The 71,139-nt window shown below is 40.0% G+C and overlaps 5 protein-coding genes and 1 long non-coding RNA gene across 12 annotated transcripts; all 6 read left to right on the top strand.

Annotated features, from left to right (window-relative positions):
* Positions 1–34,154: 34,154 nt before the first annotated feature.
* LOC133716560 (receptor-like protein 7) lies at positions 34,155–37,211 on the top strand. Its single transcript, XM_062143258.1, has one exon. It carries the CDS (start codon positions 34,155–34,157, stop codon positions 37,179–37,181), a length of 3,027 nt encoding a protein of 1,008 aa, XP_061999242.1. The 3' UTR covers positions 37,182–37,211.
* Positions 37,212–37,623: 412 nt separating this feature from the next.
* On the top strand, positions 37,624–39,051 carry LOC133718833 (uncharacterized). Its single transcript, XR_009850617.1, has 2 exons — positions 37,624–37,901; positions 38,608–39,051. It is a non-coding gene; the product is annotated as an uncharacterized LOC133718833 (long non-coding RNA).
* An 8,542-nt stretch (positions 39,052–47,593) lies between these two features.
* On the top strand, positions 47,594–49,975 carry LOC133716559 (uncharacterized). The gene is made up of 5 exons (XM_062143257.1): positions 47,594–48,096; positions 48,205–48,302; positions 48,393–48,659; positions 48,822–49,033; positions 49,448–49,975. The coding sequence occupies exons 1-5, from the start codon at positions 47,594–47,596 to the stop codon at positions 49,973–49,975; spliced, it is 1,608 nt and encodes a 535-aa protein (XP_061999241.1).
* A 274-nt stretch (positions 49,976–50,249) lies between these two features.
* Positions 50,250–52,032, top strand: LOC133716558 (receptor-like protein 54). The gene is made up of 3 exons (XM_062143256.1): positions 50,250–50,931; positions 51,036–51,377; positions 51,473–52,032. Exons 1-3 carry the CDS (start codon positions 50,250–50,252, stop codon positions 52,030–52,032), a joined length of 1,584 nt encoding a protein of 527 aa, XP_061999240.1.
* A 5,825-nt stretch (positions 52,033–57,857) lies between these two features.
* Positions 57,858–65,240, top strand: LOC133718690 (putative disease resistance RPP13-like protein 1). 4 transcript variants are annotated; one of them, XM_062145555.1, is made up of 7 exons: positions 57,858–58,528; positions 58,643–61,958; positions 62,101–62,280; positions 62,856–62,913; positions 63,006–63,098; positions 63,406–63,479; positions 64,580–65,240. In XM_062145555.1, the coding sequence occupies exons 1-2, from the start codon at positions 58,068–58,070 to the stop codon at positions 61,461–61,463; spliced, it is 3,282 nt and encodes a 1,093-aa protein (XP_062001539.1). In that variant the 5' UTR covers positions 57,858–58,067; the 3' UTR covers positions 61,464–61,958; positions 62,101–62,280; positions 62,856–62,913; positions 63,006–63,098; positions 63,406–63,479; positions 64,580–65,240. The 4 variants fall into 4 exon arrangements, with proteins under 4 accessions (XP_062001539.1, XP_062001538.1, XP_062001542.1 ...); XM_062145554.1 differs by having other exon boundaries at positions 62,098–62,280; XM_062145558.1 differs by having other exon boundaries at positions 62,098–62,280; positions 63,406–63,504.
* A 492-nt stretch (positions 65,241–65,732) lies between these two features.
* Positions 65,733–70,524, top strand: LOC133718691 (COP9 signalosome complex subunit 7). 4 transcript variants are annotated; one of them, XM_062145559.1, is made up of 9 exons: positions 65,737–66,069; positions 66,418–66,493; positions 66,811–66,899; positions 67,688–67,777; positions 68,202–68,246; positions 68,374–68,444; positions 68,888–69,026; positions 69,789–69,877; positions 70,259–70,524. In XM_062145559.1, exons 1-9 carry the CDS (start codon positions 65,911–65,913, stop codon positions 70,281–70,283), a joined length of 783 nt encoding a protein of 260 aa, XP_062001543.1. In that variant the 5' UTR covers positions 65,737–65,910; the 3' UTR covers positions 70,284–70,524. The 4 variants fall into 4 exon arrangements, with proteins under 4 accessions (XP_062001546.1, XP_062001543.1, XP_062001545.1 ...); XM_062145561.1 differs by having other exon boundaries at positions 69,772–69,877; XM_062145560.1 differs by having other exon boundaries at positions 65,738–66,069; positions 69,769–69,877.
* Positions 70,525–71,139: the final 615 nt, after the last annotated feature.

Here is a 71,139-nt window from a genome sequence, read left to right as displayed (position 1 = left end):
CAGGCGAAGGTCCGTGAGTCATTTTCAGATCTGAGGTTGCCTTCATATATGTGGGTTGGCTCAGAACTATACCTCTCATGGCATTGCTAGAAAAGATGTATTCCGAGGGAAACTCACAGGTTCTGTACCAGAAGGTCCCCAGTTTCACACATTCGATAGCAATTCATTCGAAGGAAACCCAGGGTTGTGTGGAGGTCCGTTGCCAAAGAAATGTGACTCTAATTCCCCAGCTCAACTACCACCGTCAAGCAGCAGTGAAGAAAATGACTCAAGCTCTGCTATTGAATTTGACTGGATATTTGTGTTGGCTGGATTTGGAAGTGGGTTGCTAGTGGGAGTGGTACTTGCAGACGTGGCGATTACATGGAGGCGTCAGTTGTTCCTTGAGATAGTTGGGATGTTGATCAGACTAATGAAAAGGATCAAAATTAAGGCAGAGAAGGTATTAATCAACAAGTCAAATATAACGTTGTGCATTTGGTATTGTATGTATGTTCTCTATTTGTTTCAAATTCTTTCTATTATATTCACCTAGCCCTTTGAATGAACTTTTCAATGTTGCTGTATCCATTATCATGTGTATGTGATCTCAGTTTCCTATTTATAGGTTTTGTTGGTTATGCACGTTGTTCCTGTACTGTGGCTTGAGGGCACCATTGTTCACTTTAAAGCGAGCACACAACAGGGTTTTAGTTAAATGAAATTCTGTCCTCAATTCCATTCAAGACATCAAATTTCTAGCATGATCTTACTGACATCAATATTTGCCCCTCCGAAATCCGAACAAGTAACAAAGAAAACATCCACTAACGAAATGATATTCACGTATTCCCAAGTCCCAACAAGTCATGCTTGCATAAAGAAAAAGGAAATTCCATATTTCCACCAAGTACATTTCTTGTTGCTGTGGTAACATGTTCCCCAAATTTGTCAAACTTCTTATGAGTATATATAGAAAACATCTAAGCACACAAGATATTAATCCAATGCAAATATACAGTTGAAACTTTGCAGAGCCTCAAACCAGAATGGAACAATACTAGACTCTGTGTGGTTAGTGTAGTCTAAAACTGAAAGCAGCTGGGAATTTCTTTAAACGTACATAAACAAAAATGGAGATTGAAACTAATATTCAAAAACCAATGGTAGAAAGGTTGACAGTTTTGGATTTAATAATCGTTAAGGTCAGAACTTACTTGATACTTATACAAGTTGCTGTAAATCTATTTGTCCTCCACCGCCGCCGTGCTTTTCTTTGCCTCTGTTGCAGATTCATCTGTATGAAACTGAAACTTTCCAATGCATCTTTCTCCATCCCTGATGGAGTTTTCAGTAGTTATCTATCGCGCCTCTCCCTCCTGCAGCGGATGGTGGTTGTAGACGGCGGGGCTCGGCTAGGTGTCGACATCCATGGTGGCTTACTCGCGGGTTTTGCAGGTGATGGGAGTAGAGGAGTCCAGCATTAGCGGTATACGACGGCGAGGTTTGAAGGCGATGAAGGCCTGGGTGCCCAGAACACGTGGGCCTCGAGTTATGATCCATATTCGGACCCGAATTTGGGACCCGGGTTCGGTTTCTGGCTTGTGACTTGGGTTCCTATGTGCCAGGTTGTTGGATATATCGATGGAGGATTAATTACTCTCTATTCAGCGTATTTATTTGCGTTGATTAGGCTATGTTTGGGGGGACTTTTTTGCTCCCCCGCTTATAAGCAGAAGAGATAGAACCGTTTGGTAACTCAGCTTATCCTCAGCTTTTTCCAAAAGCTGCTGCGGCTTCTATCGAAAAGGAGAAGCAGGCTCCCCCCTGCTTTTAGAAGCCAGAAGCTGCTTTGAGTACTGTGGCGCTGGTTACTGTATATTAATGAAGTTTTGCTAATACCGGTTTCTACCCTCCGTTGGTTGAAGCAATTACACTCGATTGCCATGAAACCCTCGATTGATATCTAGATGCCGCATCAGTCTCTCGATCTCCCTCTGATCACAGACGCCGCATCAATCTCTCTCCCTCTAACGCTGCCTCACTTGCCTCTCATCACGATTTTGGATTTACATGTGCTGTTGTGTTCAATTTCTGTCTAAATTTTCAAGTTATGTAGATATCTGGGTTTCTTGATTAAATTCGTCCATGATGGTCGCAGGTGTTCTTCAAAGGTTGATGACGCCATGAGCAATAAGTGACATGTCTTCTTCGTGGTAATAGGAGCGAAACACCGAGGCAATTTTTTTCCCTTTTCCTCTGTTTTTAGTTGATTCGTTTTTCACTTTAGATTAATTGTTTAAAGCTTCAATTTTTGTTTTGATTTGTTTGTAGTATTCTTTGCCTCTTCAAGTGGGAAGGAGTTGGGAAAGTGGAAATCCCCATGAGCCTGTAGACTTCTGGGGTTTGACCAAAACCTAGGTGAGCAAAACTTCCCAAAGTTTGATTCTTTATCTCTCAGATTTTCATTTGGTTGTGGAAACAGTTTGTTGGTTTTGATTCAATTGGTCTGTTTTGGGTTTGATTGCTGTGTGTGAGTGGATTGATTGTCACAATACTTCAGGATCTGAATTGGGTGTTTTGGTAAGAGAGTTTGAAAATTGGGTTTATAGAAAGGGAAAGATTACATTTGTATGCCATATAATTGAGAGCTTAGAGTTTCATTGAGGGTCTAAATTTGTTTTGTTTTGCTATTTCTTTTGTCTTACTTTTTGTTTTGTGGAATTTCTGAAGTGCAAGGTGTAGCAGATCAGATTAGTTTATAGGTGTCTTCAGATTAAGCTACTCTGGTACAAGGACTAGGACTACCCTGAGAATAAGTTAATGTGTTGGAACCATTATAGATTAATGTGTTGAAACAAGGTCTACGTTGAGAATTTGTTTTCAAAGATAGTGATATGTTGAGAATTAAGATGCATATTTTGTTGTATGCCTGCCACAAAGCTGGAATACTGGACTGTTCAAAAGCAATTGTATTTCCAACAGCTTTTCCACTTTTATTTAATTTTCATGTTTGCTTAATCTGACTTACAAAGCTCTGATATTTTGTTGCTTTTGGTCTTGCCTGCAGCAACTTTGTCTTCAATTGGATCAATTTACGAGTAGAGTGCCTTCTGTGTGATGTTCAGGTTCCTGGTCAATATAGCTGTGTTCATATCTGCCATTGGGTGTTTGTGGTTTTATTTATAGATACAGCAAGTATTCAAAATAAATCTCACTGTTCTCTCTGTTTTGGCTCTTCAGTTTTTCTTTTATATGTTTGAAGTTGGCTGCTTTGGGATTGTTAAACTGAGGTTAAGTTTGATTCGGTCTCATTGCTATGAAAAGTATGGATTTCTAAAGAAGGAGGTCACTGCTGTGATATGTATAGTCCAAATGATTGAATTATCTCAATGAATCTGGTATCATTATTTGGTCATCAATATTGGAATTTGTGCTTCTTTGGCAATGCTTAAGGATTGGAGATCAGGGCTCATAGAATCTGTAATTGTTCAGGATGAATGTTGTATTGAGAATTCATTCTAAACATTTGGTCCTTTGGTTTTTCGTATTATTGGACATTGTAGCTGATAAATAGTGTAGTTAAGCATGTCAATTTACTAAAATGGGTTGAAGTTATGAGTTTTATGAATGTCACTATGAGAAATACACTAAAAATAAGATGTATATAAGTCTGAAAAACAGAAGTTAGTTTCCATTTTACAAAGAAATATGTATACAAAAATATCCCTAAAGGAAATAATGCACGATAATAGCAGTCACTACAAGTTCCTCTTTTTCTGATTCCTGTTTGGTTGTTCTTCAAAGACTGCAAAGTTCTGCACCTTTGAAAATTAATCATATGGTTACCATGATTTATAAAAATTGAAAGTTGACAACAATTAATAAGGACATAATAAAGATTAAAAATAATAATAAAAGCATTCGAACAACATTATATTACCAAACAATCAAGGCAAAATAATCTCTCATGTCCAATTTGGTCATTTCACAAACAAAAAGCACAAGCCAGTTTGAGTTTACCAAACACTTTGTCACTGCTTTTGCCACTGACAGCTCTTATAAAAAGCCAGTTTACCAAACACTCAGCTGTTTTGCTTTTCAGCCACTTATTCTCAGAAATAAGCAGAAACCAGCTTTTCTGAAAAGCCCAGCCATACCAAACATAGCCTAAGTTTGGTGGATCACATCATCGATTATATTGATGGAATATTGTTTTATTACGTTCGGTCATGTCATCGGTAATTTTTTTATATAGCCTAAATTCTATTTGGTATCTAAATACATTCTTGCATCTAGTTGTATTCTAGCCAAGTTTACTTTACAATGTCTTATGGCATTTCCTATAGGGAGAATTCCACAAATGGTCACTCAACTATGACTCATTCGACACTTTGGTCACTCAAGTTTCAAATATATCACTTTGGTCACTCAAGTATTACACTGTCATTCACAAAAGTCACCCAAGGGGCATTTTTTCTCACAACAAAGTGACTTTTGTGAATGACAGTGTAATACTTGAGTGACCAAAGTGATATATTTGAAACTTGAGTAACCAAAGTGTCGAATGAGTCATAGTTGAGTGACCAAAGTGACTATTCTCCATTTCCTATATATTATTTTTGTCAATTTTCACCGATGTAGTTACTTTATCTTTTAGTTGTACTCATTATTAATGGAGTTGTCATTTTCGCTTAAAAAAAAAACGGTGCGAGTATTTCAATCATAAGAGAGAAATAAAAAAATAATCAAACTTCAAAATTGCATACTTACTAAGTAAGAGAACTTGATCAACTTTAAGAACATAGCTATATGTGTGAGAGAGAAAAGGGTAAGAGGGAGTACAGTTTGCTGGCCGAATTAGCGACTGTACATACTAGGGAAGTCTTCACTAGGTTTGGCACTATCGGCTGGGGCCCATCGGGACTCCCAGGACTATGCCATGGGCCGGGTTCACGACCCACCATGGCGGGGCTCATATGGGATGTCACCCCGGGCACCCAGGGCCCAGGGCATGGCTAGCACAACCCATCTGATTACACAACAGAGGGCTGATAAGGCATCAAGAGAACAGCCTGCGTCCCACATTGAAGATAGGGGAAACTCCTTTCCCATGCTAGAGTATTAAATCATCAGTACAACCATCTTTTACGGGTAATAACTCCTTTATCCACTATTTATTTGATCTACATATATATTAGTTTCTCACTAAGGCATCGGAGAGGCGTAAACCGTCCGGTACGGTTTACCCCTCTAACGCTGTGTTCTTGGTTTAGGATTTAGGAGTTGGATCGGTACCCCAGGCAGTATAGCATTCTGTGTGAGGTACCCGGAGAAAGTTACCAGAAACATTGGAGCGCCATATAGGGGAGAATTATGACCGAGCTGGAAGAAACGGCAGGTGAGGGTAGAAGTGTCGCCCGGGCACTGATATTCTCTCCGGGTACTTCATCAGCAGGGACACCAAGTGTCGGAGGAGAGGCGCATGGTCTCGGATTCTTGAACCAGCAGAACGCAGATGACCCACCGGGCATCCAAGACCAAGTGGCCTCGGTATCAGACTTGGAGTCTATGCGAGCAAAGATCGCAGCCTTCAAGGAACAAGCCAGGATCGATCGGGAACAACAAAGAATCGATAGGGAAACAAACCTCCTTTCGCAACAGAGACTGCAGGAGTTGGAAGACGAAAACACTATGCTGGCCCGAGCACTGGACAGAAGGCACCAGCATAATGAGGCACTCACCCAAGCCCTAGCTAGAGCATCCCAGGTAGCAACAGATGTAAATGCTGCCCCGGTAAAGGGAGGCACCGGCCTCGCCCCAACCCCGTCTATGGAAAGCGGTCACCGGATGATCCAGGTACCGGTATACTTGTTCCCAGAAAGAAAAGGCTGACCTCAGAATGCCTCATGATGATCCCTTCCTGATCACGCTTCAAATGGACCACTATATAGTCTCCCGGGTACTCGTGGATACCGGAGCCTCCGTTATTGTACTATTCCGAGATGCGTACAAAGCCCTGAACAGGGGAAGGGCCAAACTGTCACAGGATAACGAGCCACTGGGATCAGATTACTTATCGATCACGGTGGGAGAGAGTCCGAACTGTTCAACCATCAAAACAGAGTTCATTGTCGTCGACTATGCTTCGTCCTATAATGCTATCTTGGGTCGGCCGACACTCTGGCTTTTAAAGACATTCATCGTAGGCCACATTCTCATGATGAAAGTCCCGACCCCGATCAGAATAGCGACCATTCGGGGTGATCAGGCTGCGACAAGGCAGTGCTATTCTTTGACAGTATCTCGGGGCAAGGGTAAGTCAGAAATGTTGCCCGTGGCCATCGACCCCCTCACAAACAGGTACGAAGATCCCAGAGATGATACCGACTCTGACGAAGAAAGGCCCGGTGCCGTGGAAGACATCGAAGAGGTGGTGCTATCCGATAAGTTCCCGGACAGGATTGTCAAGATAGGTACCAAGTTGGCTCCGGCTATCAGGGAAGACCTAATCTCGTTCCTTCGCTCTAACGCATCCGCTTTCGCCTGGTCATACGAGGACATGCCCGGTATACCAACTGACATAGCCATGCATAACCTTAGCATTGTTCCTTACTCGGCACCGGTAAGGCAAAAGCGAAGAGCCTTCACACATGATAAGTACCGGGCTATCCAGGTTGAAGTAAAGAAGCTGATGGCCATCAACTTTGTTAGGGAAGTAACGTATCCCCGGTGGTTAGCAAACGTGGTCATGGTACCAAAGAAGTCTCCGGGCTCATGGCGCATGTGCGTAGACTACACAAATCTCAACTGAGCATGCCCTAAGGATAGCTTCCCGCTCCCACGAATTGACCAACTAATCGACTCCACTACTGGGTATCGGTTACTCAGTTTCATGGATGCGTTCAGTGGGTACAACCAAATTCGAATGAACCCGGCAGACGAGGAGCACACTGCCTTTACCATAGACAAAGGTCTCTATTGCTACCAGGTCATGCCCTTCGGATTGAAGAATGCAGGTGCCACTTATCAACGACTTTTCAACTCTATGTTTGTAGAAGTCATCGGTACTATCATGGAGGTATACGTGGACGATATGTTGGTAAAAAGCTTAACCTCAGAGGACCACGTAACCAACTTATCAATTGTCTTTGCTATCATATTACGCAACGGTATGCGGCTTAACCCACAGAAGTGCATCTTCGGGGTTGAGGTAGGGAAGTACATCATTAGCCACAGAGGAATTGAGGAGAACCCAGAGAAGGTGCAGGCTATATTAGACATGATATCCCCAACCTACAGGAACGAGGTCCAATCCCTTACAGGTAAGGTAGCCGCCCTGTCAAGATTCATCTCCAGGCTAACGGACAAGTGTACTCCTTTCTTCAAGCTGCTGAAAACCCAGCACGTCGAGGTAATAGCTTGGACCGCTGAGCACGAAGCTGCTTTTCTTGGCCTAAAGGCATACTTGGCAGAGGTACCTCTACTTTACAAACCTGTTCCAGGATAAATGCTTTACATATATCTCGCGACATCTTCGACAGCCGTGAGCTCCGCTCTGATTAGGAAGGATTCCGATTGCGAGTACCCGGTGTACTACGCTGGAAAAGGTTACACTGGTGCAGAATCCAGATACCCGGACATTGAAAAAATAGCATTGGCCCTCCTGGTATCGACCCGCAAGCTAAGACATTACTTCCAGGCACACTCAATCACCGTTTTCACTAATCACCCATTGAGGCAGGTTTTGCAGAAGCCAGAGACATCGGGCAGATTAATTAAATGGGCCATCGAATTGGGGGAGTTCGACATCAAGTACCAACCCCGGACAACTATTAAGGGCCAAGCAGCGGCAGATTTTATTTCTGAGTTGATTCCCTCTCATGATCTACCCCCGGGATCACCTGAACCGCCATCCCCGGACCCACCCCCACCAAGCACTTGGCGATTGTATGTTGATGGTGCATTTAACAAAAAGACAAGTGGCGCCGGTATCTTGCTAATCAGCCCGGACGATCAAGTCTACGAGTACGCCCTCAAGTTTGCCTTCAAGGCATCCAACAATGTCGCAGAATACGAGGCACTCGTGGCAGGTCTACAAATCGCCAGGGAACTAGGCGTCCAGCACCTTCATATCTTCAGCGATTCCCAGTTAGTTGTGAACCAGGTCAGTGGTAATTTTGAAGCAAAAGAGCCCCACATGTCCTCTTACCAGACCTTAGCCCGGGCATTGGTTCAGAGATTTTCCTCGTACATCATCACTCAAATACCCAGAGAAAAAAATGACAAGGCAGACGCCCTTGCTAAGATTGCAGCAACTTCTCCAAGTCCTGCCGACGGGGCTACCAAGGTCGAAATACTAGAAAGGCCGAGCACTTCTAAAACGGTGTCAGAAATATTCATGGTGGACCACACTGCCTCCTGGATGGATCAGATTTTGAAGTACATGGTTGACGGCCTGGCCCCGGACGAAAAGGTTGAGGCCCGGCGACTCCAATTAAGGTCAGCTCTATACACGATCATGAATGGAAAGTTATACAGGAGAGGTCACTACTTCCCCAACCTGAAGTGTGTGACACTAGAGGACGGCCACAAAATAATGAAGGACATACACGCTGGTGTATGCGGTAACCATGCAGGGGCTCGGTCTCTTGCACATAAGACCCTGAGGGCAGGATACTTCTGGCCAACCATGTCGGCCCTAGCCCAAACAATATCGAGTTCTTGCCACAAATGCCAAATGTATGCAAACATCCCAAGGGCACCGCCCATTGCTCTCTCCATACTCCTTGCACCCTGGCCATTCTGACAATGGGGCCTGGACCTGATCGGTAAGCTTCCCACTGCAGTGGGACAATTCAAATATGCCATTGTAGCCGTTGACTACCAAACAAAATGGGTAGAAGCAGAACCTCTTGTCGCTATCACCACGGAGAAAGTGAAAAACTTCCTGTGGAAAAACATCTACTGCATGTTCGGAGTCCTGGACACCATAGTCACGGACAATGGCACCCAGTTTGACAACGATGAACTAAGGGCTTACACCGAGAACCTGGGCACTAGAATCCTCTATGCATCCCCGGCTCACCCCCAGACCAACGGTCAAGTCGAGGCTGTCAACAAGATAATCAAGAAGATATTGAAGAAGAAGCTCGATGAAGCCAAGGGTCTTTGGGCTTCTATGCTCCCGGAAGTGCTATGGGCTATCAGGACCACGGCGACTGAGGCTACCGGAGAGACCCCTTTCTGCATGGCTTTTGGGTCTGAGGCGGTCCTCCCCATTAAAACGCAAATCCAGAGTCCTAGGATTGAATACTTCGACGCGGGTACCAACTCAGAGGGCCTACAGCTCGATGCTGATTTGCTCTAGGAACGAAGAGATGTGGCTCACATTCACAACCTCGCAAATAAGCGAAGAATAGCTCGTTATTACGATGCCAAGGTACAGTCCCGGACACTGAAATTGGGGGACTGGGTTATGAAGCAGGTTTACCCAGACCCCGGGGACTTGATCCATCTTGGACAGACCCTTACGAGATCGTCGAGGAGGTAGGCCCCGCGACCTTTTACATCCGGGACATGGACGGGGTTGTTTCCCGACATCCATGGAATACACAGCGCCTCCGTTACTATTACAAATAGCTCCCGCAGCATCTTGTCCTAGCTTTTGCTTTTTGACCATCCAACTATGGCAAGCTACCCATCGGGTACTTATGTTGTATTAGCCACCATGTGGTACTTGAATGGAAAAATGAATTATTCAGACAATTTCTTACATTTTTTTTACCTTCAGTTACCGGGCGTTCCTTGGACGCAGCTATTGTCAGTTACTCTATTCCAGTAATAAGTAATGCAAAGGACAAACGCTTAAACTGAGGCATAAAATCATAGAAATTGTAATTCCTTTCAAATTCCCATTCAAGTCACACAAAAAAAATCACCATTCACAAAAAAACCTGGACTACCAGGCAAAGGAATTAAGCCATTGTTCAAGGCAAGGGTAATTTCTACTAAAAAGACGACAATTATACATATATCTACTTCCTAAACACTACTATTCAGGAGCGGTACTCTGGGATCCACCGGCACTCGCTTTGGCTGCAGCCTCCTGTTCCTTCTTCTTCTTCTCAAGAAGTCCCCGCCTGAATTTGGCTTCATCCAGGTACCCGGCCGCCACCCACTCTTTATACTTCATAATCACGGCCTTGTCTTGAGCGGCGAGTATCATATCAATAAGCTCTTAGGAATCTTTGTACCCGGCAACGGCCTCCTGCCTCTCAACGGGAAGGCGCTCCTCCAGATGATCTGCCCTCGCCTTCCATGACTTGGCAGATTCTGCAACTTCCCTCTCGGAGTCCCGGGCACTCCCTAGCTCATCCCTTGCCTCGGCAAGTTCACCCTCAAGATCCGCGATCTTTTTCTTGGCCGCCTCCAGCTCGGCTACCTTGGGAGTTAAGGACTCTACCTTCTTCTTCAAGGAGTCTCGCTCTTTCTCCAGTTTTGCTTTCTCCCCATGAAGATACTTCACTTGCCCGGAGAGGTTGCTAACCTCTTCCTTCAAGTGAGTATCTTCCTCACTAGCATCGATCGCGTACACGTTGAATAGTGCCTGTAACACCCCGTTAGTACATACTAATAGTGCAGGCAAAGTTCATCAAACAATAAGAAATTCCAGTACCCGCATCATTGATTCCCGGGCGATACGACGATTTGCCTGGGGAGAGTTGTCCATCGCTCGTACCCGGTCGAGGTCGATGTCTTTCAGGTCGGCCAGCATCGAACGCACGAACTTCTCGTCAGCAACCCCGTACTCGCTCAATAGCTGCTTGATGGGCTTCTTAGGGACTACTGGTATGCCCTGGGACAGAAGCGCAAGCGATGGCGATGGTTCTGGTCCCGGATGACTCTTCTTCTGCCTTTTCAGCCCCGCCCCTTTGACATCCCGGCCGGTGTAAGTGACCTCCTCATTATCCCCGCTCCGATGGCGGTGCTTGTGGAACCTTCTCTTCTCACCAGGAAGCAAGACGTCCTCGCTTCCAGCTGACCCGGTAGACCAGGAGGAGAAGGAGCCAGACACCGACGCCTTATCTAGTCCAGTATCGACAACAGTAACCATCTCCCCGGCAACAGGCTGCTCGGCCAGGGTAATGGGAGCTTCAGGATCAGGGTTCCCGTACTCTTCTTCACCGATCTCTAGAAGAACTTCATCAACAGAGCGACCCGTAGCTTTCGACGCCAAGTCAACGTCAATGTGAAGGGCGTCTTCTCCTTGGCTCATCAGCATTTCCATCAACTGATTGTCATCCATCCTGTCGTCTTCCTTACCTTTCCGGGGTTTCCTCTTCGGCGCTTTCACTGCAAGCAATCTGAAATGTCAGTCATCAAATACAAAATATACACATGTAAGTAGTAACTGAAAAATCAGCCTCACCGGGGAGTCTCCCTAGGCCTAGCCTATCTAGTATGGAGTACCGGATGAACCTATAGGAACTCCTTTCTTCTTCACTCTACACAGCGTATACCCGGGCTATGCGTTTTCTCTCGACCTCGGACAAGGAGTAAGACTAGTCCCCGATGGCCAGAAACGTACCCGTTAGGTACCATTTCTTATTCCTAATCTGCCAATGTCCTCCAGCAAGAAACACTTTATTCCTTCACCTCTTGCTCTGAGAGGTGAGCATATCGGTAACCAGGGGTTCGAAGTCCCGGGCGGCGAACGTTACGGTACCTTGACAAGACTGCTTCCTCGAGTATAAGACTCGGTACACGGCTCAGAATTCGTTTATAGTAGGCCACCCTTGCTGGCACAAGTCCCACATGGCCATCATACTCAAAACTTGCCGCCAGGCATTCGGAGTCAACTGCCCTGGTGACAGGTTCAGCATCCGCAGGAGATACTGTAGGCACCGGGGCAGCGGTAACGATAGCCCTTGGTGAAGCTGGTTCTCGTGCAACGTCACCCATCCCGGAGGAGGATTCGCTGCCAACTCCTCATCCCTGAGAGGCCTAAGTTCTACCTCGTCCAGTATTCCCCACTTCAGCCTCATCGTAATGATCTCCTTCATTGTCAAACTTCTTCCGGGCTCGTCGCACACGGTCCCGTCTGCTAGGACGTACCTAGGTTTAGGTATACCCTTGGGAATAGCTACCATAACCAGCTGCATCTCCCCGGCAGCGTCCTCGCTTTCATCTCCGTCAGTATCCTCGCTACTCTCTGAGAACACCCCAGTCGAGGATCTGGTATTCTCTGCTAACTCCACACGGGTACTACTACGAGCCAGGTACCGGTCAATATCTGCTTCTGCTTGTCTTGCGGAAGATTGATATAACGATCCCGCATCCCCAGCCTTGGTTCCTGATTCCATCCTAGAACTATGTCAACCCGGGCCTTAAATTCGCTATCTGGAATCAGAAACGCAAGGGTTAGCCTGAGTCTAGATCTATGACTTAGGTGAAGCGCAGATCACTCCCCACTTCAAACAAAACCCAGAAAACCGAACAAACCCAGAAATCTAAAACAACAACAAAGGAAAACCTAGTTTTTCTCCAGAAACTACCTATAGGCAACCCACACTAATATTATTCCTGTTCTTTTTTACACACGCAAACAACGCACAACATAAAGCATCCATGGCAGAAACAGAAACGACAGAACAAACAAAATCATACAAACAAGGCGAGAGAGATCTAACCTTTTCTCCAACAGGCGATCGATCGATCACTCCGCAAGTATGCACACTACTTCTCCCTTAGCTCTTCCTTTTCCTCGCTGCAAATCTTCAGGGTTTTCTGAGAGAGTTTTAGCGAAAGTGAAGGGAAACTATCAGTTTCCCTCTTAAATTCAATCTCCAAAGCATCACAGCCGTTGAAGACGAAAGGCCTTCAACCATAGGATCACTACACGTGTCCCACACATCTCCCCACTCATCGAAACCTTCAGTTGATGGGACGGGCATTTATTGCACAGCCCACTCTGCCCCACGTGGCAGACATGCACCACAAACCCTTCCGGGTATCAGAGGCCCAAGTCCTCATTCTACCCCATTGGGTGGGTACTAGAGGCTCAAGCCCTAGTTCTACCCCATCGGGTACCAGAGGCTCAAGTCCTCATTCAACCCTTCCGGGTACCAGAGTCCAAGTCCTCATTCTACCCTTCCGGGTATCAGAGGCCCAAGCCCTCGTTCTACCCCATCGGGTACCAGAGGCTCAAGTCCTCATTCTACCCTTCCGGGTATCAGAGGCCCAAGTCCTCCCGGGTACTAGAGGCCAAGTCCTCATTCTACCCTTCCGGGTATCAAAGGCCCAAGCCCTCGTTCTACCCCATCGGGTACCAGAGGCTCAAGTCCTCATTCTACCCTTCTGGGTATCAGAGGCCCAAGTCCTCATTCTACCCCATTGGGTACTAGAGGCTCAAGCCCTCGTTCTACCCCATCGGGTACCAGAGGCTCAAGTCCTCATTCAACCCTTCCGGGTACCAGAGGCCAAGTCCTCATTCTACCCTTCCGGGTATCAGAGGCCCAAGCCCTCGTTCTACCCCATCGGGTACCAGAGGCTCAAGTCCTCATTCTACCCTTCCGGGTATCAGAGGCCCAAGTCCTCATTCTACCCCATTAGGTACTAGAGGCTCAAGTCCTCATTCTACCCTTCCGGGTATCAGAGGCCCAAGCCCTCGTTCTATCCCATCGGGTACTAGAGGCTCAAGTCCTCATTCTACCCTTCCAGGTATCAGAAGCCCAAGTCCTCATTCTACCCCATTGGGTACTAGAGGCTCAAGCCCTCGTTCTACCCCATCGGGTACCAGAGGCTCAAGTCCTCATTCTACCCTTCCTGGTATCAGAGGCCCAAGCCCTCGTTCTACCCCATCGGGTACCAGAGGCTTAAGCCCTCGTTCTACCCCATCGGGTACCAGAGGCTCAAGTCCTCATTCTACCCGTCCGGGTATCAGAGGCCTAAGTCCTCATTCTACCCCATTGGGTACTAGAGGCTCAAGCCCTCGTTCTACCCCATTGAGTACCAGAGGCCAAGTCCTCATTCTACCCTTCCGGGTATCAGAGGCCCAAGCCCTCGTTCTACCCCATCGGGTACCAGAGGCTCAAGTTCTCATTCTACCTTTCCGGGTATCAGAGGCCCAAGTTCTCATTCTACCCTTCTGGGTATCAGAGGCCCAAGTCCTCATTCTACCCCTTTGGGTACTAGAGGCTCAAGTCCTCATTCTACCACATTGGGTACCAGAGGCTCAAGCCCTCGTTCTACCCTTCCGGGTACCAGAGGCTCAAGTCCTCATTCTACCCTTCCGGGTACCAGAGTCCCAAGTCCTCATTTTACCCCATTGGGTACCAGAGGCTCAAAGTCCTCATTCTACCCCATCGGGTACCAAAGGCTCAAGCCCTCAGAAAACCCCACTTGGTACCGGAGGCTCAAGACCTCCAACGGTACCCAGAGGTTTTCTTTAACCTTTATGGGTTAAATTGGGAGCACTGTAGATTAGCTACCTACAGCGTAACCTGCTCAAGACATCTCTTGCACGGGAACTTGGGGGACTCCCTACAGGCACACCAGTGCCAAACCTTGTGACTAAAATATTAAGTCCCCACCCAAGAAACATCTTGAACGGGAACTTGGGGGACTTGTACATACTAGGAAAGTCTTCACTAGGTTTGGCACTATCGGCTGGGGCCCATCGGGACTCCCATGTACTATGCCATGGGCCGGGTTCACGACCCACCTTGGCGGGGCTCATATGGGATGTCACCCCGAGCACCCAGGGCCCGGGGCATGGCTAGCACAGCCCATCTGATTACACAATAGAGGATTGATAAGGCATCAAGAGAACAGCCTGCGTCCCACATCGAAGATAGGGTCATAGGGGAAACTCCTTTCCCATGCTAGAGTATTAAAGCATCAGTACAACCACCTTTTACGGGTAATAACTCCTTTATCCACTATTTATTTGATCTACATATATATTAGTTTCTCACGAAGGCATCGGAGAGGCGTAAACCGTTCGGTACGGTTTACCCCTCTAACGCTGTGTTCTTAGTTCAAGATTTAGGAGTTGGATCGGTACCTCAGGCGGTATAGCATTCTGTGTGAGGTACCCGGAGAAAGCCACCAGAAACAGCGACGTCGTTTGTGGCCTGAACTGCTTCTTTGTTGCTCTGCCAGTGACTAATTTGTCACTGGCTTCACCATCGTTTCTAAGATGCAAGGTTTTTCTTCCCTCTTTTCTTTTGCTGGTTCGTTTGGTTGCTATGCCTCTCACTTAGATACTTTTCTCGTTCTTAGAAAAAATTAAAAAATCATTGTCAAAAAAAAAAATCTATATTTGTTTTGTAATTTTACACATAACAATACACGTTATGCAATCAAATTTTTTATTTTGAAATTGACTTACTAATTTTGATTATCAGTTTAATTTTTTTGATATGTCGTATTTCCAATTTTGCAAGGTGCGTAGTAAAACAAACAACACTATTTGTGAGTGATAGTTGCTAGACAACATTACTAGATGCATTCAAATATGTATGGGGTTAAGAAATGGAAGATACTTGTGCGTAAACATTAGTAACTCAAATTCATTTAACAATTTAATTTTTATCATGTTCCAAAGTGCTACCTACTTGTCAATTGCATTTATACGCATATTGCGCACTCTTCAATATGCGGATGTAATAACTTGATGTATATATGAAGAATAATCAGTTAAACTATATTCACACATAATAACTTCGACTTCACATGTAAGTCCCTCAATTTGACTTGATCGTGCGACCCTTTCACGAGATGGATATAAAGATAAGAGAATGCACAACATGAACTCTTTTACCTTTTGAATTTGAAGAACATTATAAGTATCCCTCATGTTAATAATCCATCCTTGAAAGCTTAGGTTCAAGAAAAGATGCACTAAGCGTCTCATGTCATCTATGGTAATGATGAATTCACTTGGTGTTTCATAAGAACAATAACTTATCATCAAAATGTTGTGCAAAAACTTAATACAATTGCATTTTACCAACAATTTGTTGAATTGATTCAATATACATCCAGGATATGAAGTTCTGTTTTGGGTGGTGAGGCAGATCGAACCAGAAAGTAAAAGCCCAAAGAAGCAAGCCCACTGGAGAGAACCACAGTTAAAGAGACGCAGAGAAGACTGAAAAATGAATAGCCCAAACGGTATTGCCATAAAGAATAGTTGGAACTTGGAAGGTAATTCCGTAATTGGTGAGCATTATTTGCAATTTTGCATTAATTGTAGAGGATGAATATCAGAAGATGGTTATGGGTTACAATCATATCAAAGATTTGCTGAAATTCGAACTTGCTTACTGCTAAATTTCTCATATCAAGGAGCATTTGAAATAGCTTGAAAACTACTTGAGCTAATCAATGTTGTCAAATCCGACTTGTTGCTTTGAATTGTTACACATTCTCAAGACCGCTGCAATCAACATCTATATAAAATTTTGACTTGCATGTTGCATATAAATTTAAAACTTTTGTGCCATGATTTTGGTTGCAATGTCTTTACCGCAATTAATGTCTCTAGTGTTACAAAAAATATACTAGTATTATGTAATTGGAGGATGAGTTTAAAAAATCAGACTTCAATGCATTGTATCCCCATCACCGTCTTGTTCGAAAGTTGTTCTCGACGTTTATATTATTGCTAACTGTAACGATGCCGTGCCAGCTTATAAATTATAGCTCTCTCACTTTCATTTGGTGTATTGGATGTGGCTTAATCTTGCTAAGACTATTGCACACAAAAATTAGTTATCGAAACACATTATTGGGTTATTGCAGGCCAATATTCGCATGGTTTCAATACTACGTAGTTCTGCTAGTTCATCTTTTGGTCATTGGCAAGTCTTTGCAGAAGCTGGCATCTTGGTCGGATGAGGAGAGCTATGCCTTGCTTCATTCAAGCATAGCTTTTTGATTAACATAAATGCTTCACTTCATGATGGCGCTCATTCAAAGACTTCATCATGGAAACCCGAAGGAGGAAATAGCAGCTGCTGCTGATGGCAGTGTTGAATGTGATGAAGGCTAGGGACGGGTCATGTGATTGGCCTTGATCTTAGTAGCAGTCTTCTCTATGACTGTATCAACTCCAGCATCACCCTCTTCCATCTTGTTCATCTTCAGAGGCTGAACCTCGCTGATAATCACTTCAATTACTCTCAAATTCCTATTGCCATTAGAAATTTTCCAAGGCTCAAGTATCTCGACCTCTCTTGCTCTCTGTTTTTTGGTCAAGTCCCATTAGAAGTTTCGCACTTGTCCAAGTTGTCATCCTTGGACCTTTCTGATAACTTACTTAATGGTCCATTTTCTGATTCATTGGCAAACCTGACTGAATTGACATACTTGTCGCTTGAAAATAACAATTTCAATGGAAGTACTTTGTCCTGGGTTGGTGAGTTAACAAAACTTACTCAATTGCGTCTTGACGGCACCAATTTAATTGGTAACATCTGTAGGCAACCTCACACGGCTCACTTTTTTTTGAAAGAGTGCCAGTACGGCTGCCCTTAAGTCTTGATCATTAATGAAATTGCAGAATACATTTGGGGGGGGGGACATGAAACTTGAACTCCAAATTACAATAACCATAAGGAGAACATCCCGAAATAATAACGAAAGTCTCAACAAAATGTATGTATTCTAACATGCACCGCTTAGCGAAGAGTGCATCTCTGGCTACTCCATTTGTTTTACAAAGGTGGCGACATACCGGAAAGAAAAAGCTTACTCAAAGCCATAATATACTAATAAGATCAGCTTTCCCACTATGTTACCACTGAAAAATAAATCCGGTGACATTTAGTTTCATCCTGCCACTAGGAAGTTGCGACCATTTGACGATGCAAGGAACCCGCCTAACTAGGACAGACAAGGCACACAAGGTGTGCAGTCCGGGATAGAGCCCACGTTACCCTAACACTAGGTAGGGTCTTATTGTCGGCATAACGCCACATTTAAATATAATAAAGAAACAACATAAATAAAAAATAAAACAGCTTGGGCCCAAAGCAAAAGGCCAGGCCCATATAACCTTTAGCCTAAGCCCTTGCCGAGGTCTATAGTGACCACTGTACCGGCGGCGTGCATGGCATCCTTCCTCCATCCTTCCACCATCATCACCCTTTCCTTCGCCTTCCTCTGCCTGGGCCGACCAAGCCAGCCCCACATTGAAGTAGACAGAATCTGACTCGCAACCACGACCAAGATCCAGGCCGTCATCATCTATCCCCACGGCCAAATCCCAGAGATCGCGACCTGCAAGATCATGCCCTGGAGACGGCGATCTCCTCTGCCAACCATTGAGCCACCACCAGCCTTTCCACCCTTCCCGTTTAGATCCCAGCGAACCAGAAGCCGACATCGCCAACATCCAACCTCCACTCAGACTAGGCATCCATGAGGGCCATCCCAGACCGGCCCTAACACCTTGCGAGGCCCCTCTGACGACACCGCCACGAGGGCGTGCCGTCGGACAAGGCATGACTGATTTATGGAGAATCCAAGCGTGTGAGGCGTGTTGTATTAAGGTTCAAGATCAAAAAGACTTTTTTGAGATGCGGCTATTTTTTCTATTAGTGCAAGATTATTGGGCAGCTCTTCTTTTTCGGCTCACTTTTCTTGATCTTCCTTATAATCAACGAACTGGTCCAATCCCATCTTGGCTAGGTAACCTTAGCAGCCTAGCTCATCTAGATCTTGGAATGAATAAATTCCATAGTATAATTCCAGAACCATTATTCAATGTTATGGATCTCAAGGCCCTTTCTCTAGATGGAAATGGCCTGACTGTAGACATTTTCATGGTACAAAATCTAACCCTTCTCCTACTAGGTGATAACAAACTGGAAGTGATCATCGAATCCAAAACTATAGATGCAACTGTACTTCCAATGTCTACGACACTACATTTGGGATCCTGTAACATAAAAGAATTCCCATATTTCCGATATCAGCAAAACTTTCATTGGTTGGACCTGCATAGTAACAAATTGTAGGGCCAAGTACCCAAATGGATGTGGAACACAAGCACACAAGGTTTGGAGTTCTTGGACCTTTCTTACAACTTCCTTTTAGGCTTTGACCAACCATCCCTGGTTTTCTTTCCCTGGGTTATCCTACAAGTTTTAAGACTTCATTATAACATGCTAGATGGACCAGTACCCATACCCCCATCAAACATAATATTCTATAGAATTTTTGACAATAAATTAGTTGGAGAAATATCACCTTTGATTTGCGATCTGAGTACTCTTCAGTACCTTGATTTGTTAATAACAAATTGATGTACGACGAGATTTTAGCCAATTTCAACACAAAAATCTCGAAAAGAAAGAAGCGTCTTCACATTAAGAAGATTAATTTGAATATTGAAAATTGGTATTCAAATAGGCTTCTTAATGATGGAATTAATCATAAATTACTATTTTGGATATATCGGGATTCTCGAGCAAAATCTTGATTGAGATTTCAAGCGTAATATTATTTAGTATCTAGCTAGGATTCTATTTCTGATTTTTATTTAATCAGGTTTAATTAGGTTTCCCAGTTTTAGTCTATAATAAATTATTCTTTTTGTTTCCTAGTTGTATTAAGTTTATGCTATGTGCCCTATATATAAGGCACTTCTTAGATTGTAATATTCATTCAAGTTATCAATAAAATACCAAATATTAGAGAAGTTTCTCTATGTTTCTTACGGCTGTGCCCGTAATTGCTAGTGGATTCTAGCTCATCTCATATGGCTTTCGACGCTTGACGGAGCCTTTTACTATCGTGTTCACGCTTCCCGCATCACAAATTGAATGGCGTGCTTCCAGAGTGTCTTGGAAAGTTCATCGTTGATTTAAGAGTTTTAAACCTTAGAAACAACTCTTTCAAGGCATTCTTCCACAAACATACACCAATAGAAGCAATCTGAGGATGATTGATGTTAGAGAGAACAAACTTCAAGGTAGATTACCGAGGTCCTTGGCGAATTGTGTGATGCTTGAATTTATTGTTCTCTCAGACAATCAATTCAATGATGTTTTTCCCTTTTGGTTGGGCAATCTACCAGAGTTAAAACTTCTGGCAATGCGCCACAATGGGTTCTATGGTATGATTGGTGTGAGGGCAATTTTGTGTTTTGGATCTTTTGCAGCAGGGCCCTATTGATTAAGCGAGACTAAGCCCAAAATTGATCAAAGGTTGGACCTGAGAACAACTTCGTTGTGACCAGCTATAAAATAACAGCAGTAATTGGACTAGATAATAACAGCAGCGATTGGATTAGATCGATGATAACAACAACGATTGGATTAGATGATAACAGGAGCGATTGGAGTTAGTTTCACGAGAACAGAGCTTATAGGTGGATATGGTGTGGGAGCTAGATGCCTGGGAGTTTAGCAGAGAGAGAGTTCCAGCAATGGCATGGTTTTGGATAGATTGGGGGAATTGATGGTTAGGGATTCAGAGATGAAGCTTGATCTCTTGCTTGATGTTTTTGGGTTGTTGTTGTCTGGTTTCCAACGGCAGTGAACTCGCTTTTTATAGCGGAGATAGGCGGGGAAGATTCGCGCTAAGAATCGGGGGTTTTGAAGTGGTATTCTTAGTTTTGGTGGGATAATCCTAAAGCTCTCAACTTTTGTTTTCTCCATGAAACCAAAAGGGTGAAAGCTGGTTCTGACTATGAGGATGAAGGTCGGTGGTATAGGCATAGGGTGGTGAAGATCCCAGATTATATGCTGCTGTGATCTTTGAGGGATTATAATCCCTTATTTTCTGCTATTGTAAATTGTGATCACAAAGTTTGAGGGCTATTGGAAATTGAAACTGGATTGCTGGGTATATGAATCAAAAAGCTTCTCCATAGATTCTGGGTTCTTGCCAGAAATGGTGAAGCACTAATCCCAGCAGCAATTTTGATAGAACGACATTCTAGTTTGGGGAAGAAGATGGTTTCAATGGGTTTGGGCTAGAGACTGTTGTAATGGGCTTTCGGTAAGGAGATAATTCTAATGGGCTTTGAGTTTTGCTAGGCCTGCTTTCATCTCTCTACTAGCATTTGTTAAGATTTTAACCCCTCAAGCATGAATTTTGGCCCCCAAGCCCAAAATTGTTGATGGGCCTTATCTTAACAACATGCCTCACAGAATCTGTTACCTTCCACACCACACCCTTCCGTATAAGCCCCAAAACGTAGCTTGGGTCTACGTGTATCGCACTGTAAATAAGCGTGTCAGCTTCTTTAAAAATGCATGTTAGTCATTTGAATGTTCGGCCTTGTCGTATCTCTTGCTAACTAGAGGGCCTCCTTTTGACATGAAGTGGGCTTGCTTGAAGGCCTAATTAGGTCACGAGGTTGATGACTCGTTCCATTTGCTTGTCACTCGTTAGATTTGAACTTGTGGAAATTTAGGTATCAACATTAGCCCCCTTGATTATATGGGCCATGAAGAACATTGTAATGAGCCATATAATCAAATTCTGAAATTGAGGCCCAATAGCTAAGCGTAAAGTTTAACAGAGTTTGCTTGGCTTGTCTCGTCTTTTCCGAATTGAAACATTAGTAGCTCGTCAAAATCTCCTCTTTCTTCTGTTGATATTGGAGTATGGATCAACATGGGTGCTTCAGCAGGTCTGGTTAGGATTTTCTGTGTTGTAGCTGCTGTCGCCATATCCCTTAAAATTCATCGACTGCTCGTTGTTATTTCAACGTATATTGGTTTGCTGCCGTGATTGCTTCCTGTCTTGTTAGCTGCTGTGATTGAATTTGAAGCCTCACAATCTGTAAGCCACGTGTTCTTTTCCTTACTCTCCTGATTATTTTAGCAGCATAATGCATCATGATAATCATGACAGACATCAGCATATGCGATCTATAGTATTTTGCTTAGCGTGATATTTGAATCCGTCAGAATTCCCAATTGTCTTCAAATTGACCATTTCTGATGTTTGACGATACCGATAAGTTTCTTCTGTATTTACCGCTGGGATTTGAATGTGTTCAACAATTTTAACAACTGACAGAATGTGAATCACTCTTGATATTGCATTCGGATTGCTCATCGTGAAGCTCCACCAATTTCAAACTTATATGCTCTTGTTTTTGTTTTGTTTGACAAAATAGCAGTCTTGATCTTAGCATGGTAGTAGTTGGAGTAGAGCGATACTTCTGGTATGTAAACCATTCTAGCATTGATCTTCTTGCTTGGCTTCAGTTGACGATTTTGATAGTTATTGCTTGAGAGTTCACAAAGACTGCTTGGAAATTTTGCTTGCACGAAATAAGATCTGGGAATAATTTGTGAAGCATGTGATATTATCTGCTCAGCTAATATTATGTCATAGCTTTGCTTGAACTGTTTTGCTTGATTGGCTTTGTTTTGGTATATTTTGACTTGTTTTTGTCCTAACAATTGTGGGTAAGTAACTGAGGCTTGTGCAGGAGTCCTTGTAGATCAAGGGTTGTCAATTGGGAGAGTGAGAAATAAAGGAAACAAGTTGTGAAAAGCTAGCGAATTAAGATCGAAGTGTGTTGGCTACAAGAGCTCAGGCTAAAATCAGAAAGAATAACTAGATGCAAACAAATACCACAAGACAATGAAGAGATTTTTAGTAAAAGAATTTGGCTGATGATGAGAGATCTAAAATTGCTGTTGCTTATAATAAAATAGAGAGAAATGCTGATTTTGCTTGAGGGAATGTGTTTTTACTAGATAAATTTGGTATGTTTGTTAATGCTAGTCACAGTTTGCTCGATGAGGCTCACATGCATGTTGTAATCTACAAATTAAAATGCATGTAGCTTGGCATGTAAAGTCTTCTTTGCTCGGTTTTGATTTCTTTATTTTGCTTGCTTAGAGTTATTTAAGCATGTAGTAGATTTGCTTGGGCATGTGCTTTGGTAGCTTGAGCTTGTGGCTACCTTAAGTATTTTGAGTGATCAATTGAGAGTGTTTCGATATTGAAAAGAATGAGCATAATTGCTTGGCATGACCCTCATATGTTCTGTGGGAGATGCACGACCTTAGGGAGGAGCTTGACATGGCTTTGCATGTATGTTTGATGCTTGTATGCATAGTATCATGCTTGCTTGGATTTTTTTTTTTTTTTTTGCCTAGCATGAACTTGCTTAAAGGCTTGGTGTGTTCCTCTTGGTCGTGGATCTGCTTGGCTTGAGCATGAGCTTGGCATGAGCATGTACTTGGCATGATGTTTGGGTGGCATGAGCACAAGCTTGGAATTAGCATGGAGTTGGCATGAATTTGAGTTAAGAGTAGGTATAAGGCTGATATTGAAATCATAGCATGTGACGGTTCCTAATTTATATATATGCATGTATTGTCTTTGATTTTTTTTTTTTTTTGAATATCTTGATTGCATTTGTAAACATGAGCTTTGCTTGGTCAATGAGGACCTTGATCACTATGGTATAGAAGTGAGGCTTGAAGGTATTTTGGAGTAATGATGCCTGCATTTATTGTGACTTCTTCAAATATTATTTGAACTATCCTATCATAATTTCTCTCTTTTTTTGGATGAGATTGCCATGCCTTGACCTGAATATGGATCATTTGCTAATAGCAGCTTCACTTTGGCAATGAAGGCGATAGAAAACATCATATAACAACCTCAATCACAGCAGTAACTATAGTAACCATGAGCAAGGTCTTAATCAGTCAGCCCCCAAGTGTCTTTGCAAAGATTTGAGATGCCATTTTGAAATAGGGAGGCTTAGGAATAAGTTCAAATTGGTTTAGGTTCTTCAAAAATGAGGAGGGTAGTTGTAGCACTCAATTGGTGGTTGGAAAAAGCATGCTGTGATATGAGCAATAAAGTCTTGAAATTTGATAGTTGTTGCTTTGCATGTTGCTTGGCTTCATTGCTTATTATATACATGATTTTTCCACTATAACTCTATAAGCTAGTTTCATATTTGGCAGAGAAATGGCTTGAGAGAGGAACTCTCCTAAAATAGCATGAATAGATTGATTAACTCTTGGTACATGATTTTAGGCTTAATGGAAAATCTTAGTGTTATAATATTGAATAACTGATAATAGTTTAGGAAAAGTTTACAGCAGCTCATAACTCTACAAGTTGGTTGATATTTGGAGTAGGCTTGGCTTGAGACAGTATACCTTAGGAAAGAATGCATGGTGGTGCAATAACATGGCTAGGAGATCAGGTGTTAGAGTAGGTTTACTAAGATTTGTGTGTTTGACTATGGTTTTGGGTTTAAAGAAAGTTCACAGCAGCTCATATTTCTGTAAGCTAGCTTGATATTTGGCATAGGCATGGCTTGAGACAGTATTTCGTAGGAAAGAGCATGAATAGATGACTCAGGAGTTTGATTAGCTCTTGGTAACTCTTTTTTTTTTTGTGTCTATCAATGACCCCTTTCTTTGCTTGGCTTTGGCATGATTGAATATTCTTTGCATACCCTTATGATTCTTTTGAAGTTTGATCCAATCTTCGGCATAGGTCTTAACTAACTTGGCTTGGCTTCACTTTGAAGAAGTATCTTCAATTTCACATCTCGATCACTTTGTTTTTATAGCGGCTGAGTTGTTGATTGAATGACCATGACACACTTCTTTTGGTTTTCTTTTATAGGAGCATCAATAATTGAAAACTGGAAAAACAAAGCTTCATTCCGGCAGTAAATTCCAGCAGCTCAGCCCCCAGGTAAGAATGTATAGTGCAGATGCTAACTTTCTTCGATTCGTATTAATCCCCCCAAAAGAAGCTTGCTTGCTTTGTCATTATCAAGTCATTCGAATTGGCATGAGAATGATATAATTGTTAGCCTGGAGAATTTGAGAATCTTCAGCCTTGGATATGTGATTTGGGAATGAAGGCTCTTTTAAATATTCTTAAGCATGACTATTGATTTAAATGGAACACAACCACCTTTAACAATGGCATAAGGCTTTGCTTGTTGGCTTGTTAGCTTGCTCGAAAAGGATACTTCTAATTATGAGCTTTTAGTTGATTTAGGAAAACGGTGATAATAAAGATGAAACTTAGTTCTAACTCATCGGTGAAATAATGCCTAGTTAAGGGTATGGCTTTAAAAAGTGAATTTATATGGAATGATCGACCTAGTTTAGGACGATATATTTTCCTTGCATGTTGGTTTGTTGCTGTGCTTGTTTTGCTCTGTGCTCAATGTGTAGCCTTAACATATGCACAATAATAAAAGATTCTAATACTAAGGCTGGCAAGATCTCAGTAGTGGTTATCAGGATGTCTAGCATGTGGACCTTGGATGCTAATAGGAAGAAAAGATAAGCATGGGTAGGTAAAAATGGCGATGACTATGTCAGCATGATTATTGAGGAGCTTTTATGTTAACGCTGACTATATAACAAATGAGGGTAAATGGTTCCTAATGATGGAAATTTTGGAATTTGATTTAGTGCATTTTGGTTTTTGTACTGAGAAGCTTTTTACTTAATGAAGCTAATGGTGTTGAGTGCTTGATTACAAAAAAGGCATGCAACTTGCTTGTGTTGTAACAATGATGTCTTGAAGATTGATCTTAGGAATGTGCCTGTTTGCTTATGTAATTAAACTACAGCATCTGAAGGCTTGGGGCATACTTGAATAATTGTTTGTCAAAAAAAATATATATATATATATATATATATATATATATATATATATATATATATATATATTACTGCATCATGAATGTCTTTTCCAACTTTTCAGAATCTCCTTTGTAACTGGTTCATGATCTTGCCTCAGATTGGATCAGTATTCCATTGAAGATGAAATGTCAACTTCATTAGTGGATACAAGTTACATCAGCAACTATCTGCCCCAGGCATATTGACATGAATGGGGGTTTAGCATGGCATCTTAGCATGATTGGATGTTCTCTCCGTTTGACACCAAGAGGACTTTGCTTGTCTTTTGTGTATAGTTTAAATAGAAGTTTTGCTTCTTAATCAAAGTCACAACTTCTGAACATTGTGAATTTGATAGGGAGGTTGCAATTGGAAGACGGAGTTTGCATGAGTCACAGCCTGGTTCCATGGAAGGAACATGAAAAGATGTGATTTTTTTTTTCAATACCCAATCTTAGCTATTGGAGAAAATAAACCACTCTTGTACTAATATATTTTTCTGGTGTATATCAGAGCTCATAAGAGGGTAAAAAAGCGGAAAAAATGAATCGAAGTTTTTAAAAGTGAGAATAAAATAAAGTATTTCCTGACTAAGCTTGTTTGCATCACTTTTAACTAAATTGATATTCTGCTTGGTGTATAGCTGGGAGTGTTGTGACATCAAAAGCTTGGATGTTTGAAGCAAACTCTCATCTTATCATGGAACAACAGCATGAATTTTTTTGTTTGTTTGCATCATGGAGCATTGCTGTGAAATTGAGGAAGCGGTGGTGAAATCACAGCATGTTTTTTTGAACTTCATTAAGCAAAACCCCCAAGTTTGCATGATGCTTGAATATATGCTCTTTTATTCTAGGCTTCCAATTACTTTCACAGAGGAGGATGGCTTAAGAATGAGTATGCTGAGCTAACTAAAGCCTTTATTTAAAAAGCAAATGTGTTTGTAGTGATGAGAAGCTGTAAAAGGTAAATGATTCCTAGAATGTAAGATATATTGCGAGTGTTAGCAAACAAAGATTGAGATTTTTCCATGTTACAGGTAAGGTTTACTAAAGGAGTAAGTTTTGTAAACAAGCTTGACAAGGGTGATATGGTAAAGAATTGGGTTAGAATGTGTAGTGCATTGATGTTTGCAATGACTGGGGGGGTGTGTGTTTGCAAAATTATTTTCCGCAATGGTTCTTGATCCCATGAACAGAGCCTGAGGGATAGATTGGGATCTACTGCTGTTAAAATATTGTAGCTTGAGATACGTTGCAGTGAGGAAGAAACCACCAGCTAGAGTCACAGCCTAGTCCCCAGTGAAGTCGCCAAAATGTGAGGGCAATTTTGTGTTTTGGATCTTTTGCAGTAGGGCCCTCTTGATTAAGCGAGATTAGGCCCAAAATTGATCAAAGGTTGGTCCTGAGAACAACTTCGTTGTACCAGCTAGAAAATAACAGCAGCAATTGGACTAGATAATAACAGCAACGATTGGATTAGATGACAACAACAGCGATTGGATTAGATGATAATAGCAGTGATTGGATTAGATGATAACAGCAGCGATTGGAGTTAGTTTCACGGGAACAGAGCTTATAGGTGGATATGGTGTGGGAGCTAGATGCCTGGGAGTTTAGCAGAGAGAGAGTTCCAGCAATGGCATGGTTTTGGGTAGATTGGGGGAATTGATGGTTAGGGATTCAGAGATGAAGCTTGATCTCTTGCTTGATGTTTTTGGGTTGTTGTGGTCTGGTTTGCAACGGCAGTGAACTCGCTTTTTATAGCGGAGATAGGCGGGGAAGATTCGTGCTAAGAACCGGGGGTTTTGAAGTGGTATTCTTAGTTTTGGTGGGATAATCCTAAAGCTCTCAACTTTTGTTTTCTCAATGAAACCAAAAGGGTGAAAGCTGGTTCTGACTATGAGGGTGAAGGTCGGTGGTATAGGCATAGGGCGGGTGAAGATCCCAGATTATGTGCTGATGTGATCTTTGAGGGATTCTAATCCCTTATTTTCTGCTATTGTAAATTGTGATCACAAAGTTTGAGGGCTATTGGAAATTGAAACGGGATTGCTGGGTATATGAATCAGAAAGCTTCTCCATAGATTCTGGGTTCTTGCCAGAAATGGTGAAGCACTAATCCCAGCAGCAATTTTGATAGAACGACATTCTGGTTTGGGGAAGAAGATGGTTTCAACGGGCTTGGGCTAGAGACTGTTGTAATGGGCTTTTGGTAAGGAGATAATTCTAATGGCCTTTGATTTTGGCTGGGCCTGCTTTCATCTCTCTACTAGCCTTTGTTAAGATTTTAACCCCTCAAGCATGAATTTTGTCCCCTAAGCCCAAAATTGTTGATGGGCCTTATCTTAACAACATGCCTCTCAGAATCAGTTACCTTCCACACCACACCCTTCCGTATAAGCCCCAAAACGTAACTTGGGTCTACTTGTATCGCACTGTAAATAAGCGTGTCAGCTTCTTTAAAAATGCATGTTAGTCATTTGAATGTTTGGGCTTGTCGTATCTCTTGCTAACTAGAGGGCCTCCTTTTGACATGAAGTGGGCTTGCTTGAAGGCCTAATTAGGTCACGAGGTTGATGACTCGTTCCATTTGCTTGTCACTCGTTAAATTTGAACTTGTGGAAATTTGGGTATCAACAATTGGGAAACCGAAGAAGAACCTTTGTTTTCTCGAGTTGCGCATTCTTGATCTGTCTCACAATGATTTCAATGGCTAGTTTCCATCTGAGTTCATCTTTTCTGGCAATGCCATGAGAGGCATAACTGCAAGCTACTCCACATATATGGAAACATACCCGAATCTTAAAGTCAGTGTTTATGTGCAGCATTTCACATATGAGTACTCAATCACCATGACAAATAAAGTGTTGACAAGTACTACGAGAAGATTCAAGAAGACCTCGGAGTGGTTGACATCTCAAGCAACAAATTTGAAGGCACGATTCCTGAATTCATTGGAAAGCTGAAAGGGGTTCGCTTTCTAAATATTTCCCACAACATTTTCACTGGTTACATCCCATCAATATTGGGCAACTTAACATTGCTTGAATCACTGGTCCTTTCACAAAACAAGCTCTATAGAGAGATTCCTCATCAATTCACGCAACTTACATTCCTTGCTGAATTCAATGTTTCTCACAACAATCTCACAGGTCCTATACCACATGGAACACAGTTTACTACATTCGACCACATATGAGGGAAATCCAGAGTTGTGTGGAGATGCGCGTGCATTGCCAAAGAAATGTGGATCAATCCTAAGACTCTTCTGCCACCAACTGCAACTTTTGAAGAAAATGATTCAGACTCCGGGATTGAATTTGATTGGAAATTTGTTGTGGCTGGGTTTGGGAGTGGGTTGGGGAGTGATTTTTGCAGATGCTGTGATCAGAAGGAGGCATGAGTGGTTTATCAGATAGTTGCAATATTGATCAAAGTATTCAGGAGAAGGCCAGAAGTTGAGTTCATAAGGTTTTTTTTATTTTTTATTTTTTTTTTATAAATGAGTTCATAAGGTTATGCATCTATTATTTGCCTTTTTTCTGTGTGTGTTTTTCTTTCTTTTACCATTTCTTATGTCTTTCTCCACTGTGGTCAATGGATGGATGTATAACACTTATATATGATAGTTATGTTGAAGTGATGCACATACATATCAATTCATCAATATTGTTGCCTGCTTATATATTTGATCCACCATTCTTTCTTTAATTCATTTTATCTTATGCTTCTACAGTTCTAGTAATGAAATTTGTTCCCTACTAGGAAACCCTAGTATATACCAATTGTTTAGGTTTTGGGTTATGAGGTAATGGTAAGGGTATGTTTATGATGGTGATGGAAAGGGCATACATACATATAGTACCAAAAAGAAGGGCAAAAGATTCTACCAAGGCGAAGAGAAAAAAAAACCATTAGGACAAATTTCACTTTAGTACCCTGAGGTTTGACCTCGACATGATGTTAGTCCCTCCCTTTTCAATTTCATCAGCAACACCCCCGAAGTCTCAATTTCGATCAGCCGTGTCCAAAATTATGCCAGCCTTCCAAATTCGACGTTAAGTGATAAGCTGACACTTACAAACCCAGCGAGTGGGCCCACATGAATGGGTAATATGGTCATTTCAAGCACATGTTTCCCACAATTTCTGAATTGCTCCTCTCTTCAGTCCACGTCTCTTCAAGCCATAGCCTTCCACCATAGAACCATTCGTTCCTCTCCAAGAATCTACCAAACTCAATCCAACACTTCAATTGTTCCTTATACAACTCTTGCGCCTCTGAAATTTCCAACCAGTTTTAAACCACCAAATTTGCCGTCAAAATCAACCAAGTCCCAGCAGAAAAATCCCCAAATTGCAATCGTGGAAGAAGACCCAAAACTCAACATTGAGGAATTGAATTGCTCCATTTCCTTCTTCGATTTTTCTCGAGGACGTCCAGCTCTGCATCCTCTCCTTCCTGACCTCTCCGGAGATCTCCAACTTCGCTTGCACATCGAAACGTCTCGTTTCGATGTTTAAGAACGACGGCAAGCTCTGGTTCTCTATGTGCAACCACCACTGGGGCGCGAAGACGGCAGCTGTGATGTCGTAAAGGCGTCGTTCTTGTGGATGAGCCTCTCGCCGGAGGACCAAGTCGTGAACTTTCTCAACCTGGAAAGGAGTGTCCAAATTTTGGTGGCGGAGTTAAACTTCGATCGGCCCAATTTCTCAGATAAGGATTTGGTGCCAGTGAATCTGAGCTTGATGGGGAAGACCCATTTTGTTGGTGAGGATTTGATTGGATACGAGAATGGGTTGTCAGGTTTAGAGAGGAGGGGAGTGGAGGAAGACGACGAGCTGTAGAGGGAGATGAGCTTGCTGGGTTCTTCGGAGTTACTCATCGGAGCTTAGAGAGAGAGAGAGAGAGAGAGAGAGAGAGGAGAAGAGAGAAGGTGCTAGGCAAGTATGGGTTTGTGGAGGGTAGGGGAAGACTAGGCTGTGAGGGGGGGGGGGGGGGGCGGTGATTTTGGTCGCCGGATATCGACATTGTTGTTGGGGAGAGCAAGAAGAAGATAGGTCTGTTTGATTTTGTCTGGGTTAATCGAAGGGAGGCTAATGTGAACCATTAGAGCAAGTCCACCCGTTGGGGTAAATGTCAAGGTCAAAAGGTCACTGGGTCGACCGGTCAAGAAACTGTTCACTGTCACTGGATATGAGTTTCCACCCGTTCTGTTTCTTGACTGGTCAGTTACTGTTCATTGATTTTTTTTGTTTATTGTAAAATTGAAATATATTTGAATTAAGAACTTATTAAAAAGATTTAGAATTAAAGAATTTTTTGAAATATATTTGAATTAAAAATGAAACAGAGAATTTATTACAATTTTTAGATTTTTTTAAATTAACTTTTCGTAATTTATAGCTAGTTTTTCTCCTAAGAAAAAAAGCCCGTTTGTTTTAATTACATTTGCAAACATATTAATTGAATGCCATTGGATGAAGACTTTAATTAAAACCAACGGCCCAACATTGATTTCAAAGAAGAAGCCAATAGCACTGAGCCACGTGCTCCCCAACAACCCACTCTTTTAGCTGCATGCACGTCTCTCTCTTCACCCAGCTTGCTGACATTACCCACAATAGGGACTGGGCTGAGCTGGCAACCGGGGAAGAAGGGTCAAGAAATATGTCAAGCCCTTGGCTTTTTTCTTGGCTTTGGTCAAGAAAGTGAGGATTTTGCCCGGTCAAGAAGCTACCGGTGGAGCTGCGTTTTTCTCCTCCATGGTCACCACCTCAGTTTTTCCTAGCTGGTGACTGGTCAAGAAGCAACTAGTGGAGTTGCTCTTAGGGGCACATTAGGAATTTACATCCTCATGTGGGCCCACTCGCTGGGCTTGTCAGTGCCAGCTCATCACTTAACATCGAAATTGGAAGGCTGGCATAATTTTGGGCACGACTGATCAAAATTGAGACCTCGGGGGTGTTGCTGATGAAATTGAAAGGAGAGGGACTAACATGATGTCTAGGTCAAACCTCAGGATACTAAACTAAAATTTTTCCAAAAAATTATGAATGACAGGCATTCGAAGAGTTTGTTGTTGCAATATATTTTGATATTGTAGCTTGCTCTGTTTCTGGAATGTGTTTTCAGTTTTTAGTGAACTTCTGTCTTTAACTCTTTGTTGGAATGTATCCTTGATGGAATGGCTCATTTTTTGTGCCCTCTTGACTACGTCATCCCATTCCATAATTTGGGACTTGACTTCAAGTAATCTTAACGTATTAGTTTACTTCAAGACTTTGGGTCAAGTACATACATGTACAGATGTACTTATAAATCACTTACAACAATATTTATCACTAATACTTGTGATATTATTGCAATGCATAAACAACAAGACCTAATGATCTTGACGGAATCTAATGTGTTAGTCTTTAATTCTAGTGAAGACGTCTTTCTAGTATGGAACTTTTTGTTTTTTAACTTCTGGTCATCTGAATAGCCCATTTATTAAGCAATTGGATGACTTGACTTGAATGAAATTAACTTATCCTTAGGGAAGTCAAGCACTCAGAAGCTAAACAAAAGAAATCTAACATAGGTTCTGAATGTTTGTTAGAGGTTGGTATTAGCAACCTCAGCTTCTAGACTTCTAGAGTAGCTTGACCATAGATCTATCTAATGTTTGGCTGTGGATAAACAATACGGGAAGACGCGCTGTATTTTGTACTTGGATTCTAGACTAGTACTCCAGTAGCGTAATATATATGGTCAAGCTTTATTACCTAAAATTTTCTCACTGCTTTATAGTTGCAATTTACAACTTTGAGGTAAAGTGGATGATTGACCCAAAAAAAAAAAAGGTAAAGTGGATGACTTCACTTTTTCACTTGACTTGGCTGGGGCAAGAAAGTTTTAGTGCGGAAAATACCTCTTGTGGTGCCCAGTTGAGGTAACCTTTTTTAAAGGTGAATGTAAAGTTAAATTCAATAGTCTAGTTGCATTAAAAAAGAATTGCAATTTACAACTTTTAGGTAAAGTGGATGACTTCACTTTTTCACTTGACTTTGCCGGGGCAAGAAAGTTGGGTAAAATCTTTATATGGTATTTGATCTATCACGAAATGTACTTTTTGGTACCTATAAATTTTTAGGGAGTCTAGTGGTACCTGTATTATCCCTCCGTTAGCCATTTAGTACTTCCGTCAATTATTCCGTTAAAGTATGGGTAAAATCGTAAAACACCTATTTTTCATATTTCTTTTACAAATTTTTTATTAAACTAAATTAAAATAAATTAGACTAGGTTAAAAGAAAGACCTAGAATTGAATTTAGTGAATATCTCGATTTACCTACCATCTCTATTGATTAATCCTATTAATTGTTCGAGAAAAAAGTTATCTCCAAATTAGTATATATTAAATTTTAATAAAATAAAAAAAACTAAACAAAAATAAAAGTACTTAAATTAATTGACCCAAGTATCCCAATAACAGTGAAGAATAAATTGGGTATTATTTATCTTTTTTTTATGTGTCAAAATGTTTTTTAATTATAAATATTCAATATATTAAATTCTATAATTCTAATTATAAATGAAAATACTATTTTACCCTTATTATTTTGCTCACATGAGTGTCACATGACCGTCACGTAGGCATTTTTAACTGAATAATGGACGGAGGTACTATAAGGGCTAACCGAGGGATAGTACAGGTATCACTGGACTCCATGAAAATTTGTAGGTACCAAAAACTGCATTTCGTGATAGTTCGGGTACTATATGAGGATTTTACCCAAGAAAGTTTTAGTGAATTTCGGAAAGTACCTCCTTTGTGGTGCCCAGTTGAGGTAACCTTTACTAAACGTCAAGGTAAAGTTAAATTCAACAGACTATCGAATGAGAGGTTCGGTGTAAATAACACAACACTTATAAGATGATATCAACATCTGTTATTAAAATTAATATTTTTATTACTTAAAAATATATTTATTGTAATCTAACCATCTATTTATGTTGATGCAAGCGGACATAGGTGCAACTAAATACTCTCCCATTATATATGCCTACCATCATTACCATCTGCCAATTGCAACAATCAATATAATCATTGTAGTTGATCCTTATTTGGTTGCATGACTTTATTGGTTTATGCGTTCTGAGGAGTACCTTATTGAAATTACGTTTGAATGTCAAGGACTCCATATCCAAATTTAGAACTCACGGACGACAAGTGTTATGTAATTTCAATTGTTGTATAGTTTTGTTGAGATGCTTAACTAGAATTGACGGACGAAACTGTGAAATTTCTAGTTCTGTATACTAGCATATGCAATGCACTTGGACATCCATGCCCCAACCCCATCTCGTTTGAAAAGTTGAAAACTACTGTTGCAGTTTATATTTTAAATTCTGGAGGTTTAAGAACGTGAGTCAATGCATGCTAGTATAAATAGCTCCCTCTTGTTTCGTAATTTCCAAACTATCTAGCTAAGAGCACTGCAGAGAAATTTTATTACGTAGCAAAACCACATTATGGGATTGTCATCCCGCCAGTGCTTGTCTAATGTCCCCAATAGCTTTATTTTAGTTCTATTGTTGTTTCATGTTCTTGGGGCTAGCTCCTTATACTCTAGGCAGCAGCAGACACCTACTTGCCATGGTGAGGAGAGCAGTGCCTTGCTGCAATTTAAGCAAAGCTTTATCATTGATCCATCTGCTTCGAGTGCTGATGGTTCTTATCCAAAGGTCTCATCATGGAAGGCAGCTGAAGGACAACAAAATAGCAATTGCTGCTCATGGGACGGGGTCGAGTGTGATGAGGAGACTGGTCATGTTATTGGTCTCGATCTTAGTAGCAGTTGTCTCTATGGCTTTATCAACTCTAGCAGCACCCTCTTCCGTCTTATTCATCTTCAGAGGCTGAACCTCGCTGATAATCACTTCAATTACTCTCAAATTCCTACCACCATTAGGAAATTTCCAAGGCTCAGGTATCTCGATCTCTCTCACTCTGTCTTTTCTGGTGAAGTCCCATCTGAAGTTTCACAGTTGTCAAAGTTGTCAACACTTGATCTATCTGTCAATCTTGATACATTTACTGGTGAAACATTGTTGAAACTGAATGCATCCACTATGAGAAGACTAGTTCAAAACTTAACTAGTCTACAAAAGCTTCATCTCAGTTTTATTAACATATCCTCGCCAGTACCCCATTCTCTGGCAAATTTATCTTTTTTGACATCTCTCCTCCTTAGAGATTGTGGGATCTCTGGTGAATTTCCCCTAAGAATTTTTAAATTGCAAAGCTTAAAAACTCTTAGTGTGAGGTTCAACCAAGATCTCGTTGGTCATGTGCCTGAATTTAATAGAAGTAGTCCTCTCGTGTCATTGGGACTTGCCAGCACTAGTTTTTCCGGAAGCCTGCCTTCTTCGATTGAAAAGCTTGATTCATTGAATGTGTTGGATATCAGTGCATGCAGTTTCTCGGGGATGATTCCATTTTCAGTTGGTAATCTTAAGCAGCTCAATTATTTGGGCCTTTCAAAAAATAGATTTACTGGTCCAGTCCCTGCGTCCTTAGCAAACCTCACCCAACTTACATATTTGTCACTTTCTTATAATAATCTTAGTGCTGGTTCCTTATCTTGGGTTGGTAAGCAAACCAAACTTGCTCTTCTAGAACTTGACCGCATCAATTTAAGTGGTTACATCCCGTCTTCTCTTAGCAACCTCACAGAGCTCAATTATCTTTATCTTCGTAGTAATGAGCTAACCGGTCCAATCCCATCTTCGCTAGGTAACCTTAGTAGACTAGTTGGCATAAAACTTTTTCAAAATAAATTTTATGGACCAATTCCCGAGTCATTCTACAATTTCATAAACCTCCAAACCCTTGAGCTAGATCGCAATAGTCTGAGCGGTGTTGTGGAGTTTGACGGGTTTCTCAAGTTACAAAATGTCAATGAAATCGTTTTATCTGATAACAAATTGAAGTTGCTCACTCAGTCCAGATCTCCAAATGTAAGTGTTCCACAGCTTAGTACTCTAGGGTTGAGATCATGCAGCATAAGAGAGTTTCCAGATTTCCTAAGATACCAACAAAAATTACAGTGGCTGGATCTTGGTGGAAACAATTTGCATGGACAAGTACCGAAATGGATGTGGAACACAAGCACCGAAACTTTGCAGTCGCTGCTCATTGAGGGGAACTTCCTTTCAGGCTTTGGCCAACCTCAAGCTGACCAACATCTAGTTGTTCTTCCCTGGCTTAACTTACGTCTGTTGAGTTTTGTGAACAACTCGCTACAGGGACCCTTACCAATACCTCCACCATGCATCGAAATTTATTATGCTTCGGATAACAAACTATCTGGAGAAATTTCACCATTGATCTGCTCTCTGACTTCTATTCAGTTGCTTGACTTGTCAAATAACAAGTTGAGTGGCATGCTTCCACAGTGTCTTGGATACTTTAGTGACTATCTGCAGGTCTTAAGACTTGGAAACAACTCTTTTCAAGGCATTCTTCCCCAAGTGTACAGCCAGAGAAGCATACTCAAGATGATTGATGTTAGTCACAATCAATTACAGGGGAAATTACCAAGGTCATTGGCTGACTGTGTGATGCTCGAGTTTCTTGTTCTCTCAAACAATGATTTCAGTGATGTATTCCCTTTTTGGTTGGGGACTCTTCCGGAGTTAAAAGTTTTGGCATTGCGCAATAATGACTTCCATGGTGTGTTAGGAAAACCTGAATACAGTCGTGGTTTCTCCCAGTTGCGCATTTTTGATCTGTCTTACAATAATTTCACAGGTGAGCTTCTGATTGACTACATCTTTTCTGAGAATGCTATGATGAGAGTGGACATCAGTGTAAACCGGTCAACATATATGAGGGCAAACGTTAATTCTGAGGGCAGTGGCATTAACATATATATTGGTTTTGCTTACTCAATGAGCATTGCAGTTAAAGGTTTGGAGTTGTACTATCCAAAGATTCAAGAAGCCTTTGCAGTCATTGATATCTCAAGCAATAGATTTGAAGGGAGGATTCATGAATTCATTGGGAATCTTAAGGGGCTTCGCTCTCTCAACATCTCCAATAACATTTTCACTGGTTCCATTCCATCGTTCTTGGGGAACTTAACACTGCTTGAATCATTGGATGTTTCCCAAAACAAGCTCTCAGGGGAGATTCCTCAGCAACTGGTGCAGCTCACTTTCCTTGCCAAGTTCAATGTCTCCCATAACAATCTCACCGGTCCTATACCACATGGAACCCAGCTCACTTCTTTCGACATCACCTCCTACGAAGGCAACTCAGGATTGTGTGGAGATCCATTGCCGGAGAAATGTGGAAATCCTTCACTTCCACCTTCAAGTGTGGAAGACAATGATCCAATTGAATTCGATTGGAAGTTTGTTGTCGCAGGATTTGGAAGTGGGTTGGTAGTAGGAGTAGTTCTTGCAGACCTTTTCATCACAAGGTTTCGTGAATGGTTTATCGAGATTGTTGGAATGATCACACCAATGAAAAGGAGAAGACAGAGGAGAAACTAAAATTGATGAGACGTTCTATTACAAGGTTATAGTTTTTCTTCTGTTGCTTTTTTGTTTTTTTTTTTTTTTTTTTTTTTGCTTTTCCCGTACCCTGCCCCTCCTGTGTCTACTGTTTGTACTTTTAATTTGGTCGATGGATGCATTAGCAACCAGAGTAGTTGTTATATAGTTGAACAAGTAACATATGCAAAATAAAAATTTCAGAATGTTGCAAAATGATACACCTCTACATGAATGAAATAAGAATTGTGTGAGGTGCTTACTAACTGTTGTAAATCATTATGGCTATATCATGTAAATAGATATAGGGTAAATCATTATGTTGTTATAGGCTTACCCTTTCCATGTTTTATGGATGACTTTAGGAATCCTTGTTTTATGGAGGACTTTAGGGGTCCTTGTTTTATGGAGGACTTTAGGCTACATGTTCCCTATCTTCCACTATATGTAATCCATTTCTCATCCATGTTATGAGGAGAAAAACAGAAAATACTACACTTATTATCTGCATCTAAACTCTCTCTCTCTCAAGTTCTTAGAAGCAAAGCTCTCTCCATTTTCTGAAACACTTTCTATGTTAGTTTTACAACACGTTATCAGCACGACTAGCTCTAGGATTCGGATTGTCGATCGACAAGAGAAGAGGTGAATAACTCTTGGGTTGCAGAAAAGAAGAGGTTCATCATTCAATCAACATCAATCTACCAGCTCTACAACCAAGTATGTTTTTCCAAGCAAAAACAGATTTTACTGTTTCAGTTTACCTTCTGTCCTCTGTGTTCCCGTATTTATTTAAAATAGTAATTCAACTCCAAAATTCACCAAATTTTGTATGCTAGAGCCTCTGTGTGTTTACTGCATCTCTATAATTTTTCATATTTTTCTGGGTTGTTTTGGTTGGGATTTTGGTTTGTTTTTCGACTGCTATTCAGTAGAAGCTGCAATCACGATTTATGACTTTTATTGAAGCATCTAGTTTAACTTAATCATCTATGAGAGACACTTATTTCTCTTGCACTATAATTGGCATAATGGAATGAGTAAAAGGAAAATCAATAGCTTTTTAATTTAGCTATTAATTCATGTATATTGTGACAAATATCTATAAATACTTGTTTGGACTTTGTGATAATGATACATCTTTCCTTCATTATTTATTATGATAATGTTTTGTGGTGTTACCTGCTCATATTAAATTTAAATATTTTACCCGCTTAAATTCTTTGCATTAGAATATATATGTGCGGAATGCAGGTACTTAACGAACCGGAAGTTCACACACAGTCACACATAAACATTGAACCAAAATTTCATACATAAATATTGAACCAGAAGTTCACATATAGTATCGAACCTGTAGTTTTGACAACACTGAAATATTATGAATCTTTCTAAGTAGGCTCACCCAATTCGATGTGATGTCTAGGCAAGATACAATGAGGCTGTGTACTTAAGAGAGCCTCGCTCCACCCAAACCTCATACTCTTACCTGGTCGTATTTAATTGGAGTTACCAAAAGGGTTGAGTAATAACTTTTCATTCCTTGGCAGACCAGCTTGAGCCCAGCAGGCCTACTCTCCCTCTGCGGGACCTAGCAGCCCAGCAGGCCTCACACACCATTTAAATTACGCATGAAAGACCGGGTCACAAGCCCGCAAACTAAGCCCGATAGGCTTCACTATCAAGCCTACTCCTTTGGTCCAGCAGAATCAAATAAAAGGAAAAATGATTTGATATTGTAAATAGATTCACCATATTTAATATGTGTAATTAATTGCCAGAAGCATTTATTCACATAATTGTGTGATAATTAATATGTTATTTTACTAGCATGCAATTAATATCTCAATTAATTTGTGATTTTTATTTATCCAATTTGTGAGATTATTTCAATTTGCTCAATTCAATATTATTGTGTTACTTGTCTAAATTTTCGCACTAGAATATATGTGTAGAAAATGCAGGTACCTAATGAACTAGAAGTTCTAAATGAACCAGTAGTTCATACATATATCGAACTTGTAGTTTCGATAATGCCATTTAAGAAACTTGAAGTTTCCTTCATAAATTCACCACACATGATAAAACCAGTAGATTTTACATGTTTAATCCGATTTTCCATACCATGTTATAGAACCTGAAATTCCTATTAGTTGCTTATGGACGATATTACCCAAAGCACTAAGATTATTTGTTCCTTTCCTGTAAGAAATACCAAATCTCAACAAACTTGACTTTGTTTCTTTGGAGGTTTCCGGAAGAAACTATCTAAAGTGGTTCAAGATGTGATAATTCATCTAACTGCAAAGAAGATGAGATCAACAATCAATGCTAACAATGTCGTCATTGAGGCTTTTAATATGAGTGCCATAATTTTCAAAGGAAACATATGGAGAAAACACTCCAAGTTGAGTATCCGATGAAGAGGATACACAGATTCTTTGGGTCGCTCTAGAAGAGCACTTTCACCATCAAATGACCATTTTCTTGCTTGAAGCAAGACATGATTGGCAGAACGAAATTAGCCCATATGACCGTCTGCCACTTGGCCAAAGCCCAAGAGGCCATGTAATCAGGCTCCACGTGGCCAAGGCCCACGTGGTAGGAACCATGATGCCATAACTCAGCAAGCCCGAGTTGAAAGGAACACTGGTCCGGCCCGCTGCCACCAGAATCGATCAGCATGATCTTTGTTATCAATGTGGAGGAATTGACTGCTAGTCCCGCACCTGTTGTGCGATAGCCTAAGCAGTAGATGAGTATTACGCCAGTCGCAGAACTCGAAATACCAACTTTATTAAATTGTCATTTTCTATCGATTCCACACTAGAGATCATGGATTTTCAGGCAGTTACTGAACATACCGAGGATTAGAACTCGAAGACATGGGTATAATTGGCCCCTTGTGCCATATCTATTTCATCTTAATGAATGAAACATCTTCGGATTTTGGTGATTTATGTTTTCAATTATTTTGGATTATAGAAATGTGGTTATGTTCGAATATATTTAATTCAATAAACTTATTCATACATGTGATCCATTGAATTAAATAAATGAATAGGCATATTCTGTGGGGAAGTTTGTTGTCTGGTTAAAAGTGCTATTACGCACACCATACTCCGAGATCGGAGATATGTTTCAAACTTATTGCCCATGCATACCTCTGTGACAACCATATCAGGCCAATCCAACCTGATAGAGGGCTATGGCAAAGCCCACTTTATGTTGTCCAATGGTACTGAATTTACCATTAATGAGGCCTTATATTCTCCACGTTCCAGAAGAACGTTATTGAGTATTAAGGATATTCGAACCAACATTTATCACGTTGAAACCCCTAAGAAAAATGAGTGTAATATCTTTGCATAACCTCTGAATGTGCGGCCAGAAGCGTATATTGGAGAAATTGAAATTTGTTAGCCAGAAGCTAACCAATTCGAGCAACTACTTGCTATGGCATGACCATTTGGGACACCCAGGTCAAAGTATGATGCACCGTATCCTCAACTTATCACACGAGCATCCCCTTCTGAATAAGGGTCCTATGTTTAGTAACACATTACGCCAAACTTGCTCGTTAGGAATGTTAAACTCTAGACCATCATGTGCAAAGACTAGTATATACACACACCATTTTTCTGCACAGAATGCAAGGAAAATTTGTGGACCTTTCCAACCACCATGCGGACAATTTAAATATTTCATGGTTGTGGTTGATGTATCGACAAAGTGATCACATGTTACACTATTGTCCACAAGAAAATGCTGCTTTTGCTAAACTCTCGCCCAGATCATGAAATTGTGGATCACCACTCGGATTATCCCATAAAGTCCATAAGACCTGATAATGCAGGAGAGTTTACAGATTGTCACTTTGATGAGACAGTCTTCCCGCCGTTAGGGGGAGATAAGAACGTTACCGTTCCTGATGAACGACGTGAATTGACGTGGAATGTCCCCACTATGTCTCATCTCGATCCCCGAACCGCACAATGCGATAGGGAAGTGCGGAGAATTCTAGATCTACAAAGTATAGCCCAAAATATGCCAGACGCTTTCTCTGATCTAGCTAAAGTGACGAGATCACATATACCTGCTGCAAATGTGCCTGCAAGGATAGATGTCCCTGTAGGACATGTCGTCCCAGATGGACGAGGTACGACCATAGCGGCTAACCAGTCATATGTCCCTGCCCAGAAGTGAGGTAGACCACTAGGTTCGAAGGATTCCTATCCCCGGAAGAGGGTAAAACCAGCACAAACGAATCCACTAGACATCGCGATCTCAACTGATCCATCTCACGAGATAATTCCAGATTATGGGTCCGTCCTAGAAGAGACAACGTTGGGGGACGCTCCAACGTTTGAACCCACTCTCGAGAATAGAGAAATCTCGATAAATTATGCATGCTTAAGTGAGATTTGGAATCGAAATGAGATTATCATCGATGATATATTTGTATTCGCGGTAGCTACCGAAATTATAACTAGCGATGACATCGAACCTCGCTCCGTTGATAATGTCAACGTAGAGACGAATGGCCAAAATGGAAAGAAGCAATCCAGCTCAAATTAGATTCCTTGACAAAGAGAAAGGTGTTTTGGACCTGTTGTTCCTACACCTCCCCATGTTAAACCTGTAGAATTTAAATGGGTATTTATAAGGAAGCGTAATGAGAAAAATGAGATTGTGATACATAAAGCTCGTCTAGTGGCGCAAGAATTTTCTCAACGCCCTGTGATTGATTACGAGGACGCGTATTCTCCCGTAATGAACGTCATAACGTTCCACTACCTTATCAATTTGGTAGTTTCCGAAAAACTGAATATGCAGCTTATGAATGTGGTCATAACTTATCTCTAGGGGGATCATAATACAGAAATATACCTGAAAGTTCCTGAAGAACTTAATATACCCGATGCAAATAGTTCTAGACCACGGAACACGCTCTCCATTAGTTTTGAGGCGTTCACTTTATGGATTGAAACAATCCAGACGGAGGTGGTATAACCGTCTAAGTGAATATTTAATCAGGATGGGATATGTGAATAATAAACTATGCCCATGCGTGTTTATTAAGGAAACAAGTTCCTAGTTTAGAATTGTGGCGGTCTATGTCAATGACATGAATTTGATCGATACTCCTGAAGAGATCAAGGAAACCGCAAAGCACCTGAAGTTGGAATTTGAGATGAAAGGCCTTGGGAGAACAAATTATTGTCTCGACCTGGAGCCCGAGCACAGTGCAGATGAAATTTTGGTCCATCAACCAAATTACATCCAGAAGATGTTAAGATGCTTTAATGAGGATAAAAGCAAGCACACCCATGGTCGTCTGAAGTCTAGAGAGAACGTATCGTCCTGCAGATGATAACGAAGAGATATTGGTACCAGAAGTCTCATATCTAAGTGCAATAGGCGCATTATTGTACTTGGCTCAATGCCCTAGATAGGACATCTCATTCGATGTGAACTTGTTAGCTAGATATAGCTCTGCGCCAACACGCCGCCACTGGAATGGCATGAAAGACATTTTCCCGCTACCTTAGAGGTACAACGGATATGGGCTTATTCTATCCCTACGCATCAAGGAATGGATCAAACCCCCTTGATCCTCAGAATGATGCTCGCCTTGTTGGATATGCTGATATAGACTATCTATCAGACCCGCACAAGGCACGTTCCCAAACTGGTTATGTCTTTACCATTGGGAATACTGCAATTTCTTGGAGGTCTACGAAATAGACACTTGTTGCTACATCTTCGAATCATGCTGAGATACTAGCTCTTCAAGAAGCAGTATGTGAATGTACATGGCTAAGAGCCGTTACAAAGCATGTTCGAAGCACATGTGGACTGCATTCCACCACTGATGAACCAACCATTATCTACGAGGATAATGCTGCTTACATAGAGCAGATGAAGACGGGTTTCATCAAAGGAGACAACACCAAACATATTGCACCGAAGTTCTTCTTCAATCAGCAACAACAGGAGCATCAGAAGATTGAAGTCAAGCAGATTCGATCTGAAGATAATCGTGCAGACCTCTTTACCAAGTCACTACCAAAGTCTACATTCCAGAAGCATGTTCAAGGTATTGGTCTACGTAAACTATCTGAATTACCTAACATGTAATTTTCAGGGGGAGTCGAAATCAGGGGGAGTATCCCGAAGCATATACACTTGACCATCGTGTACTCTTTTCGTCCTTCGTCCAGGGTTATTTTGTCCCACTGGGTTTTGTTACCTGGCAAGGTTTTAACGAGGCACATCTTTAGAATGGTCACCCCACTTATACTACATCCTGAAGATGCTTTGATTTGACATATATGCATTTGCTCATCTTTTCCCTTCGACCACGGGTTTCTCCCACTGGGTTTACCGGGCAAGGTTTTGGTGTAGCAAATCTAAATGCATCCCTCTCGTAGACATACTACCTACTTATGATGCTAATAAGAAGACTCCACTTATCTCCGAAGCTGTGATATTACTACTCCACACTCATACGCGTTGTGCTCTTTTTCTCCTTCGACCAAGGTTGTTTTTTTCCCACAGGGTTTTTATTACTTGGCAAGGTTTTTGATGAGACAACTTAGAAGCGCACAACCCATGCAACACTATTGACATGAAATATCCAAGGGGGAGTGTTGTAAATCATTATGGCTATATCATGTAAATAGATATAGGGTAAATCATTATGTTGTTATAGGCTTACCCTTTCCATGTTTTATGGATGACTTTAGGAATCCTTGTTTTATGGAGGACTTTAGGGGTCCTTGTTTTATGGAGGACTTTAGGCTACATGTTCCCTATCTTCCACTATATGTAGTCCATTTCTCATCCATGTTATGAGGAGAAAAACAGAAAATACTACACTTATTATCTGCATCTAAACTCTCTCTCTCTCAAGTTCTTAGAAGCAAAGCTCTCTCCATTTTCTGAAACACTTTCTATGTTAGTTTTACAACACTAACCAGCTTATTACGGAGTTAAGTAATATATATTATGCAAGTGTTACTCCATAAACAACAGAGGAACAATTGAAGCACGTATTAAGATTTGATGTGAGAGCAAAAAAACATTAAATGGAAAATCAAATCTGTGAAACATAATTAATATCAAAATGGACAAAACAGACGAAAACCAAAGTGCAAGTGAGAAATACACAGATGACTGCAAACAAAGCATCGATCTGGCCACAGGTTTGGAATTTAGGTGCCAAGTCTTATAATGAATTAGTAACTGCATCCAATCTCCAAAAAATTCCAACTGTATAATGAATTATTTTGATAGAAGCTAATGTTAATTTTAGTTATCAAGTTCGAGTATTCCATTTATTAGGTAATTGGATGACTTGATTTCTGGGAATGTTAACATATCTGACTTCAAGTTGAGCACATTTTCTTGTAATTACATTCAAATTTAAATGCTCTGTTGCTTCCTAGGTCCCCATATGTATCATTTCTAGTCCCACGAATTGACTACTAAATTGTATTGCGATTTTAAAAGTTTATAATTAGTTTTTTAACAATATTGTTGAACACTTGGGCGGAAGCTAATGTTAAATTCAGTTTTCAATCCGTACAAATTTTAAGAGTTTGATATATAAGGTCCCACCTAATCTTTTTAGGGCCAAATGCCAATGTTACCTTATTTTTCAGGAAAGAGTATTCAGTGCACCGACGTGCACTTGTACCAACAGAAATGAACGGCTCTATATCATCAAGTATATTTTTTTGTTTGTTTTAAGAAACGTTGCTTATAAATATCAACGACTTAGATCTGCTAGAATTGCTAATACACTTGTACCGTCGGTGCATGGAAGAACTGTGACATCAATGCTCAAATTAAACTTACAGTTTGAGCGTAGTGGTTGCAACTTACTAGTGACACAAACACACAATATTTTTTCAAAAAGTAGTACTAATTTTTCCTTAAGTTTTCCCAATCGTTGAGGCCCATTTCAAATTTTCTCCATAAATCTTATAAATCCCATATTTCTCCCCACAAGGATAAAAATAATAGCCCAAGCATCTTTATTTTTTTTTCCTGACCATTTTACCCTTAACCCTTCCCGTCTTCTTCCCCCGTTCTCTCACTCTGATTTTAATCAATCAGAGATTCAGAGCCCTAACCACTCTGATCTCAGTGACTGATCGATCAGCTTCTCTGTTAATACGATCAATTTTTTCTATCGGTATTGTGAACTACGAACTCAATTGTGAATTTATTTTTTTGATCGAGATCACACGGTATCCTCAAAGGCTTTCTAGGCTCAGAGACTCATCTGTGGGCCAAGGGTCATGTCAAAACACTTCTTGCTCCCTGGCCACCAAGAATAGATTGAGATTTAAACTTCAATCAGTATCGTATGGATTCGAACCTGGGTGTGGGGGTTCCATACCTGGGGGCTTTTACCAACTCGACCACCTATGGTGGCTACTCAGTTGTGAATTTTTTTTTGCTTTACTTTTTGGGTTCATTTCTGACTGTTTTGATCTTTCTCCGGCTGAAGCCGAGTCGCCAGTGATCACTAGACCTCTATCTCCAATTGGAAGATACAATATCTCATCGACTTTCCCGATGAGACTCCCTCGGCATCTCCACCGTCAGGCGATTCGCTATTGGAGATAGCTAGGGCTTTGTTGATGGAGATAGCTTTATTTGTGCAGGAATAGAGGAATGGAGGAGTTGTAGAGCTCGAACAACATCAGTGGAGGCCAAGTCTGTTCTGTAACCCAACCATGTTGTGCGTTCAAAAATGATCATTGCTTTTGTGTTTGTCTGAAACTATTCAATGCATGCGCTGGCATGGTATTAAGTTCTTCATTTCCATCCAAGAACTTGACCTGTAATTCCTTAGGTGCTGGTCTATATTTGTATACATCCGTTGTCTACAATGATTCTTCCCTATGACATCGTTTACTATATGTTTTTATTTTTTATTTTTTATTTTTTATTTTTTATTTTTTATTTTTTATTTTTTATTTTTATCAAGAAGAATTTCATTGATAATCTGTTGAAACAAAACTTACATCAAGGAGTACATAGTGTCCTTATTAAAACCCACCACAACTAATTACGGAAGAGTACCACACTCCATTACACATCACTTAAAACTTACCAACTTTGCTTCTCTACTATAATCTCATTGAGCCAATCTAGCGTCAACATCCACCATTAGGTACGAGACGGTAAGGGAATCTTTTTGACTACATTCACTTGGATTTATGGGGCCCGTCTCGCACTAAATCATGTGGAGGTGCATCATACTTCATATCTTTCATTGATTATTACTCAAGAAAAGTGTGGGTAAAATTCTTGAACTCAAAGGACGAAGCTTTCATGGCATTTAAGCATTTCAAGACCGAGGTGGAGAAAGAAAGCGGAAGGTGCATCAAGGTGATTAGAACCGATAATGGCTTGGAATATTGCTTTACTACAATATTTTAGCTCGACATTGTTTTACAATATTACATACTAGGTTTTTTTTCTTTTTTTTTCTGAAAGAAGGCAAAGCCAATATATTGATCAAAAGCAAGAATGATCCTTACATACTCTTCTGCTGCCATCAGGGGCGGATTCACATATAGGCGAGCTTAGGCACTTGCCTAGGCTGGGTTTTTTTTGTTTACCTTGGATTATATAGGTTGACTGTAGGCAAGCCATGGAAAAATGGCAGAAAAGGGCAAAAACCAGAAGAATTTGGGGAAGAAGACGGTCTACAGCGCGACATTCTTTTTTTTCTTTGATAGCAACTCAAAATGACGTCGTTTTGAGATTTTCATTTAATATTAATGATAAGCCAAAACGACGTCGTTTTAAAACTAAATAAGGGAAAAAAAAAAACCTAACGCACAGTTAAAATAGGACTTGGAACTGACGTCGATTGGTCTGCTACTTACATCGTTCTCCCAAGTCCCAAATTCCCAATTTTGGAGGGCTTCCATATCTCTCTTTAGCTCTATTCTTTAGATTCGTTTGACAATTATATTGAAGAATTGAATATTGAAATTGATCCATTGACAATCAAGTAAGTTTTCTGCTTCTTCTTGTTTTTTTTTTTGGATCGTGACGTTTGATGAGGATGCTTTGAAACTTTTCAATGTCTCAAAGTCCAGGGCTTATTACGTCCTTCACATTGACAGCTTGACCCATTATGCTTTGAATCCTTTGATGATGATGCTTTGATTCCTAATTTCCTATAATTACATTTACATAGCTATTAGCTACTGACCATATTTATGCTATTGGATTTCATCAAATTATGCTACTGAACTTTAACACAATCCATTTATGCTACTGAACTAGTGAACTTCATCAAATTAGAATTAGTTTATCCATTTGTATGCATTTTATTATTTTATGGCAATATCTTTTATGCGTAAAATTCAATGATAACAGTTATGAAGAGATATTTTAAAAAAGTATCGAGACCAGAGGAGACTTCATCTTCTACGAAGAACAATGTTGATAGCGAAAGCTCAAAGAAAGATGAACTTGAAGCAATTTTGGATAATCTTCCTTCAGACCCTGCACGTCGAAAGCGTATCTTGGATTATGATCCAAATATTCGTGATGAAGTTCGACGGCGTTATTTGCTTAAGGGTCCTTGTCAGCCTCGAAACCATGGGTTTCCCCAAACATTAATAAGTGGAACAAAACGACGTTTTGTCCCTTCTTGGTTTGATGAACATCCTGAATGGTTAGAGTATAGCATAGAAAATGATGCTGTGTTTTGTCTCTGTTGTTATCTCTTTAAACTACATCATGGTGACCAAGGAGGCGGTGATAAATTTACCTGCAAAGGTTTCTCTAATTGGAAGAATAAAAAAGGACTTCAAGATCATGTTGGAGGTTTGGGTAGTGTTCACAACCAAGCTTTACTAAATTGCCAAGCTCTAATGAATCAGAAACAGCATCTTGAGTCAGTTATTAGTCGTCAATAGGAATCCTCTAAGCATAACTATTACACTCTCTTGAATGCTTCAATTGATTGTGTTCGTTTCTTGTTGCGGCAAGGTCTTGCTTTTCGTGGTCATGATGAATCTGAATCATCTAACAATAGAGGAAACTTTCTTGAACTTCTAGAATTTCTTGCTGAACATAATGACAGTGTGAAGGTTGTTGCCTTTGAAAATGCTCCTAGAAATCTACAGTTAACATCACCTGTTATACAGAAAGCTATTATAAATGCAACTGCAGTTGAAACTCTTAATGCAATCATGTTTGATATGGGTGATGCACCATTCTCTATTTTGGTTGATGAAGCACGAGATCATTCAGTAAAAGAGCAGATGGCAGTTGTTCTTCGCTATGTAGACGATAAAGGCCAGGTAATTGAAAGGTTTGTTGGCATCCAACATGTTAAAAGCACTGATGCACGGTCCTTAAAACTTGCAATAGACGAGTTATTCTCTAGAAATGGGTTGAGCATATCAAATCTTCGAGGACAGGGCTATGATGGGGCTAGTAATATGCAAGGTGAGTTCAATGGTCTTAAGGCACTTATCTTGAAAGAAAATGATTGTGCATTTTATGTTCATTGTTTTGCACATCAACTTCAACTTGCCCTTGTTGCTTTAGCTAAAAATCATGTTCCAGTTGCTTCATTTTTTTTCTTAGTGACAAGAGTGGTTAACATTGTTGGAGCATCATGGAAACGTCGTGATCTTCTTCGAGAGCAACAACAGAATGAAGTTATGGAAGCTCTTCACAATGATGAGCTTCTAAGTGGAAAAGGGTTGAATCAAGAAACTACTCTCAAACGTCCTGGTGATACACGTTGGGGTTCACATTACGGCACCTTACTGAGTATTATTTCTATGTTTTCTTCCACAATTAAGGTGATTGAAATGATTATTGAAGATGGAACATATCCTGATCAGATAGGGGAAGGTAATCTTTTGTTAGCACAAATGAAATCGTTTGACTTCATATTTTGTCTGTTTTTAATGAGACAAGTGTTAGGAGTCACAAATAATTTATCACAAGCATTACAAAAGAATGATCAAGATATTGTCAATGCTATGGATTTAGTCAAGGCATGCAAGCAACAACTACAAACAATGAGGGAAGATGAATGTGAATGGGAAACTTTTCTTGACAAGGTTTATTCTTTTTGTGGCAAGCATGGTATCAAGATTCCCAATATGGATGATGTCTTTGTTGCTCAAGGGAAATCCCAACGGAGAGCTGAAAAAAGAACAAACCTTCATCATTATCGAGTGGAGGTCTTTTATACTGTGATTGATAGACAGCTTTCAGACTTGAATGACCGTTTTAATGAGGTAAACTCTGAGCTTCTTGTTTGTGTTGCAAGTTTAAGTCCAGATAATTTATTCTCCGCTTTTGATAAGCAAAAGTTACTCCGTCTTGCCAAATTCTATCCAAGAGATTTTTCTGAAAGAGATGTCTTATCACTTGAAGACAAGCTTGATATTTATCTTAATGAAATGCGATCCAACAGTGAATTTTCTCAATTGAAAGGAATTGGTAGTCTTGCTAAAAAATTGGTGGAGACAGGAAAGCACAAAACACATGCAGCAGTCTACAAGCTTCTAACTTTGGCTTTAGTTCTACCGGTTGCAACAGCTTCAGTGGAAAGAGTATTCTCAGCTATGAACATTGTGAAGAATCCACTTCGTAATAGAATGGGAGATCAATGGATGAATGATAGTTTGCTTGTTTACATTGAGAAAGATATATTCAGTAGCATTGGTAATGATGCTATAATGCAGCGTTTTCAAAATATGAGATCGCGCCGTGGACAATTACCGTCTCGTTGATTGAAAACTTGTAATGTAGTTTTTTTTTTTTTTTTTTTTTTATGGAGTTAGCATTTTCAAGTGACTTGAATCAGTATTGATAAACATTATTTTTCGTTTTTTTTTTTTTTTTTTATATCTTACTAACTTAATTTGAATCTTACCTTACCTAAGAAAAAATCCTGGATCCGCCACTGGCTGCCATTTATAGACAAACAAGAAGATGTGTTTAGCTTATCTATATCTTAGAATAAATAAATATCATAGCTCAATTCCAGAACCAATATTCAATCTTATGGATCTCAAGGCCCTTTCTCTAGATGGAAATGGCCTGACTGGTATGCTAGACATTTTCAAGGTACAAAATCTGACCCTTCTCCATCTAGGTGATAACAAACTGGAAGTGATCACTGAGTCCAAAACTATAGATGCAATTGTACTTCCAATGTATAGGACACTAGATTTGGCATCCTGTAACATAAAAGAATTCCCATATTTTATAAGATATCAACAAAACTTGCATTGGTTGGACCTTTCCAGAAATACATTGCATGGTCAAGTACCCAAATGGATGTGGAACATAAGCACACAGATTTTGGAGTTCTTGGACCTTTCAGGCTTTGACCAATTATACCCTGTTTTCTTTCCCTGGGTTAACCTACAAGTTTTAAGACTTCATTCTAACATGCTAGATGGACCAATACCCATACCTGCATCAAACATCATATTGTATACAATTCTTGACAATAAATTAGTTGGAGAAATATCACCTTTGATTTGCAATATGAGTACTCTTCAGTACCTTGATTTGTCAAATAACAAATTGAATGGTGTGCTTCCAGAGTGTCTCGGAAACTTCAGTGATGACTTAAGAGTTTTAAACCTTAGAAACAAATCTTTTCAAGGCATTCTTCCACAAACATACACCAACAGAAGCAATTTGAAAATGATTGATGTTAGTGAGAACAAACTTCAAGGTAGATTACCGAGGTCATTGGCTAATTGTGTGATGCTTGAGTTTATTGTTCTCTCAAACAATCAATTCAATGATTTTTCCCCTTTTGGTTGGGGAATCTACCAGAGTTAAAACTTCTGGCAATGCGCCACAATGGGTTCTATGGTGTGATTGGGAAATCGAAGAAGAACCTTTGTTTCCCCGAGTTGCGCATTCTTGATCTGTCTCACAATAAATTCAGTAGCAAGTTTCCATATGAGTTCATCTTTTTTGGGAATGCTATGAGATGCATAACTGTATGCTACTCCACGTATATGTACACATACTCGAATCTTAAAGCCAGTGCTTATGTGCAGTCTTTCAGTTATGAGTACACAATCACCATAACGAATAAAGATGTTGATAGATACTACCAGAAGATTCAAGAAGACCTCGGGGTGGTTGACATCTCAAGCAACAAATATGAAGGCACAATTCCTAAATTCATTGGGAACCTGAAAGGGCTTCGCCCCTTCTAAATATTTCCTACAACTTTTTCACTGGTTATATCCCATCAATATTAGGCAACTTAACATTGCTTGAATCACTGGACCTTTCACAAAACAAGCTCTGTGGAGCGATTCCTCATCAATTGACTCAGCTTACATTCCTTGCTGAATTCAATGTTTCTCACAGCAATCTCACAGGTCCTATACCAGATGGAACACAATTTACTACATTCGACCACACTTCATATGAGGAAAACACAAGGTTGTGTAGAGATGCATTGCCAAAGAAATGTGGAATCAAACCTAAGACTCCTCTACCACCAACTGCAACTTTTGAAGAAAATGATTTAGACTATGGAATTGAATTTTACTGGAAATTTGTTTTGGCTGGGTTTGCGAGTAGGTTGGTTGTTGGAGTGGTTCTTGCAGATGCTGTGATAACGAGGCATGAGTTGTTTATTGAGATAGTTGCAAAATTGATCAAAGTATTGAGGAAACGCCCAGAAGTTGAGTTCAAAAGGTCATGCATCTATTATTTGCCTCTTTTTCTCTCTGTGTTTTTCTTTCTTTTACCATCTCTTATGTCTTTCTCCATTGTAGTCAATGTATGGATATATAACACTGATATATGGTAGTTATGTTGAAGTGATGCACATATCAATTCATCATTATTGCCTGCTTATATATGTTTTTTTTTTTTTGAATAGAAATTGATATCATTAGAATCAATAGCCCGACATTCAGCCAATAGCTAGAGTCTAGCTACACTTACAAAAAGATAGCTGGCAAGAAAATCCGGAACCCTAATCTAAGCAAATTCATTACACGTCATTGATAAGCTCGCTATAATTAGCGAACTTATAGACAAAGAAACTCCAAAGTCTTCTAGAGAAAAATCATATTCTAACCTCCCATTAGCCAATCACGCAATTGTGGTACTAATGGAAAGTCACTTCCTAGCCAACAGATAGAAGCAACTCCTTATCCATAAGCCGCTTGAACGCCAATCTTATTCCAGATAATTACCAACTCCTGTAGAAGTTATGATCCGAAACGATTGGTCCAGGACCATAAGCCGACTTGAGAGCCCAAGAAAGTCCACATTCTCAGGCCAGGCCCACCTTCATCACTAAGTGATGAATAAGGGTGGCAAGACACCCTCCCTACTGGCCCATAACATAGAGCCCAACAACTCAAATTTGAGCCCAGGCCCAAGCCCAAAACTGACTAAGGTGAGCAGCAGCCCGACTCTACTGCTGCCGTAGCACCGTCGTCGCCAGGTTTTCCGGCGACCGGCCTTTCCAGCACTGCATCACCGTCCTCTGTGTCAGCTGCCTTGTTGCTACGCACAAGAATCCAATTTAGCGATCAGACCCGGCTAGTCTGAATTAGCACAAGAGGATCCGATCCCCTGCACTCAATACCCTCTGGAATCCGATAAACCCTGACCTGTCTCTCTTGTGGACCTCGCCTGCCACCTTCAAGACCCGCCGATCAATCCCACCTCACGCCGGGATCAAAACAAATCTGCGTCGAGTTCGACTTTTCTCACCGATCTCCAAGCCTGGGAAGAAACCTAGCAGGGAAATCCTACAGCCTGGCCCAGAACAACGGATTGGGTTCTCCGCCGTCTACTTGAACACGGTCGGACTCTGTGCCGCCGCCGTTTGCTCGAACGCTAGGGTTTGGGTCGCTTTCTTGTCATGCGAGAGCCTTTTGCCTGCTTATATATGTGTTCAACAACATTCGTTCTTTAATTCATTTTATCATATGCTTCTACAGTTCTAGTAATGAAATTTTTTTTTCCTACTAGAAACAAGTATATACGAATTGTTTAGGTCTTGGATTATGAGGTGATGGTAAGGGCATGTTTATGATGGTGATGGAAAGGGTATGAGTATAGTATAAAAAACAAAAGCAAAAGATCCTACCATGTGAGAAGCGGAAAAAATAAAAATAAAACAGAGTTATGAATGTGCAGAACATTTCTCTGTACATATGGAGTGAATGAGGATCGCCGATGGAAAAAAGCAAAATACTTATTGCAGAACATGTTGCAATCAATTTTACAGTAATACAGCATAACTGATCAAAACAAAAAAGAAATAATAAAAGCAGAATCTTAGGGGGGTGTATTCATTTAAGAGTCCACAAGATTTTTTTGTATTTTGAAAGTTCATGGGTATTCAATTGAGATTTTAAATAATCCTTTAAAATCTTGATGTATTCAATTAAAATTTAGAATTATCCATTTAAATCTGCAGATATTCAAAAGTATACAAATTTTTAAGGAATTCAATAAATGCTGGATTTTGAAGGATTTTATAGTGCTTTTTACACATATCAAAACTCAAAAACAAGCCAACCACTTCCCAAGAGATTTTGATGGATTATTTCTCACTCAAAAAATGAAGAAGCTCTTCACCCAAAAAAAAAAGAAGAAGAAGAAGAAGAAGAAGCAACTCTCAATAGGTGACACTCATCCATTTTGTCTTAGATCTATCTTCCCACTATCCTCCTCTAGCTCTGCTTTCATCTAATAATTTTTTTTTTTTTTATCACTATAGCTCTGGAAGCCTTAATCCTTCTAGCTAATTAAGCTCACTTTCAATGGTATTGTTAAGATGATACATACACACATGTTTCTTTGAATATGAAATAAATTATGTCATTGGTTTACTACTTTATTTTTTGTGTAACATTTTGGCTGATTAGTTTTCTCTTATTATTCATATATCATTATGTACAACATAAAGAATGATAAATTGTCACACACACACACACACACACACACAAAAATCCGTTTATGCTAAGGAGGTCATTAACTTAGTTTACAGTACGGATTTCTATATTTTGACCACTTTTCGATCACATATTCACATTTTAACTGTTTAGGTTTTTAGGTCCTAATGTATATATCATCTCTGTAAATTTTCAGTCAAATTGATGATCGTTAAGGCATCCAAAACTACAATTTACACGAACGAACCGAATCTATCCATGATATATGTAGTAATATTACATTTCTACTTCCGTTTACATGTACTGCATATTATACATTGATGATTATGAGGTGATGCAAATACAACTATATGCATGCTAACATTTGCAAATGTTGGCTTTTTATTGGTAAATTTCTACTGCTTGTAAGTTAATATTGCCATCACTTCTTCTTTTTGGGAAAACTAGCCTTTCCATCATGACTAGCGGCAGTGCTTTCAACAATTTGTGAAATAAAATGAAATTTGACAAAAGCCTTGATACACCTAAAATAGGCGTATAAATAAATCCCTGCAATCTCAATAATGGTCGATAGTAGTATAGGAAAGAGGGTGTCTCCCGCAGAGGATTGTGCTTAATATGCAAATCTAGACTCGAAAACAGACAAAACACTAAAACTGACCTCTAATAAAGACGAAATCAAAACCCTATCTAGACACAACGAAAAATTATGAAAATTTACAGACACGAACTAGACACGCTAAGAACGACTCACACAAAATTTCAGGGGAATCGGAGTTGATTTACTATACTAAATAAATAAAACAAAACAGAGAACAGAAAGTGACGAAAATAAAGAATTGTTTTTGGTTTTTAAAATAGATGAGATAAACAATAGCTAGGAACAACCATACACCACTAGACCATGTTTCACCTAAGATTTGTTAACCTATATGCTTCTTTTCAATTGAATGTCTTTACTCAAGCTAAGCCAATGATGTGTTGAACTCAACCTATTAACCTTTCATACTTGATATGTTAAGTGCATGATGTGTGCATCCTAACCTAGCTTCTAACATGGAACCTAGAGTGATGTTCTCGCACAGCTCTCAAGTCAAAAGTCATTAAGAACAAAAAGGTTGTGAATAAAGCTAGGCAATTTCGGTACTGATGTTGTCCTAATCTACCTAGATGCTAATTCATATGAATGGGGCTCAAGTCACTCATGTGCTACTCTAGATAACATGCTTGACATGATGATCTAAACACGAAATCATAGCAATAAAATCCTAGCATGCTTACTACGTTTGCAACCATAATAAACGAAACTAGAATTTATCAATGAGAAACCAATGAATTAACAAACATTCAATATCCAAGAAACTATAAAATTAACGCCAAATCTTAGTTAGACATGTCTAGGGCTTAGGCAGCCCCTAACTATAAAAAACTAGTAGTAATACATAAAAGAAATAAAATAAAACATGAAAAGAGAGGGATGAGAGGATGGCGGCTATGGACTGATGTTGCGCGTCCAAAGATGTCTACAATGATGCCCTAGACTCCTTTTTATATAGTTATTGCGTCAAAACTTCTTCTCCTCCAAGAACTAAGGAATTTGATCTCTAATTAAAGAAGGACTTTTAATTCTTCTTCCCTTATAGCTCTAGGAGACAATCTTTCCTGGTTTGGACTCAGATTCGCGTGCAGCCTAACCTCCTTGTACTAAATCGGTCATAACTTCTTCTAGAAAAATCATATTCATGAACCGTAAAAAGCTCTGGAAACTAGACATCCGATGCTTTCCATCAATATAAAGATCATTATCTGGATCGTCTTGAGCTGCTCTCAGTACTCTGTCGAAGTTGACTAATCTGCACAGACAGATTTGCTGATTTTGGCTTTCAATCCCTCTTTTGCTTCTTTTCTTCTTCTTTGCTCTAAAATACCTACAAAACAACTAAACAAAGTAAATAACTAGAAAATATCAAGAACTAACAATGAAAATATAAAGGAATTTGATATAAATAATGTATAATTACGCTCCTATCAAGCCTGAACAGAAATGTTGGTTAAAGAAGATCCCGTTAAAGAAAGAAAACAAATAGTCAGTGAGCATCCTTTACTTTCCAGCTGTAAATGCATTATTACTTGAGAAAAATGCACCAACAGTTCCTCAATTCTTTTGCACCGGCCAGTTTGATACCCAGACTCACAAAGCTATCAATGTGATACCTGGAGTCTTATATTGCCATCAACGACATACCTCCGTCAAATTTCAGTGACGGTTCTGTTAAAAAGGTGACGTGGCAAGCACGTGAAAGGAAAAAAAAGGACAAACATGTCTTTTTACCCAAATGGCAGAACCAATCAAATTTTTTATTTGTTGTTTTTATTTTTTATTGATAGAAATATCAATAGAGGATAAAAAAGGAATAAATGGGCTGAAGTCTTCTTGGAGACCCGAAAGTAGACCCGAAATCGGCCTTTCATTTCAACAAAACGCCGTCATCTGTGCCCAGCTTGTCGGAGGACTCCGATTCACTTTCTCGGCAACCCCATGGTACGCTATGGCGATAGCCAAACGGAGACCCAGGACTCGTCGCTGACCCAAATCTACGACCAGGGCTCTACCTAGCTACTTTGGAGACCACTCCCAGAACTAAGATCTCAAGGCTATTACTGGGTTCTAAGCCTTTTCGGCTAACTCGGGCTCGGAGGTCGAGGACTCGGCTTCCATGGCCAGGACTCAGTTCGCTGGTACCTAGTTTACAGGTCAGTTGGTTGAGTCGATTGGGTAAGCTTGGTATTCTGGGAAGTCAAAAGAAAGGAAGAACTGAGAAGTCTTGGTATTCTGGGTAAGCTTCTTGCTCCCGATCGATTCACCTATATTCAATCAAACCCATCTCCGATTTCACTTGAAACCAAAGGAAGCCGCAAACTTCAGATCAGATTTAGAGACCAGCAAAGACATTCAGGTCGATTTCATTTCTGTTATCCAGTATATATCAAGCTTGCTTGATTGGAAATCTGGGCAAGTCGTACTTAATCAGACAGTTGATAACATCAATTCCTGGGATCCTTACCTTAGAATCACGTTAACATTTTCTTCAACGAAGGTACAAATCACATTGACTAAAGCTTAATTGCAGATTCAACAATTGTCGAAGAGGGTGAAGGCCATCCCAATTCCATGATTACCTGTGCGTTTTCTTGCTGCAGTGCTCGACATCAAGTTTGGTTTCAATTGTTGAATCTGGGGTTGAAGTCCACAAAGTTGTCAATTATCCAATAAACAACAATGATTACGAACTGAATCAAACCAATTCCCTCGTCCTTTCGTATAAACTCACTTTCTCTACCTTGAACCTTGAAGAATGAAAAGACTCCGAGAATGAGGTAGGAAACGATAAGTGATAGAATAGGAGTGGGTGATACCGTGATAGTCATTTCAAAAAAAAAAAGAGAGAGAGAGAGAAAAAAAATTTATCTAAATAAATAAATAATTTCAAAGGCAGATAAGTCATTTCTCTCTTTATTTTTCTGCATGTGTTTGCCACGTCAGTTTTTTAACAGAGACGTCACCGATTTTTGACGGAAGTATGTCGTTGGTAGCAATATAAGACTTCAGGTATCACATTGATAGCTTTGCGAGTCTGGGTATCAAACTGACCGGTGCACAAGAGTTGAGGGACTGTTGGTGCATTTTTCTCTTATTACTTGGAAGAGAGAAAAGAACAGAAACGAAATGGGGCATCCCACTGAAAAGAAAAGGAAAGGCCGAAATTTCCACCAAATAATTGGAACCAAAAGCAAAAGCAGAGAGTAGAAGGGAAAGAAAGGGGCATCTATCTTTCTACACTGGTAGGAATTTGGAACCCAATTCCCATTCAACTGAAAAACCACCAAAATTTTGAGATTTCCCTGAGCCGAGTTTTGTTGCTTCATCATGGCTTCTCCTTCTGGACCTCGTTATGACGTGTTCCTGAGCTTCAGAGGTGAAGACACCCGAAAGAACTTCACTGATCACCTCCACAAAGCCCTTCTCAACGCCCGATTTGATACTTTCCGAGACGACGATGAACTTCCAAGAGGAGAAGCCATCAAACCAGAGCTGGAGAGAGCCATCCAAGACTCGCGAAGCTCTGTCATCGTGTTTTCTAAAGACTACGCCTCTTCCAAATGGTGCCTGGACGAGCTTGTCATCATCCTTGAACGCAGGAGGACCTTCAATCATTTCGTTTTACCAGTCTTCTACCACGTTGATCCATCCCATCTGAGGAAGCAGACTGGAAATGTTGCAGAAGCATTTATTGAACACCAGAAAACTCAATCCTCTGAGAAGTTGAATGGATGGCGGGCAGCACTTAAAGAAGTTGCAGATCTAGCAGGAATGAATTTACAAGACGAGTATGTAAATTCAGATCATAACTAAAGCCTTCAGTAATTCTAATTCTTTGAAATTGATAGACTCATAGCTGGCTAGCTTGTATGATATATTTTTGTGTTGATTGCAATTTGTAGGTACGAGGCAGAGTTCATCCAAAAGATTGTTCGAGAGATTCATGAGAGGCTAGGTGGTGTGCCCCTAAGCAATGTCCAGAAGGAATTAGAGGAGATGTTGTCATATGTTGACCCTGTTCTTAATGACGCTGAGGGGAAACAACTCCAAAGTGATGTGAGGCCATGGCTCCATAAGCTTAAAGAGGCTGTCTATGATGCTGAGGACCTGTTGCAGGAGATCAAAATAGAAGCCTTGAGGCTAAAGATAGAACACGAAGACGAATATGGGAGTAGCACGAGTAAGGTACAAGAGCTCATCTCTACTCCATCTCATGCTTTTGACCCAGCATTGATATACCCCAGGGTAAAGAAAGTTCTTGAAAGACTAGACAACATTAGGAAGAAGACAAAAGATGTCCTGGCTTCGATAGTAACCGCTGGACACAGAGTATCACAAACACTACCGTCAACTTCTCGGGCAGGAAAGTCTGTGTGTGGAAGAGATGAAGAGAAAGAAAGATTGGTTAAATTATTGCTATCAGATGATGAGACTGGCAATGAAATAGGTGTGATTCTTATTGTGGGTATGGGTGGGATCGGAAAGACCACCCTTGCCCAGTTTCTATACAATGATCCTACAGTCAAGCAACATTTTGACATTCGAGCATGGGTTTGGGTTTCAAAAGAATTTGATATCCTTAGGATCTCGCAACGCATTTATGAGTCCCTCACCTCAAAAGCTTGCCAAATCACAAACCTAGATACGCTTCTAAAAAAGTTGCAGAAAACTTTGAGGGGGAAAAGGTTCTTCTTTGTTCTTGATGACATCTGGAACAAGGTTGATAACCTGTTGGAATTCTTAATGCCTCACCTTGAGTCTGCAGCACATGGAAGCAAGATTCTTATCACAACACGCAATGAAAAGGTTGCACGTAAGGTGTGTAGCCTTGAAGCTCACCGTCTCATGCCAATGTCTGAGCAAGATAGCTGGTCGTTATTCGAAAAACATGCCTTCAAAAATGCAGGTGTTGGTACACACACACATCTTGAAGAAATCGGTAGAAAAATTGTTCACAAGTGCACTGGTCTTCCTTTGGCTATTAAGTTTCTTGGGGGTCTCTTATGTTCTAAATTGTCAGTGGAGGAATGGGAAAGTATATTGAACAGTGACATGTGGGAGCTCTCGCCGGATGAGTGTGACATTCTGCCATCTCTATGGTTGAGCTATCTAGATCTGCCTCTACCTCTCAAGCGTTGTTTTGCCTATTGTTCCCTGTATCCCAAGAACTATGAATTTCGAAAATCAGAGTTGATTTACTTGTGGAAGGCTGAAGATCTATTGCAACATGAAAAAAACAAAACAACAGAAGAAGTCGGACAAGACTACTTCAATGATCTAATCTCGAGATCATTTTTTCAACTTTCATCATGTGCCTATGAAACTACTTGCATCATGCATGACCTTATCAATGATTTAGCAAGCTTTGTATCTGGAGAATTTTGTTTTAGGTGGGAGGGCAGTGATTCACCCAACAGTTTGAGCAAGACTCGTCATTTTTCAGATATTCCAGAATATCATTATTATACAGATGCTGATAGCAGCGTAGAGATGTTTGTGGCTTTACAGCAAGCTAAATGTTTGCGCACCTTTGTATCATTACAACCACCTCGGTGGTCGAAAATGTTCAAAGGACGATGTGATATATTGCCAAAATCACAATGTTTAAGAGTGCTCAACTTATGGGGGTACCTGATTGAGGAATTGCCTGATTCAATTAACTTCAAACATCTTACATACTTAGACTTGTCTTGGACTGCCATCGAAAAGTTACCTGATACATTTTGTACTTGGTATAACTTGCAAGTATTGTTGTTGGTAGGGTGTACAGGCCTTACTGAACTGCCAGCCAACTTGGGAAGATTGATCAACTTGAGCCATCTGGATATTACGTTAACAGGGATAAAAAAGATGCCACCACAAATGGGTAAGTTGAAAGACCTCCAGATGCTACCAAAGTTTGTGGTAGACAAACACACTGCTGGGGAAAATTTGGCAGAGTTAAAGAAGCTTGAAAAATTGTGTGGAAGACTGTGTATCTCAGGGCTTGGGCATAGCAGCGGTTTGGAGGCCTACATACTGAGGGACAAGAAGTTTCTTAAGGAACTGGTTTTGGATTGCAGCGGAAGGGATTCAAAAAAGAAACTGGGTTTGAGTTGGAGAATAAGGGATTGGAGTGGAACGCATTCAAGTGAAGAAGAAGAAAATTATACTGTAGAAGAAAGAGAAGTGCTTGAGAAGCTCCAACCTCACCTGAACCTGGAAAGGCTTACAATTGAACGTTATGGAGGCAAAATGTTTCCAGGTTGGTCAGGATATTATTCTTCCTCTGCTCTTGTTTATCTTGAACTTGAAAATTGTGAGAATTGTATCTCCTTGCCACCATTGGGACAGTTACCTTCCCTCAGAGAGCTTCATATTCGTTGGTTAAATAAAGTGGTGTCCATAGGTTCTGAATTCTATTATGGTGCTTGTGTGAATAAACCATTCAGATCTCTACGGTCTTTAAAATTCGACCATATGAGTAGGTGGAAAGAATGGTCTTATGTTGAAGGTGCGGTTTTTCCTAATCTTGTTGAACTTGAAATATTATACTGTCACAATCTTACCTGGAGATTAGCGTCAGACAGTTTCCCATCTCTCGAATCTTTGAAGGTATTGAGTTGCTCAAAATTCGATTGTTCTCCGAAAGATGGATTGCCGTCAAAGTTAAAATCACTTGACCTCAGCAACTGTAAAAAAAGTGAATTTGAACAAGGGTCTCCGAAAACTCACCTCTCTTGAAAAATTGTCACTTGGATTTCACTGCGACGAACAAGTAGATTGGTTTACTGAGGAGGAGGACTCTCACTTATCTCGAGATCAGCAGTTCGGATTGTGAGACCATCGACGGCGCCAGGTGGTTTGGTCATCTCAACTCTCTTCAAGAATTGAAATTTTGGTATTGCCTTAAGCTCCGGTGCTTGCCAGATAGTGGACTACCCACTTCTCTTTCTCATCTAAATATTCATGGATGCCCTTTGCTTGAGAAACGGTGCCAAAGAGAGACGGGTGAAGATTGGCCCAAGATTGCTCACATCAAGAGCGTATATATCGGTTCATAATGATATGACAACGACAGAGGGCTTGCATATTCTGCGTGTAAGATCCTATTGTTTGAACTGATTGTTGATTCCACAGTTCTAGGGTCTTGCTTGAACTCATGATCGATGGGTTTGACAACGACATGCCATATGAAGGAGAAACAGACCATTTCCATTTCCATTTCCATTTCCTACGGTATGTCGCACATCCCAATTCTCGTCTTTGCCCTTCCCAATTCAGTCTATTGATACTGGGAATATATATGTTGTTGTCAATTGATACTTTGAAAAGCTGGGTAATGTGTCTTCTTTCTGCCCTGTTTCTTGATATGCAGCAGTTTCGTGGAAAGGGAGCAAAATTTCTTGATATGTTAAGACAGAGATGGGCCAAGGTTAAGATTGCTCGCAGGACCAATATTGCCATGTTTTGATGTCTGAGTTCCAAGTATAATTCTCAAATTCTCTCTCAGTTGAGTAGAATGAAAAGCACAGAGATATGAGAGCCAATTTTGGGTCAGGTACGATACAATTGCACTCGAGGCATTTCTAGTACGCAATTTCTGGTTTACTGTTTCTGATCTCTCTTCAGTTCGTTCTAGTTGAACTGACTTGGTCTTTCATCAAAGACTTTCTAGAAAGCTTTTAAAGTTGCTCTTTCAATTTAATCTTCACAACCCAGCCACACAAAATGTGGCAGGGTCGATCGAGGTAAATAATAAGTACCACAAAAACTTAAAACTCAAGCTAACTGATGTAGCATAACTTTAACAGCAATTACATCTATGCATCTTTTTATCTTTTTCATTGTAACGCAGCATTGGGGTGTGATGAATTTCTACAAAAATGTTTGAACTGGAGTCCACAGTAATTTGTGTCTTCAATTTCCTCATTGAAAAACTATAAACAGTATACCACACAATGTGGAAGCAGAAAGTAAAATGAGCAATTGAGTGTACAGTTATTGCTTACTCGATCATTAATATCTTTACTAATCTTGAGTGTACTTTCTTTTTGCATGTAACTTCTGGATTCTCATGTGACCACAGCTTCAGGGTCGAGCTGATAGTAATGGTTTTCTGTTTTCTTTTGCCAGTGTATATCAGCTCTCTAGAAGTTAACTTTTGCAATTATATGCAGCGCTGCCACTAAAGGTATTTTCACTTTTTTTTAGAATATGGAATTCAAGAATTAATGGTCTTAGAGAAAGGTCATTGCTTATCTCTATGTTCCCTTTGATGCTTAGCCTTAGGCCCTGCATTTTGGAAAAGATGGAGAGAGAAAGGTGAACTAAGATTGTTATTTCCTGACAGTCCCAGTTGCAGTGCTGCCAGTGAAGGTAATTTTGCTTCCTTGTGGTGCTTTCTGTTTTTTTTTTGGGTACAAACTTATTTGTGGTTCTTTGCTTCCATAATTCCATTTACTGTAGTATAGGAAAATTGAGAATTAAAATTACCTCAAACTTGGTGTCCATGGCAACAGACAACACATGATCAAACAGCGTTGCACTTTGATTGATAAGAACTGTCCTTGCTGGCATATCACTCAATTGATAAGTATTGTTAAAGGCATGTAGAGCATAAAGTTTTATTTTTGATTATAGCAAAATGCTAATAAGACTTTGTGTGGTTTGGTGTGAGATGCAGAAAATGAAGGCAGAGAGAGGAAGTCATTTTCTGATTTTGGAGAAGTCTGTTTCAGTCACAAGGAAGATAACCTGGTATGCAGTCCTCAACTACCACTTAGTAAGTGGTTTATGTTTTCAATTGTTGATTTGATGGATTACTTTTATATTTAATCTTTGATTATTGCAATTAGAAAGATGACACCTATCACATAAAAAATGAATGCAGAGGATGAAAACCAATTGTTAATTAAGGTTTCAGATAATCTATATTCTATAAGAACTATGATTATGAGCTTTTGATGCAAGTAGCAATTATAGCATGTTTAGTTGAAATGTGGAAGAAATTCTGTGAGTACAGTATGTGTATATATGAATAAACTATAGAGCAGAGTTTTAGTCAAATGAAAATGAAAATGCCTCCAACCAAATTTAGGAGAGTTTTCTGTATATTAGTGCATCGGTACATCAATTGGTAGAATAGACCATTGCTGTGGTAGACCAACCTCTTGTGGTAATTTCAATTCAGGATTACAAAACAGAATGTGTTGATACAATCTCCTTTTGTGGCCATACTGATGAGACTCACAAATTGAATCTCCCAGTTTATTAAGTTTCCTATCTTGGTTAACCGGATTCGAGGTAGGATATGGGTTTGCCTTTCTTTTCCATTGTTTGTTATATTGCAAATTTTAAACTAGATATGTGCCTTTCATAATAGAAATGAATGCTGAAGAAGAAATGGCACTCTTTAGCATACTGCAGCAACAAAACAGAACAGTACAGTTAAATTTTTTTGGGCAAACGAACAGTAGACCAGATTAGATTGTGCAACTTTTCTGACAAGTTGCAACATGGAAGCCTTTGTGATGATTATATGAATGGTTGCACGTCTTTATCTACTGATATGTTATAGACTTTAATCATAACTAGTAGTCAATGTGGAGTGCTAGTTAAACATATACTCTTGATCTTCTTTGTTGATAGGCTTGACTCAATTACAAGGACTTGATCTCACCCCATTCAAGTGTATAAAACCCTCCTAAATTTACTTCCATTGTAGAATTTTCCGTATATTAAATACTCAAAAAGTTTCGAAACATATATCCTATATAGGGTTTCTTTTGTCTACGCGTTTGAAACTAGTTCTATTTCTGCTTTATGTTGTGACGGCTAACTGTTTTTCCTCTTTGCAGTCATATTCTTGCCATGGTACAATTCAAGCAGAGCTCTATCTATAATAGTGCTCATCCAAAGACTTCATCATGGAAACCCGAAGGAGAAAATAGCAGCTGCTGCTCATGAGAGGGTGTCGAATGTGATGAAGAGACTGGTCATATCATTGGTCTTCATCTTAGTAGCAGTTGTCTCTATGCCTCTGCCAACTCCAGCAACCGCCTCTTCCGTCTAGTTCATCTTCAGAAAAGCTGGACCTCTCTGATAATTACTTCAATTACTCCCAAATTCCTACTGCCATTAGGAACTTTACAAGGCTTAGTTATCTCGACCTCTCTGCCTCTGCCCTTTTGGGTCGTGTCCATTTGGAAGTTTCACAGTTGTCTGAGTTGTCATCCCTGAGCCTTTCATTTAACACGCTTAGTGATCCATTCTCTGCTTGGCAAACCTTACCAATCTCACATACTTGGCAATTGAAACTAGCAATTTCAATAAGGGTCCTTTGTCTTTGGTTGATAAGCTAACCAAACTCACTGAATTGCATCTTAAAAGCATCAATTCAATTGGTTACATCCCATATTATCCTACTACATACTGTCTCATTCTTTGGTACAATAGATCCTATTCATTCGTTGTAAAACATGTAGTATTTTTATGCCCAATGAAAGGAGTTGCAGTGAACGAATATGGACTTAGAGAGGGATGGAGAGTAATTGAGTGTTTTTATGTATGAAAAATTTGACTATTATTACAAAAAAAATTCACGAGCAAGTTTGTGCTAGACAAACATACTGCAGAGCCTAACGTTCTAGGCTTGAAGAAGCTTCAAAATTTGCATGAAACACCTAGTATTTCAGGCCTTGGTAATATTGTTCATGGCAGCAGTTTGGAGGCCAACATTTTAAGGGACAAGAAATTTCTTACTGAACTAGTTTTGAATTGGGGATATTCTCAATGTCTTTCGATTGCATTACACTGAAAAACATACAATAATTTACGGAGTAAATAATCTCTTTGTCGGAAAAACTTGTGAACGGTGTCAGATTTCTTTTAACAAAATTTGGAGGTGGTAAATAGCAGTGGTAAAATAGGAAGAGTAAAAAGGAAGATGAAACAAGAAATGGAAAAAGAAAAAAAATACTAGACAGTGCAATTTTTGGGTTGACATAGAAAAATAGAACGAGTCTATGCAGAGGTTTTGCTGGGGTGGTTCCTCATAAATCCATCCACTTATTCTCAAATACTAAAAAGGGAAGGCCACTCTTATCTTTCCAATTCCCACACTCGTCAATCTCTTCCCCCAAATCCCAAACCAAACCCGAACCAAAAACCCTAGCTCCGTCGTGCAGCGATGGACATCGAGCAAAAGCAAGAGGAGCTGATCGATCACTTCGTCAAGCAAGCCTCCTCTCTCACCGGCTCCGCCCTCTCCTCCGTCGTCGCCGACGCCACCTCCCACCCTTCCCTCTTCGCCTTCTCCGAGATTCTCGCCCTCCCTAATCTTCTTCAGGTTCTCGATTTCTCTTTCGGTTTTTGATTTGTTCAACGTTTACTTAGAAACTCAAATTGATTGGAAGATTTTGAATGCTGTGATTGGAAGATTTTTCTGTGTAATGGCTGCCAATGGATGTGGTAGAATATGATGTGGAGAAATTCTGAGACTATTTTTTGTTTTTGGTTGATGGAGTGGTTTTGTTTGTTTTGTTAGGATTAGGTCATTGATATGAAGTTTTGTGTCGAAATCGAATTCAAATTCTTGTGTAGCCTAAGAGAGTTTGGATTGTTTCTTGTTAGTGGAGTTTGTTATTATGTGTATCATTACATGCATTTGTTCTTATGACACTGGATTTTTGTGCAGCTCGAAGGAACAGAGAATGCTGTGTACCTGGATGTGCTTCGGCTGTTTGCACACGGCACATGGAGTGATTACAAGAGTAAGTACGCAAACCATGCTTCATTTTCTGGGTCTGTGCTTTGTCCTAATGACAGTTTGCCATTAGGACAGTGGCTCTATTTTTATTTTATTTTTGTTTACATGTCCAATTTTTGATCATATTTAGTGGCAACCGAACTCATGATTTTAGAAGTCACTGTGTTGAATACTGTAACATGATTAGTTGCATAGTTTGTTTTTCTTTGGAAATGCATAGAGAACTATTTATCTTCCATTTCTGTTATTATTTATTACTTCGAGCTTCTTCCTGGCATATTGTGATGGGATATCAGAAACTGAGACAATGTTGAATCATAGGTAATGCCGGTCGTCTTCCACAATTGGTCCCTGATCAAGCGCTAAAGCTAAGGCAGTTAACTGTTCTTACACTGGCTGAGACAAACAAGGCAAGATTCGTATCCATACTCCTTTTTTCTTTTCTTTTTTTGTCATAAGTTGTGGATGATTTACTTCTCTAATTGCACAAAGTTGTTATTGCTATATAGTTTCGAATATGATTATTGGAAGCCTGTACTTCTGTACTTAATCTTACATATGCTTAAAAATGTCATTATTGAAAGTAAAGGTAAAAGAAACAAAAATTTGAAAGGCAAGTTAACCTACTTTAGGCAAGTTCCATTCTTAGCTGTACTTGGAGCAAACTTATATAGTTATCATTAGCACTATTGTTTGAAATGCAATGCATTCAGATTGTATCCCTGTTGAAACTGGAGGGTTCGATGATATGAAAGTTATTTTGTTGATTTTGAACGTCTGAAACTATTAGGTCCTAACCATGAACAATAGTGGTTTTTGGATGTCAGTCATCTCATGCCCAACTCTAGTAGTTGCTATATTATGAGATTGTTTTTCGTAGGCATTGTGTTGGAGAAACACTTATGTATCTTAGTAGTTTTAATAAAGTACTGATAAGCCGGATATTGAAATTTATCCTTTTCCTCTTCAAAGTATATTATCTCATCTCATCTCATCTCTTCCTTCAAATCTTATCTGATGCATTGTGCATGTTTCGATTTCTTTCGGATTAGCCCCAATTTTTTTTTTTTTTGTTGGGGGGGGGGGGGGGGGGCATTTCTAACTCCCTATCTACTAGATATTCTATTTTAGCTTGTTCAGGTGTCTCATATTGCCTTCTGCATATTGTTTCCTAAAATATTCTTGAGGGCTTTTCCAGATACTACCATATGATCAGCTAATGCAGGAGTTAGATGTTGCAAATGTACGTGAACTCGAAGATTTTCTCATTAATGAGTGCATGTATGCGGTAATTGTTCTTTCATCCTTCTACCTCAAGTTTTCGCCCTACCATACTGAATCGTATTGTAATGGATGTGAAACAAACAGAATATATCAAGAAAAAGCAATATAAGATTCTGTTCTGATAGCAGGAATAAGTTTGATCTTCTAGATATTTGGGATGTAAACATGATTAAATCATTCAAGTGATGGATTGGAATCAATGGATGTAATATCTTACGAAAAGATAACTTGAATTACACTCTTACTTGGTATTGTAGATAACCTTTTATACATAACATATTGTTATGCGGATGGTATATAGATGCGCATTTGCTTTCCCTTGGAGTGAAGGATGATCATTTTTGGAGATTTCAATTAATTTGTCTAAAAAGTGGAGTGAAACATGAAGGTGAAGTGCGCTGATTATTACATTGGTTGATTTTTTTCAGGGCATAGTAAGAGGAAAGTTGGACCAGTTAAGAAAATGCTTTGAGGTTGGAGATTGCTTGCAGATTTCTTTCTCCTTGTTTTTGTTCCCACTCCCCCCTCCTTCCCTCCTTTTTGTTTTGTTCTGTTCTGTTACACGATGAAGTATCTAATTTGTTATCTTGGAAAGTGCAGGTCCAATTTGCTGCAGGGAGAGATCCGAGACCTGAGCAACTTGGGAGTATGATCCAAACACTATCAAACTGGTAACATCTCTGCTTTTAAAGGCAGTAGTATAGTTACTCTAGCTTTATTAGGTTGTATGTCGGTATACCTTTGTAGAACAACTGCTTATCAAGGATTGGTGTCCATCATGAATGTGTAGTAAAAATATTCTGAAAACAGCAATGTCTGGCGCTAATTGCACTGCAAGAAAGTTTCATAACAAATAAGGTGTCAATCTCATGTATGGTGCTTCCCATACCATTTTTCTAACTGCCTTCATTTGGCACTAGATTAGCCCTGTTTTTGCCAACTGAAAAGTTCAGGAAAATGAACTGCTGCCGCTGTCAATGCGGTAATGCATTCATGTTGACAAATCCCGTGGCCCTGAGTATTTGGTTGTTTTTCTGTTGCATCTATCATTTGTAAAGTATCTTCTTCACATGTAAATATAGGACACTTAATTGCTTTATGATTGAAAACATAGGTTGGTTACGTCAGACAACCTTCTTATCTCAATTCAAGAGAAGATGAGCTGGGCAGATAAAATGACTGAACTGAACAAGCAGCACAAAAAGGAAATTGAAGACAAGGTGGAAGATGTAAAGAGAGCATATTCTATGAAGGTCAGTTTAATCCAGTTTTATTTTAAAATTGCTTCTGCAGTTATCCTTTTTAATGAGTGTGCAAGTTGCATTTGAGGATTTTATTGAAGTTGCTGTATATATCTACATCAAGTGTGCACATCAATGCTTTTGTTATGAGTTATTTAAAGCTGAATGAACATATCAGAAAGGGGGCAAACAAATCAAAGTGGAACAAATAGAGGAAGGTAGAGGAAACAGTGTGAGAGAGAAGGCTGAGTGGGGTTTAGGTGTTGGTTCTGTTTCTTGTACTCACAGGATACCTCGTTTAAAAGCTTTGCTATTTACAATATATTTATTTTAGAAGCTATGGTGTGAGGATAATTAACTCACTAAAAATTTCAGAAGCTATGGCAAACTGCCATTTATTTTGCAATTTGCAGCATGCTCACTCATGTGTGCATGCATATGTCAGTTTGTTTGTATGGTGAGGGAGGGGGAAGAGAGGTTAAGAAAAACATTATGTTCGCTTTGGAGTGATTTCTGTTGAAAGGTTTATCAAGAAGAACTGCATTTTGCAAATGTGTGCCTTTTTGTGGCTATCTATTTTGTTCATAGCTGTGAGAGTTCAGGGAGAAAACTATTTTGGTTATTATGATCTACTTATTTGAATGTACTGCGGTAATCACTTAATGAGTCTGTTTTTTATTCCCACTCCACATGCAAGTCTTTTGTACAAATATTGGGATATGGTTGTCGATGTGTCTTACTTACTTTGTGGCAGAAGTTCCACCCTGTAAGCAGGCCGACAGTGACTTCCGGGGGCATGAGGAGATCTACTCCGAACCTGGTGGAGTGATGGACTATGAGGAAGACCGAAGTCGACCAAAGAGGTAATGCAATCCACCTTCCAGCTCTCTTTAACTTTTTTTTTTTTTTTTTGGTCTGAAGCTCTCTTAACTTATTTCTTCTACAAATGGGGACATGCCTTATCCAATAAATTGCACTCTCTCTCATTCACTCATACCCAGCTTTCAACTTTATTGTTAGTTCATTTTTCTTCCCAAGGTTGGAAGGGTCCCAAATTTGGTGCACCCTTCCCTTGTTGATAAATAAGGGGAAAAAAGCTATTATCAAGGGGAGATGATTGCCATGCTCCGTGCAACAAACACTGGAGATCTAACTTTACTGCCAAAACTAGTACCTTGAATATCTAATTCTTTCCTTTGTTCATGAATGTGACTTGCCTTCACTGTACTGTTTGACTTTTGCAGGAGACGGCATCCGATATATAGATGAGAGTTGAGAGGTTGTAAAAGGAAGTGTTTAGGCGAGTATTAATAGCCTAGTCTTTTGTTCACGGTGTTCCCAGACCTGTTGATTTGTCCTCTTTGGTGACCATAATCTCAGAAATTAAACTTTTTCTGATTTAGGATACTGTCTCAAACCCGTTATTATTGCAATTGAAGTGTCAAAGTATGAAGCCAGATACCACAACTGTAATACTAAATTTTGTGATGAAATATCACTTTGTACTGCATTCTAATCTTGGTCAGGTATCTTTTATCTATTCATTTATTAAAGCAAAAGCCGATAGAAAGTTAACTGAGTTAATGCAACACAACGTCACAACCAATAACACCAGTAGGAGCTGCGATGGTGTATATTCACTATTCCTGATAGCCTAATGCTGGGTAAAAGTTGAAGCAGGCCGGAAGTCACTGTCGCAGGCCGGAAGTTCCACCCTGTATTCCTGTAAGCAGGCCGATGGTGAAATAATGCTTGAAGTCACTGTCGGCCTAGTGACTAATTTCACTAGTTTAAACTTTGTGACAGAAGTTCCACCCTGTAAGCAGGCCGATGTGTCTTATTTACAAGTGTTTTTTTCGTTTAAAAGTGGGATTATTTCACTAGATTGCCCAGTTCATGAGCTTTTTCGTGACTTCTTTCTCATTTGGATGATTGAATTTCTGTTATTTTCTTAGAATAGACAAAGCCTAACTCTGCTCCATCCAGCTTCCATTCCAAAGATTTAGTGATAGGGGAGATCTTCTACATTTACATCATCTTGCTTTTGTTGTAAGAAAGTAAGCTGGATCGGGTTTGGCTTACCAGTTTTGGGCCCGAGTGTTTAATTACTCTTATTGCCCTTTAT

The sequence above is a fragment of the Rosa rugosa genome, chromosome 6 (assembly GCF_958449725.1).
Source record: "Rosa rugosa chromosome 6, drRosRugo1.1, whole genome shotgun sequence".
Taxonomy (NCBI): Eukaryota; Viridiplantae; Streptophyta; class Magnoliopsida; order Rosales; family Rosaceae; genus Rosa; species Rosa rugosa.
Note: the sequence above shows the minus strand (reverse complement) of the source record. Positions and strands in the feature narration are given on the sequence as shown.

Bases quoted from the DNA above. Each gene is read 5' to 3' on its own strand.
- LOC133716558 (XM_062143256.1), top strand. From the start codon at position 50,250: ATGGATCTCAAGGCCCTTTCTCTAGATGGAAATGGCCTGACTGGTATG. The intron at 50,932-51,035 runs GTAGATTACCGA...GGAATCTACCAG, and splicing joins TAGTGAGAACAAACTTCAAG to AGTTAAAACTTCTGGCAATG. The intron at 51,378-51,472 runs GCACAATTCCTA...CATCAATATTAG, and splicing joins CTCAAGCAACAAATATGAAG to GCAACTTAACATTGCTTGAA.
- LOC133718691 (XM_062145559.1), top strand. From the start codon at position 65,911: ATGGACATCGAGCAAAAGCAAGAGGAGCTGATCGATCACTTCGTCAAG. The intron at 67,778-68,201 runs GTAATTGTTCTT...GATTTTTTTCAG, and splicing joins TTAATGAGTGCATGTATGCG to GGCATAGTAAGAGGAAAGTT. The intron at 69,027-69,788 runs GTCAGTTTAATC...CCCTGTAAGCAG, and splicing joins AGAGAGCATATTCTATGAAG to GCCGACAGTGACTTCCGGGG.
- LOC133716560 (XM_062143258.1), top strand. From the start codon at position 34,155: ATGGGATTGTCATCCCGCCAGTGCTTGTCTAATGTCCCCAATAGCTTT.
- LOC133716559 (XM_062143257.1), top strand. From the start codon at position 47,594: ATGAAGAGATATTTTAAAAAAGTATCGAGACCAGAGGAGACTTCATCT. The intron at 48,097-48,204 runs TCAGAAACAGCA...TTTCTTGTTGCG, and splicing joins AATTGCCAAGCTCTAATGAA to GCAAGGTCTTGCTTTTCGTG. The intron at 48,660-48,821 runs GTAATATGCAAG...TAGTGACAAGAG, and splicing joins ACAGGGCTATGATGGGGCTA to TGGTTAACATTGTTGGAGCA.
- LOC133718690 (XM_062145555.1), top strand. From the start codon at position 58,068: ATGGCTTCTCCTTCTGGACCTCGTTATGACGTGTTCCTGAGCTTCAGA. The intron at 58,529-58,642 runs GTATGTAAATTC...TGCAATTTGTAG, and splicing joins GGAATGAATTTACAAGACGA to GTACGAGGCAGAGTTCATCC.